The sequence below is a fragment of the Aegilops tauschii genome, chromosome 1 (genome assembly GCF_002575655.3).
Source record: "Aegilops tauschii subsp. strangulata cultivar AL8/78 chromosome 1, Aet v6.0, whole genome shotgun sequence".
In the NCBI taxonomy this organism is placed as follows: Eukaryota; Viridiplantae; Streptophyta; class Magnoliopsida; order Poales; family Poaceae; genus Aegilops; species Aegilops tauschii.
In genome coordinates, this window is record NC_053035.3 from 233,183,710 (window position 1) to 233,254,782 (window position 71,073).

At 48.3% G+C, this 71,073-nt stretch overlaps 2 protein-coding genes, 2 long non-coding RNA genes and 1 pseudogene across 8 annotated transcripts; 3 read left to right on the forward strand and 2 right to left on the reverse strand.

Moving 5' to 3' along the window:
- Positions 1-4,714: 4,714 nt before the first annotated feature.
- LOC109761469 (uncharacterized) lies at positions 4,715-7,866 on the forward strand. The gene is made up of 3 exons (XM_020320283.4): positions 4,715-5,277; positions 5,445-5,581; positions 6,742-7,866. Exons 1-3 carry the CDS (start codon positions 5,029-5,031, stop codon positions 7,418-7,420), a joined length of 1,065 nt encoding a protein of 354 aa, XP_020175872.1. The 5' UTR covers positions 4,715-5,028; the 3' UTR covers positions 7,421-7,866.
- A 1,446-nt stretch (positions 7,867-9,312) lies between these two features.
- LOC109761477 (endoribonuclease Dicer homolog 3b-like) lies at positions 9,313-21,767 on the forward strand. 3 transcript variants are annotated; one of them, XM_020320295.4, is made up of 26 exons: positions 9,314-9,570; positions 9,658-9,841; positions 9,962-10,075; positions 10,652-10,786; positions 10,946-11,015; positions 11,524-11,588; positions 11,673-11,804; positions 11,958-12,110; positions 13,794-13,929; positions 14,607-14,712; positions 14,806-14,998; positions 15,073-15,233; positions 15,594-15,815; positions 16,087-16,352; positions 16,849-17,123; positions 17,205-17,707; positions 17,805-17,902; positions 18,024-18,232; positions 18,316-18,525; positions 18,989-19,465; positions 19,611-19,892; positions 20,048-20,374; positions 20,624-20,710; positions 20,797-20,872; positions 21,035-21,146; positions 21,287-21,767. In XM_020320295.4, exons 1-26 carry the CDS (start codon positions 9,476-9,478, stop codon positions 21,483-21,485), a joined length of 4,887 nt encoding a protein of 1,628 aa, XP_020175884.1. In that variant the 5' UTR covers positions 9,314-9,475; the 3' UTR covers positions 21,486-21,767. The 3 variants fall into 3 exon arrangements, with proteins under 3 accessions (XP_073367508.1, XP_020175884.1, XP_045090090.1); XM_073511407.1 differs by having other exon boundaries at positions 9,313-9,570; positions 11,524-11,804; XM_045234155.2 differs by lacking the exon at positions 9,962-10,075.
- A 94-nt stretch (positions 21,768-21,861) lies between these two features.
- On the reverse strand, positions 21,862-27,150 carry LOC109761488 (uncharacterized; annotated as a pseudogene).
- Positions 27,151-27,328: 178 nt separating this feature from the next.
- LOC109761497 (uncharacterized) lies at positions 27,329-29,201 on the forward strand. 3 transcript variants are annotated; one of them, XR_002232532.3, is made up of 4 exons: positions 27,329-27,564; positions 27,654-27,740; positions 27,949-28,249; positions 28,738-29,201. It is a non-coding gene; the product is annotated as an uncharacterized lncRNA (long non-coding RNA). The 3 variants fall into 3 exon arrangements; XR_005771252.2 differs by having other exon boundaries at positions 27,955-28,249; XR_005771253.2 differs by having other exon boundaries at positions 28,003-28,249.
- Positions 29,202-29,277: 76 nt separating this feature from the next.
- On the reverse strand, positions 29,278-30,059 carry LOC109761502 (uncharacterized). Its single transcript, XR_002232533.3, has 2 exons — positions 29,686-30,059; positions 29,278-29,588 (listed from the first exon to the last, which is right to left on the reverse strand). It is a non-coding gene; the product is annotated as an uncharacterized lncRNA (long non-coding RNA).
- Positions 30,060-71,073: the final 41,014 nt, after the last annotated feature.

A 71,073-nucleotide genomic window follows, 5' to 3' on the forward strand; every position in this document is an offset into this window, starting at 1 on the left:
CCTACAAGTCCATAGTTAGTAGCTAGATGGCTTCTTCTCTCTCTTTGATTTTCAATACAATGTTATCCTTGATGTTCTTGGAGATCTATTCGATGTAATGACTTTTTGCGGTGTGTTTGTTGGGATCCGATGAATTGCGAGTTTATGATCAGATCTATCCATGAATATTATTTGAGTTTTCTCTGAACTCTTTTATGCATGATTACTATAGCTTCGTATTTCTCTCCGATCTATTGATTTGGTTTGGCCAACTAGATTGATTTTTCTTGCTATGGGAGAGGTGCTTTGTAATGGGTTGGATCTTGCGGTGCTCAATCCTAGTGACAGAAGGGGACATGACATGTATGCATCATTGCTATTAAGGGTAAAAAGGTGGGGTTTATTCATACGTGAGTTTATCTTGTCTACATCATGTCATCTTGCTTAAGGCGTTACTCTGTTTTCCATGAACTTAATACACTAGATGCATGCTGGATAGCGCTCGATGTGTGGAGTAATAGTAGTAGATGCAAAATCATTTGGGTCTACTTGTCTCGGACGTGATTCCTATATATGATCATTGCCTTGGATAACATCATAATTATTTGCTTTTCTATCAATTGCCCAACAGTAATTTCTTTACCCACCGTATGCTATTTTCAAGAGAGAAGCCTCTAGTGAAAACTATGGCCCCCGGCTCTATCTTTTATCATATATTAAAACCAAAAATACCTTGCTATGTTTTTCTTTTATTTATTTTAGTTTTTATTTTTGTCTGATCTATCTATCAATCAAAAACTATACAATTTAATCTTGCTCATAACCGTCAAGGGATTAACAACCCCTTGTTCGCGTTGGGTTGCAAGGATTTGTTGTTTGCGAGCAGGTGCTGCTAACGAGTTGTTGGTTGTTCCTCCTACTGGATTGATAACCTTGGTTCTTAACCGAGGGAAATACTTATCTCTAATGTACTGCGTGATCCTCTCCTCTTCGGGGAAATCCCAACGCAGTTCACAAGTAGCACTAGGGTATAAGGAATACCCAAGTTATAGTCTGATATTGCCTCCATCCATCTTTGTTGATGAAGGTTCATATCTGGCTGAGTGAATAAGTACTCCAGACTTTGATGATTCGTGTAGATCTCGCAACGATTACCAAGAAGGTAATGTCGCCATAACTTCAGAGCATAGATAACTCCTGCAAGTTCAATATTATGCGTTGGATAGTTCTCTTCATGCTGACTCAACTGGTGAGAGCCATAAGCAATCACTTTACACTCTTGCATCAGGACACAGCCTAATCCTTGACGAGAGGTGTCGCAATAGATCACGAAGTCCTTGTGAGTATCTGGGGGAGCAAGCACTGGGGCAGAAGTCAACTTTTCTTTCAGAGTTTGGAAACTTTCCTGACATTTAGGTGTCAACTCAAAATTCTTGCCTTTGTGGAGCAGGTTAGTCAATGGCTTTGCAATCTTGGAGAAGTTCTCAACAAAACGATGACAATAACTGGCTAGTCCGAGAAAACTTATAACTTGCTTGACAGTTTGAGGAGGATTCCAGTCAAGAATAGCCTGAACTTGTTCTGGATTAACAGCAATGCTTGCTGTGGAAATTACATGGTCTAGATAGGCCACTTTAGGTTACCAGAACTCGCACTTGGAGTATTTGGCATAAAGCTGATGTTCCCGAAGCTTCTTTAGTACGGATAAAAGATGCTCGACATGTTCTTCTTCATTCTTGGAATAGACCAGAATATCATCAAGATAAACCACGACGAATTTGTCAAGGTATTCCATGAAGATGTAGTTCATCAATCGAGAAAAGGTGGCTGGAGCATTGGTTAAGCCAAAGGACATGACAGTGTACTCGTATGAACCGTAGCGAGTAACGAAGGTAGTTTTTGGAATGTCCTCTTTGCGAACCCTGATCTGATGGTACCCTAACCTCAAATCTAGTTTAGAGAAGATCAATGAACCGGCAAGTTGATCATATAGGTCATTGATTCTGGGAAGGGGATACTTGTTCTGGATCATTAGGTAAAAGAGAACTTGAGGATTTAATACATTTTTTGCGTCATGAAGATTCCAGAAAATGTCGGGACCTGCCGGGGGGCCATCCAGGGCCCCACGTGGCCAAGTGGCACAGTCAGGGCTTGACCCGCGCCACTAGGCCGCGTGGCCCCCCTGTGCACCGCTTTTCGCCCATTCCTTTGCCTATAAATTCTATAAATCGAGAAACCCTCGGTGCCAATTTTCTCTGTTTTTTTGCACCAACGCAAGTTCCTGTTATGAGAAGATCCAACTTGGAGGCCTATTTCGACACCCTCTCGGAGGGGGGATGCATTACCAGAGGCTTCTTCATCAACCTTGCCAACTCCATGACCATGTGTGAGTAGTTCCTTTAGGACATTAGGGTCCACAACACTAGCTAGATGACACCCCTCTCTCTTGTGAGTCAATACAAAGTCCCCATGAGTTGCCTCACATGATCGAATTCATATGATATAATCGGTGGTGTGTTTGTTGGGATATGATAAATTGTCACTTTATGATCAAATTGTTCATTGAAATATACTGATTCTTTTAAAGTTTCTTTACTATATAATTAAGCAGCTTTGTATGCTCTCTGATTTATTTGTCTACTTTGGCCAAGTTTGACCCGTAGTTCTTCAAAGGGAGTGGTGCAAAGTAGTTGGTTCAATCTTGCGGTGATCTATATTCCAATGATAGAAACATACAAGACATGTATTGTATTGTTGCCACTAAGGAGAAACCAATGGTTTCTTTATCACACTTAGATGATAGTTTTACTGTCTACGTTATGCCATCATGCTTACTGCAATGCTCTGTTTATTATAAACTTAATACTTCGAGATGCATGTTGGATAACGGTCTTGGGGTGGAATATTAGTTGTAGATGCAGTTGGATAAGAGTCTACGTATCACAGACGTAATGCCTATATGAGATTATACCATGCATGATCATAGTCATAAATATAAATATTGCAATTTAATTGTTGCCTAACTGTAATTTGTTTACCACGCTACACTTGTCAGCTTGGAGAGACGCCACTAGTGAACCTACGGCCTGAGGTCTATTTTACTTCACTAAAAACATCACCAAATATATTATTATTTTCTGTATCAAATTATTTATTCTATCTATCTATCAGTTCCTACTCTATCGTGCAATTTATTCATATAACTAGCAGGACAAGAATCTTGACAATCTTCTTGACGTGTTGGGGACAAGTTTGTATTGTGTTTTGTATGCAGGTACCCGTGACTTTGTTTGCTGGAAAAACTCTTTCTAATTTGATAAACCTTGATTCTCTACCGAGGGAAATACTTATTGCTAGGTTACTTCACCTTTATACTTTAGGGTTACCCAACGACTCTTACAAGAGAGTAGGCAGGGTGACACCGCGCAGCATATGCCAGTCGAATGTGGCGGACGCGCCCGGTCCACCCCATATATGAATTGGATATAAAGGGTGTCGATCAACCCAAACGTATAAGGGGTGTTTGAGGAGGTTGGTTGGGTCAGAAAAAACTGATCAATCACTGACCGGTCAAAAAAAAGAAGTCTGTAGATGCTCTTAGTGATGACAATATTCCTAATGACACGCATGTGGTGACTTTAACTCAAGCCTTCAATAGATATTTTATGGTTTTTTTGCGAGATAATAGACATTGTATGATGATGTGTATATACTGGTGCGCGTGTGGATCGTTTATAGCTTTAGGTTTTAGGGCCCAAGAAGCTTAGGGTTTTGGATCGTTCGACGTCTTGGCTTCAGCGGGGGCGTCGACGATGCTGAATAAAGAAGCTCTGGATTCTTCTCCGGCGAGGCGATCGTCTCTATGGTTGGTGAAGGATCTGGGAACCAGTCTGTTTAAGCGGGGATGTCATGGCGGTGGCGGCATCCTTGTGGTGGACATGTGTCCTCGGGCTCTGCCGTTGCGACGGCGTCTGCTCCAACGTCGGCGCGGAGCTTGGGAGGTAGTCGAGGAGCGGATGCAGATTATGGTCTGCATCGACGACATCTGAAAGACGGAACATGTGCTAGGCTCGTGGTTCGTGGATGGCAGGTATGGTTTCCTCCTCCGACGTCTTAGTCATGTGGGGGTGCCAGATCTGGAGTTCGATGGCGTGTCCGGGGTGTTGCCCCGGTCTGATTCGTTCAACAACAATGGTTTCGTCTTTGACGAGCCACCTTGGAGGTCCGCAAAGCTGCATATCAGCGATGGAGCCGCGTTGAGCTCGGGTGAGAAGGTGATCCGTCATTTTTTCTTTCGGTGGCTGCTATGGTGGTGCCGGAGGCATATGACGGGGGTTGGTGTCAAGTTCAGAGACGTTCTGCTATCTTTTCAGTTTTGTCATGTCGGTCTTTATGTGACTTGTACTTTAATCTTTATGATATAAATGAGACACATATTACCATGCAAAAAAAAAGAACTTTCTCTTCTAAAAACTTCGGTTAAAAAAAACTTTCTCTTCTAAAAACTTCAATTAAAAAAAACTTTCTCTTAACAATGAATATCAGTTTCAAACCAGTTTGGCCAAAATACGCAACCAGCCAACCATCCGAAACTGCAATGTCAGGCGAGCGATATAGTAGCGGCCAGCTCAAACCATATCTGAACCACTTTAGAAAAATCACAAGCACATCAAACAGCCGAACGTTTTTTTTTTGTTTTATAAGTTTAGAGCTGAACTGTCAAATGCTTCACAAGAGGAGACGGAGGAGTGCCACGTTTCTCTTTCCTGCGTGCCCTTCTCCCCCGACCCCGAGCCGCGTCAAACAAAACAACCTCGTGGGAGCTCTCTCTCTCTCTCCTCCGCACCCGGCCTCCTCTCTCTCCTCTCTCCCTCCTCCCCGCTCGCCAATTCCTGCGCCATCATCCACCCCCGCCCTCGCGGCCACCGGAATCCGCCGCATCGGACGGCGAGCCCGCGGCGCCCCGCCCGCGAATCCGGGCCGCCCGCGCCCAGATCCGCCCCCCCCCCCCCCCCCCCCCCCCCCCCCCCCGCGGCGCCCCCGGATGTCATGAGCCGCCCCCATTTGCCCAAAGACCACGCCTTCCCGCGCGCGAATGGGTTCTTCGACCGCCGCCTCTGCGAGATCGAGGAGGCGGACGCCCTAGCCGCCGACCAGTCCTGGTCGGGGTCGCCGTCGCAGTCCACCTCCCCGTCGTCGGCGTCGTCGCTGCCGATGTCGTCGTGCGGCCAGTACATGCTGCACCGGGTCGGCAAGTTCGACACCCTCGCCGGCGTCGCTATCAAGTACGGAGTCGAGGTAATGCGACGGGAGTACTCCTCTCTCTTCAAGGCCTCCGGCTTTCTATATTACTATATGCATACACATTGGAATACCAGAGGGGCAGAGGGGATATAAAATAGCTGTGTTTAACTTCTACTATAGTAAGGTGTTTGAATGATTTGTGTTTTTTGATTGATGCGTAGGTAGCTGACGTCAAGAGGCTGAATAGCCTCTCGACTGACCTCCAGATGTTTGCGCACAAGACGCTGCGGATTCCGCTCCCTGGAAGGCATCCTCCTCCACCTTTCCAGCAGAATGGTTCACACGAGTGTGATGACAGGTATAAGGAATACTAGTATGTTGCTTCCCTTTTTATTCTGGAAAGGCATTAACATGTGACTACTTCTAAACCATGCCCTTAGTGAGTTGGCAGTGCTGTTGATCAAGTGTTCAGCTTAGTGTTGTGTGTATCGATAGTCAAGAATTGTTACTACATCGCTACGAGTTTTTTCAAATGTGTATCAGGATCAAATGAGTATTCCGCGTTGGATTTTATTGGAGCACTGGTTAAGGTAGTTCTGGATACAAAATTGTAGCGTTAAGTGAAGCTGGAGTGGGGATTATGGTCTCGTAGTCGCATGCAACAACTACTTAGGCATTCAAAATGGAGCCAGAATTATTACCTTATTTTCTCTTAACCATGTCTCTTTTATGAAACTAAGGTTTTGCTTTTGCGCCCCTAAAAAAAAGGTTTTGCTTTTGCATGAAGCTTTTCCTTCACGAATGCATGCATGCTGTAAGTCCTATCACGTATCAGGAGGAGTTAAAGCTGAAACAAAATCTCAGTAGCCAATTTATCTGTGTGACGTGCCATTAATCAGTTTGGCGGTTACATAACTTCGGAATTTTGGATTCTGACTGTACGAATGGATGACTACATGTTTATTTTGGCATTATTTGCGTGTGCTATAAATTGTCATGCCCTGGAGTTCGTAAATTTACCATATTGAACGTAAGTTAAGCTGACACACCAAGGGCCTTGAAGGCAGGGAAAATGGAGAAAACAGATTTTGACGAACATGTGAACATGTCTCAAACCCTCAATGTTCTTGTGCTTACGCATACTGGCCACAGGTTTCTCCTTTGTAACAAGGCGTGTAGATTCTTGTCACTTTCTGAAACAAAGTCAACAAAATAGCATTCACTATGAGCGTGAGGTTCTTTTGGATAAATTCGATTACAGCAGTTTGCCTCCATAATATGTTGTAATATTCTTTTCTACTTGGGATCGCAAATGACTTCTGTTTCTGCCTTTTAGATTTTACAACACTTCATGAACCAACTACTCCCTCCATTCATAATTCTTGTCATGGTTTTAGTTCACACGACAAGAATTATGGAACGGAGGGAGTACTTGCTATGTTTTCTGTTTGCACTATTATGTTTTTTGCTGGCTCTACTTTATGTATCATCAGGTATTACAGTATAATATTATTTCAGGGAATGTACTCCACGGCGTCTTCATGATGATCTACTGGATTCAGTTTTGCGAACACCAAGACACAAAGTCTCGCCAGCCATGAGCCTTTTGCAGGGATACTATGGTCTCACACCACCTCCAAAGAGGAACCCGACACAGGAAGGCACCGAGATAGCAGTATATGGAAAAGGCAAGTCAATTTCCTTGGTTGATGAGCCCTGGTCTGCAGAGACACCAAATCCCAACACGTTCATGTTTGAGCATAGGAAACCCAGAAGCCAGACAATAGGTTCTCTTGTGAATGGTGAGTCTGAGGAGAATGGAGACGGCGAAAGGCCAGTAAGGAGGCGCCCGAAAGCTGACGGCGAGTTGCTACCTAGGGAGGAAAATGGCAGTGCCTTGTTGTCACGGGCGGGAAAAGGCCTCGCATTGAGGCCAAAGTCGGGCACTCGACCAGACATGAACAAGAGCCATCAGAATCTTATCGCGATGTCGGAGCCTTCGTTTGACGGCGGGCTTCAAACCGTAAAGAAATCGTCGAGCACCCCTGAGTTCCAAGAGCCAGAGAGCAACAGCAGCTCCTCGTCCATATGGTCAGCAAGCAAGTGGAGCTTGAAACCAGACGCTTTCGCCCTTCCTCTTTTTGACAGCATTCCAAAGCCAATCGCTGCTTGGAAAAACAAGGCGGCCCGAGATTAGCAGCTTTCCCCATCTCTTGGCCGCCCACCTGATTCTTTGCCTGAACTCTGGCTATATCCCATGTAAGCCTGTGGAGGAGCTTGAGCTCAGGCCGGCACCGGTCCTCCCAGCTACGAAAGCAAGGCAGGAAGGACCTCGATGGCAGCCTCTGATTTTGCATGGTTCGTCATGCTATATATGTTGGAGATGTTGTGGCGGGTAGAGGCGTTACTTGTCTTCACATAATCTTATAGAAGATGACACAGAGCCTTGGGTATTCTTTTGTACACATTGGAGATAATGTAGGATGAATAGGCGGGCTATATGTTGATCCCATTCCCATACACTAATATAGAAAAGATTGGTCTTATTTCACGAGTTTATTCATGTGCCTTTTGGCGTGTGCTAGCTGTTCAACTATACTGTGTATCTGAAGAAAAAAGAATAAAATGCAGCTCATTTCTCTACTGCTGGGTGTTCGTAAACGTGCTGGTTCGGAGATCCTGTTGGTGATGCGGGAATCTCCTCGAAAACTGAACATCTCATGTGAAGTTCATGCAAAATTAGGTCGAAAACATTCGTAATGCCTATCATTTCATTGATAGAAAGAAACAAAATGAGTACATGAAAAGATACAACACATGGCAAGAACAGATGAAAAGATACAACACATGACAAAAACAGATACATGAGAAGGCGTGGGCATATCATTTAATTGATAGAAAGAGACATAAGAAATATTATATGAGAAGATACAACACATGGTAGGAACAAAATACATGAGAAGACACATTTCATTGATAGAAAGAAACAAAATGAGTACACGAAAAGATACAACATATGGCAAGAACAAATACATGAGAAGGCGTGGGCATATTATTTAATTGATAGAAAGAGACATAAAAAGTATTATATGAGAAGATACAACACATGACACGAACAAATATATGAGAAGACATAGACATGGTACCTAGAGCAGAGAGACAAGGGGTGCTCAGCCCGAACATAGGAAAAACACAAACTAAAACCATCAAGCCTAGGACCAGGGCGAACCGACATGACGTCAAACATCTCCAAAGCCAACATTGTCGACGTCGCGAGCAAGCAAGATAGCGTCTCCAAAAGGGGAGTGATGCCATGAGGCACCACCATCCGATTCGAAGAACCAGACCTAAGATTTCCCCCGTTGCTCAAAGAGGGGCATAGATAAAGGCCATGACAGCGCCTCCATGAAGGAAAACAACACCCGCAAGCGGCGCCATTGCTGCCATCGTGGGCGAGCTGAGCTGGGATTTCGCCCTGGCCCGAGTTAGAGCAATCCCATTACCGCCAGATCAAGGTCCAGGGGTAAGAAAGTTAGCCTGCTGGTCGAGACCACCACCTCAGGATGGGGGAGGGGGGTTGCGCTTGTCGCAGAGGGTGGCACCCGGGCATCCTCGAAAAAAGCGAGCTTTGTGACTGGCACACCATGAGATGGACATGGCCGAGAAGGCGTCAGGGTAGAGAGTGCCGACGCCACGGGCAAAGCCAAGAGCTGAAAGGGAAGGCAGATCCGAACTGTCGGAGGTGGAGCCGACGAGCCGAAGGCTGGAAAGGACACAACAATCGGAGTGTTGGGGTCGAAACCACACAGACAAAGAACGCTGGTAGGCCATGTACACAGTATGTCCATGGCCGAGAAACTGTCGTTTCTTCGAAAATGGAAAAGGGAAAAAGAACAAGAAAAACAATGGGTGCAAAGGTTTGAGACGCTCAGGCGGTTGGCATGATGACCCACAAAGAATATCGCGGACAAAAAGCATTCACGCTTTCTGACAAGATGACCCCACAAGTCAGCCGCTCGGATGAAGCCTCCATCACTCTTGAGTCATTTTCCTCCCCCCAAACCTCCTCTCCGCGCCAACGAACGCAGCGCAACCCACACCTCCACTTCACGCACTTTGCCTTCTCCCCTCCTCCGCCCAGTCTCCCACCTCCCGTCCCATCCCCGGCGCCGATTTATATACACGGCTGGCCTACAGACATGCGCTTCCCCCACCCCCGCCTCGCCCACTCGCCCGCACCGAACCCAACCCCATGGCCATGGCCATGGCCGACGACGACGGCCCCATCCCCCCGCCTCCGCCGCCGCCGCCGCCTCGCCGCCCCCACAGGCAGCTCCAGCCGAGGAGGTCGCGCATTACTCTCTCCGCAGCTCTCTGGCGCCCGCATTCCTAGAGCTGATGGGGGTTACCCATTCCGTGTCTGTGTCGGCGCAGGTACCAGGTGGAGGTGTTCGAGGCGGCGCTGCAGGGGAACACCATCGCGGTGCTCGACACCGGCTCCGGAAAGACCATGGTCGCCGTCCTGCTCGCGCGCCACCACGTGGGCCGCGTGCGCGCCGGGGAGGTGCCCCGCCGGATCGTCGTCTTCCTCGCGCCCACCGTGCACCTCGTCCACCAGGTGCGCTTCTGGACTCTGCAGCGACCGATTCGCGACGGCAACGTCTGCGCCGTTTTCTCGCTTCGCATTCGCAGCTGCCATGGCCCTGATCGCCGAATGCTGCTTGGGCTCGCGCTGTAGCAATTCGAGGTGATTCGGGAGTACACGGACCTCGACGCCGCTGAGTGCTACGGAGCTTCGGGGGTCGGCGACTGGAGTACCGACCGCTGGAACAAGGAAGTTGGGAGCAAGGAGGTAAGTGTCGGGGTTTACTCTATCCCGCGGCACGGTCATTGGTTGATCCGAATGCACACTGAATTGGTACACGTACCGTGCTCACCAAGTGCTTGATGAATGACTTGTTGACAAGGAACCAACATTGTTGGTTTCTGGGTGATAGCAGCTTCGGATCGCATGTAGATCGATGCCATTGTTATTTGAGTAGTATTCTTTAGCGTGAGGGCAGTCGACTAAAGCAATTTGCTGAAGGGCCGTGACTTTGAAATAGCTGGGGTCTCGAGTCTGGACACAAGTCCTAATAAAAGAAAATTTCCTTTCAATGCAGTCACTGCTAAATTTGGACACTGCTTTGAATCCGCAAGATCTCACAACTCCTGTAAATATGTTGCTTAAAAAAACTCTTGCAAATTTGCCACTTGGTAAAGTTATCTGGATTATGTGTCTTTCTAAATTCTAATCCAGTTTTGTGGATATTCCTATGTTTTTTACCTGCCGTATTGCGCTTATTATGCGTTCTATTGACAACTTTGATTGAAAATATGAATTTTCCTGGAACAATGATCTTATTATGCGTTCTATTATGTGTTTCAGATTGCTGTTATGACGCCCCAGATATTGTTGGATGCCCTGAGGCATGCCTTTGTAACAATGAGTGCAGTGAGCCTGCTAATATTTGATGAATGCCATCGTGCCTGTGGAAACCACCCATATACACGAATAATGAAGGTAATGGGATTTTTCTTGTTTTAACAACATCTGTAGATATGCTTTGGCTTGCCTCTCATGCAGTTTTTTGAAAGTAAAGAAGTTTCGTAGAATAGCAGTATTTTTCATAGTTTGGCATGTCGAATTTCCTAACGGTTTATTTCTCTTTTGAGTCTGTAGGAATTTTACCTTGGCTCTCAGTGGAGGCCAGCTGTATTTGGAATGACAGCATCTCCTGTTGCTACTAAAGGTAAGCATTCTACACATGACTCATGTGCTTCCTTTCTTTATACCCTCTGCGATTATTCTTCAGCAATATTTCCGGCAAACGACCACTATTTTGGTTCTTGAAATCAGCATGTTGTATGACTGTTATGTACCATGTGTCGTGCTCAGTGCTCTTATCTTCTCCCCCACAAGATCATACACTTCCTGAAGTGCGATACTCTGTTGTGCCAACAGTGCCCTACTGCTGTACACTATATATAAATTGCAGTTAGCTACCTGTACATGATTGCTTCCTTCTTCATCTGGATGACTGGGAACACAACTTGTACCTTTGACATGATTTTTATTGGTTTATTTCATTTTGACAAAAAGGAAAATTGTGCCTGCTATTCATCCTACCTGAAGGCACTTGTGACTTGGGACCAATTTATCAAATCAAAATTATTTTCCTGCACTAGGATGATTTGTTAGACGCTAACTTCAGTAGAGGAGAGGCAAGTTTCATTTCTAAAAATTACCGTCCTTTTCAGGCACTTGCACGGTACAAGATTGTGAAGCACACATTGGTCAACTTGAACTTACATTGGATGCGAAGGTTACCTCAGCATCCTCAACTTCTTTCACTTTGAATTTCATTGAGCCTTTGGAAATAGCCTCCATACCTTACATGCCATTCCAGGTATATATCATAAAAGATCGTAGTGAACTTGAGAGCTTTTCCCCTCCTGCAACAATTGTGAACAAATACTATGATGCTTACTCGATTGATTTCGAAGATCTGAAATCGAAGCTCCAGATATTGTATGAAGAGGTGATTTAATTTAACTATGTTTTGACTCATTCATAAGATACATCTGTAGTTTGGACTTTGGAGTAGCCACACCTATAATGCGTTGTATTTCTTGCTTTGCATCTATATTACTGTACAAATGTTTATTTGTTAAAAGTTGGCATTGTTGGGCAGTATGATGCTTTGTTGGCTAGTCTGCAAGAATCGTCACCAAATAAATTTGAAGACACGAATAACATATTAGAGACATCAAGAAAGACCTTGTTCAGATACCATGAGAAGATATTTTATGGCCTAAATTATCTTGGTCCAATCATCACCGCTGAGGTATTGTATAATCTAATAATTGAGTAGCTTTACCAAATTTTTCGTAAGAGTTACAATGGTTATTGTTCTATCTGATCTAGTTCGTTGACTTCACATAAGTCCCTGATTCCAACTGAAGTTATTCAAACTTTTTGGCCATGTGTAGAATATTCGCATTGGCAAATTCCTAGCCGATATACTATCACAATATCCCTTATGTTCAGCAGTTGCTGATAAGATCTCTGAATTAGCGATGATGGGCAGAAAATTTACCTAACATTAAGAAGATTAACTGCTTTGCAAGGTCATTTAATATGTTTTTAGTGTGGAGAAAATCATGCGCATGAAGTCTCTTGTACACTTTGAGGGAAGAAATGCTGCATCACGAGTAGACTAGCGATTTAGCTACCTATGAACCTATCATTTTCCTCTCAACGGAAAAGTATATTTCTTAGCATTATGCTGCTGTTGAGTTCGTCCCTAATCCTTGAAGGACAAAATAATGGAGTAAATGGACAGTTAAATTACCAGGATTGTTTTTTATTTGAGGGAAGGCCATCACGACTTAGCTTTATTAACTTCAAAAAACGTTTACATCGTCTATGAGCTTACTGACCACAAAGTCAGGTGGCTCGTCCAACCAACTAAAGGAAGACCTATTACAATAACTAAAGTTTGCTAGGACATGAGTCACTTGATTACATGAACTATAACAATGCTTATAAATGACCATCCCAATCAAGGAACTAATATCGACGCATTCCGCGAAAATTGCCACCGCCGAATCCCACCAACTAGTTTGCCCGGTGTAATAGTTAATGACCTGTAGGGAGTCTGATTCTGCTTCTACTCGATTAAATCTGAGAGAATTAGCAAGAGCAAGTCCATCTCTCATTGCCATTGCCTCCATTGTGATCACATCCGCTGCAAGAGGAATGAATTTACCATTGCCAGGATTGTTGGTTAACAAAGGATCGCTTTATGTTGAATATGGAACATATCCTTCTCATGAAGTATAAGTTGCATGTGAGGAGAAGCTTGAGTCTACTAAAAGGTCAACTGGTATTGTCATTCAAATGATTGTGAAGCGTATTAATTGGTCACAATACTACTTTTGCTGTGAACTGACCATTACACTTAGAGCTATTTATCTTGGTAAATACATTAAAATTCTAAATTAAGATGCTCAAAGGGGGGGGGGGGGGGGGGAGATATGGACGCCCTGGTAATATTGCTTTGGTAACATGACGGATCGAATGTGTTAGATGAGGCAAAATAGCGTAGTTAGAAGTCGGACAGAATAATTTAGTTGAGGTAGTTGCTGAACCATCTGAGCTGCAACTGGAGTTTACCTATATTGAGTTGAGTGGTAGAGTTTGCTCCTGGGACATTGTACGAAACATCACGAAGAAACCATACACTGAGATTTCATGAGAATAATGGTAGCATTTTTCCATTTTCTTGTGCCTCACCATATAAATTGTAAATTGGGTCTCTTTAATGTATACTATTCGGAAAAAGATACTAGATTCTTCCCTACCATTTCCACAGTTCCAGTCTTATTAAGAAGGTTCTGGTCCAACCATTTCCCTTGCCTGTCGCAGTTAGCATACCTTTTTCATTATTCTTCCATACCATTTATTATAATATGAAATACTAGATTTTTTCCCCTGGAGAACAAACTGTGTATTGTTTTCTTAACAGGTAGTGAAGATATATAATGAAAGCATTAAGACACTGGGTGATTCTGAAGATTGCCTCTTCTCGAAAGCTAGCTTCAGCCTGCATGTAGCTTATTTTAAAGAAGCTTTAGATTTAGTTGAGGAAGTATTGCCACATGGTAAGCCACAAACAAATATCCATCAGTTAGATGTGTTATATCTGTCTGTTTTCACTTGTTATTGCTCATAAATAGTAATATACTCCCTCCGTTCCATAATGTAAGACGTTTTTTGACACTACACTAAAGTGAAAAAACGTCTTACATTATGGGGACAGAGGGAGTAGTATACAACTAGAATCTGCAGTATCTTTCTGTATATAATAAAGGGGTAGGTTATAAAATCAGTTGCAAACTGCATTAAGATCCTCCGAATCCTTAGATAAGTTGTATTTATTTCAGTACTTTGCCTGCTATATCTCGAAATAAAATAATGGTTCTACACAAACCTCTTAATTTGCACACTCTATAGAGGTGAGCTATGAGGAAGTACCTGCAACGTGTACAGTTTCTATAGCAAATAGCCGAATAGGGAGTTAAGTGGGTGACATCAACCATTCAGTAGCCATATGTGCTGCACATATACTGTCCATTATTTTGGGTTGAATGTACGGCACTCCTCGTTGTGTGAATCTATAGCCTTAAAGACTGAAATCGCCTGTTTCTTACACCTATGTGTTTTGATTTCTGAAGCATTGTATTATTGATATCTCACTAGACTGTAAGCAGCTTGGAAACTACAATGTAGTGCATTGATAGTTTCTTTTTCTAATTCTGCTGATATAATTGCATCATAGGTTATGGTGAACTAATGAAATCAGAATCTGGTTCTGCGGAATTAATTAAAAGCGGGTATATTTCTTCAAAAGTGGATGCTCTAATCAACATTTTTAAATCATTTGGGTAAAGCCATATTCTGCTCAAGATGCTTAGTTTTGCCTACTTGTGCTCTCATGTCAGCAAAAAAGGGTAAATCCACATGTATTTTCTCCACAGGTCATCAAACGAAGTGCTTTGCCTAATTTTTGTAGAAAGAATTATGACAGCTAAAGCTGTTGAGAGGTTCATGAGAGGAATTGTTAATTTCTCTAGTTTTTCAATTTCTTACTTGACTGGAGGGAGTACATCAAAAGATTCTCTGAGCCCAGCAGTGCAGAGATATACTTTGGACTTGTTCCGATCTGGAAAGGTATGCCATTTAAATTGCAAAGATTGATTTAAACAGGATTCAAAATGATACATTAACTCCATGTCAATTTCTAGGTGAACTTGCTTTTCACCACAGATGTAACTGAAGAGGGTATTGATGTACCTAACTGTTCTTGTGTCATACGCTTCGACCTGCCCAGAACTGTTTGTAGCTACGTTCAATCTCGTGGTCGTGCCAGAAGGAGCAGCTCAAATTATGTTCTTATGATTGAGAGGTACAATAATCGTCGCACTTCATAAGTTGCGTGCTGGTATAGCATATTAAATTATAGAGAAATGTTTTGGCCACCATTTATTCTTATTCTAAGCACATTTATCATGCATATTATATTCATAGATTGGGTACAATTTATGCCTCATAATCATTAATTTTTCTGGAAAAGGATATGCTCTTCTACATAATTTGGTTTGGCATGAACGGTATGTTTTGTCAGTCAGCAGTCTGAGTTTCTAGCCCAGGAATTCCTGAATCCCGATCCTCTCATCTAAAAAACGTTACAACCATGTTTAAACATTGTTTTAATAATTTTTATGACTACCTATTCACCTTTTGATACTTCACATGAAATTTTCAGGGGAAACATGGATCAGCAGGAACACATATTCCGCATAATACAGACTGAGTACTATATTAAACACTTCGCTCTGTATAGGCACAGAAACCCCAATGTTTCATCCTCTGAGTGGCCTATGCAAGATAAGTATGCATACCATGTTGATTCAACAGGAGCAACTATAACTGCAGACTGCTGTGTTGATCTGATCCGTAAATATTGTGAGAAACTTCCTAAAGATAGGTACACATATGCTTACCATTCATGTAGCTTTTGTTGTTCTGTCAGCCAGCTTGGTAATGCATCTCATGCATAATCACTAAGAATGCTGGTGTGCTTAAGATTCCTGAACTGTGATGCAACCAATTACATGGATAGCATGTTGGTGAAAAAGTCGGTTAATTTGATTGTCACACACAGCACAACGAAAAACTATTTCTCGTACTTCCCATGGCACGATCTTACTGTCTTTCATTAGATAGAAGTGATTGATCATTGTAACATTCTTCTGCAGGTATTACATTCCAAAGCCTTCCTTTGCGGTGGCTATCGAAGATGGATCATACCAATGCACCTTGACTTTGCCTCCAAATGCGGCGTTTCAAAGGATAGTTGGCCCTTTATGCAGTACAAGTAATTTAGCCAAGCAGCTTGTATCCCTAGATGCGTGCAAGAAATTGCATCAGCTAGGAGAACTCAATGATCATCTTCTACCCTTCACCGAAGAACCTATTGATATTGATGTTGCTTTAAGAGATGGGAAATTCCTTTCTGGACCAGGTATGTGTATACCCTTTTTCAGTCTTGCTCTCATTAAAATTCTTTAGATAAGAACATTTATTTGCCTGTTTTTCTATTTTCTTTCACTCATCTATTTTATACACTTCATCAATATAACAGTGATCAGAGTAAGACTGAGCTTGCCCATTTGTCGTTCATGGTTAAACTTGTGCAACTAATGCTGGTGGGCTTTGTTTTTATTGTTTTGCACAGTAATGCAACTCTGTGTGTATGAGGTTGTCTTTTGGTCATGTTTGTGCAAGGTTTGGGGCAAATATGAAGTATCTCCCGACTGTTGAGATCTGCTGACCTTACATAGTTATTCTCCATTCTTTTACTTTACCATTTCATCTGAGTGGTGCTGTTACATTGCATACTGCTGTCTGTAGTGAACTGTGCAAGTTTCAACAGCAATCCCTTCTTCCAAAATGGTATGCGTGCTTCTCTCGTCGTAGATGATAACGATGTTCCCATTGTTCTTTTCTCATTTTGGCAGGAACGACTAAAAGAAAGGAGCTCCATGGAACAAGAAATGTTCTTGCCCTGTCAGGATCGTGGATTCATGAAAGTGAAAGTGTCACATTGAATGCTTATAGATTCGATTTTCTTTGTGACCAAGAGGGTGAAAACTATGCTGGGTTTGTTCTCTTAATGGAATCAGCACTTGATGATGATGTAGCTTGTTCAAAAATGGATCTATTCCTGATCCCTAATAAAATGGTCTACACCACCGTAACTCCGTGTGGAAAAGTTCAACTGGACAAAAAACAGGTTGTTCAAGGAATAATCGCATACTGTAATTCTCTTCTATAAAGTTTGTTTGGCCATCTCTTATTTTTGTCATTTCTTCAGCTACGTGACGGGAAGTTGTTCCAAGAATTCTTTTTCAATGGAATATTTGGTAGATTATTTCATGGATCTCGAACAAGTGGAGTGCAAAGGGAATTTCTTTTCAGAAAAGGTCATGAAATACAATGGAGCTCACAGAGCATGTACTTACTTTTACCTTTGAGGCATTCACCACACATCCAGCAAGATTTAAACATATACTGGGAGGCAGTTGAATCCTGCACCCAGGCGGTGGAGCAGTTGAGAAATTTGTATCTGGAAGATGAAAATATCCGTGCAAATTTTATTCAACATAGAAGTATCAAGGAGAAAGACATTATTCATCTGGCCAACAAATCTCTTCATTTTTCTAGCATCAAAGATTCAGTTGTGCTATCGCTTCATACTGGAAGGATATACTCTGTTCTTGACTTGATCTATGGCACAACTGCTGAAGACTCGTTTGAAGAGATGTATAATGGAAAAGCTTCACCGTTTTCTTCATTCGTGGACTACTACCGTGAAAAGTAATACCTCTATTACATGTCTTAAACTCTTAATTACTAGTAAAATTTATTCTGACATGCTTCCTGACAAACTTATCTTTTTACCACTCTTTTGTAGGTATGGTATTGTTATTCAACATCCAAAACAACCGTTGTTGCTGTTAAAGCAAAGCCACAATGCACACAATCTTCTTTTTTCAAAATCGAAGTACATAGGTACTAGCTATAAATCCTAGTCTGGTCCAGTTCCCCTTTTCCCATTATGATGAATTGCAAGATAGCTGTTGCTTTACTATTTGGTCTGCTTTTACATGAAACTCTACATAACCTATGGCAGATGGTTCTACGGGCGATCCTTTGCTCATGGAAAAAGAGCAAATACACGCCCGGGTCCCACCTGAATTGTTAATCCACATTGATGTGACAATTGAAGTTCTCAAATCTTTTTATTTATTGCCTTCTGTAATGCATCGACTTCAGTCTCTCATGCTAGCCAGCCAGCTCCGCAGAGATATTGGTTACACTCAACATATACCAAGTTACCTGGTCTGTTCTCTTTCGTGAGAATATAATTTTACTGCTATGGCTGGTTATGCATACCTGAATAATTTGATCCGTTTCAATGTCAGATTTTGGAAGCTATCACAACTTTAAGGTGCTGCGAAACATTTTCCCTGGAGCGTTTAGAACTATTGGGAGACTCAGTACTAAAATATGTGATAGGATGTGACCTGTTTTTAAGGTATCCTATGAAACATGAAGGTCATCTTTCTGATATGAGATCAAATGCTGTCTGCAATGCTACACTTCATAAGCACGGAATCTGGCGATCCTTGCAGGTAGATGGCCTAAATCCAAGCCTATTATAATGGTTTCCACTTCCTGAAGTTTATGATGAGTTCTAGTATTAGACAAATAATTTTGATTTAGTTAGTTCATGTGCACTTGGCCAGTCAAGCAGTTATATTTGAGTCTTCCCCGCAGTAAATAAATAAAAAATTTAGCCTGAGGGCCAACAATCACATATGAACTTCGTATAGCAAGTGGTTTTCTTCTGTTCTGTTCTTGAGTTTTAATTTTGTTTGAGCCCATGCCAGTCAGATGTTTTCTAGAGGTGCTTCGTCAATGTTCATTCAAAAAGCATGTTTGATGATATTGTAAAAAGGCAGAAGTTATATACGAGCAGAGTCAAGTTGCGTATAGGAGATAGAATATAACCTAGATACCGTTGAGATTTGCAAGGTTGAGAATACAATTCCAAGGTGTGTATATTTACTGGCTATTTGTTATTTTGCTTTCCAGGGTTACGTGCGGGATAGTGCATTTGACCCACGGCGTTGGGTTGCTCCTGGGCAGATATCTTTGCGCCCTTTTCCTTGTAACTGCAGAATTGAGACTGCATTTGTTCCAAGTAATGGAAGGTATATCAGCGACGACCCATCTTTTGTCGTTGGAAAACCATGTGATAGAGCTCACAGATGGATGTGCTCGAAAGCAATATCTGATTGTGTTGAAGCCCTAGTTGGAGCATATTATGTCGGTGGTGGCATAGTTGGTGCACTTTGGGTTATGAAGTGGTTCGGTATTGAAATAAAATGTGATAGGAAGTTGGTACAGGAAGTAAAGCTCAATGCGTCTTATATATGCTACTTACCTAAAATAAGTGTTATTGAGGAGTTGGAAGCAAAACTGAAGTACAACTTCTCAGTCAAGGGCCTTCTACTGGAAGCCATAACTCATCCATCTCTGCAGGAATTAGGGGCTGACTACTGTTACCAGGTCAGTGTATAGCAGCATATTTCTATATTGGTTTGTGGGGTTATCATTAGCTTATTGTGCTTCAATCAGAAATTGCTTCAAAACAAGATATATCCATGTCTTCTGTCCTTAACATTTTTGCGTCTAACTTGTGCCTTTATTTCAGCGTTTGGAATTTCTGGGTGATTCTGTGCTGGATCTACTAATTACACGCTATCTGTATGTTACCCATACTGATGTTGATCCTGGAGAATTGACAGACCTACGTTCCGCTTTGGTTAGTAATGAGAATTTTGCAGAAGTAGTTTTAAGAAATAACATTCACAGTCATCTACAGCATGGGTCTGGAATACTTTTGGAGCAAATCACAGAATATGTTAGATCCAATTTGGAGTGCCAAGGGAAGGTTAATAAATTCCTTCAACATGCTACATGTAAAGTACCTAAGGTTAGAAATACAGTTTCACTTATGTTCATTATCTTAACAGCCTACCTTTTCAATTTTGTGCTTTTATTGTTTCTGCGATGGCCTTTTCTCTGTGAAGCCTTTCCCAGCCAACATTACACGTAGAAGTTAATAAGATTATTTTGTTTGTTTTACAGGTGCTTGGAGACATTATGGAAAGCATTGCCGGTGCAATATTTGTAGACACAGATTTTAATGTTGATGTGGTTTGGAAGATTGTTGAACCGTTGCTTTCCCCAATGATAACCCCTGATAATCTTGTATTGCCACCTTATCGGGAGTTGTTAGAGCTGTGTAGTCACCTTGGTTATTTCATAAATTCAAAATGCAGTAGTAAAGGAGAAGAAGTAATTATAGAGATGTCAGTGCAATTACGAGATGAACTGCTGATAGCGCAAGGACAAGACAGAAATAAGAAGAGTGCAAAGTCAAAAGCAGCAGCTCGTATATTGGCAGATCTGAAGGTAGGTTCTTTAAACATAAGAGGAATGCTGTATTAGTGTGTAGTTCATGACAGTGCCTCGTGGTTTAAATTGTTGTTCAGTTGAATCGGTAGCAGAACTATATCCTGAGCATACTAGCTGATGTTTTCTGCTTAGAAATTACTCCCTCCGTTCCAAAATAGATGACTCAACTATTTTGGAACAGAGGGAGTAGATGATTTGTCTATGCCATTTATCTATGACAGAAACTGATGTTTAAGTTTGAAGCAGAAAAGAGGCCTTTCAATGAAACAATGTTCTTCTAAAGCTAAGCAGTTGGATATTATATCTTCGGACCAGCAGTATCCTTTGGCAAGTGTAAGCTTCTACATAGTTTTCCAGCAAATGCTTTAACAAAGTGGTGTATTTTATTATAGATAATGACTATTATTACTTTTCTGTAGTTGGAATCACCACTTGATTATTGTCACGTGGATGCCAATCCTAGCCTAGGAGGCCTTCCCTCACTGAAAGAAGCAGGTATCTGACGATTCCCATTTTGATCGTCCTTTGGTTTAATTGTGTTGCTTGATAGTTACAGCCTGTCAAACATGACATACTCAAATGTATATATACCTTTTTCTCTTTGCACGGATAAGATGCATGTCTACTCAGTAACCATGCAATTTTGTTTGTTTTCAGTTGTTCTTCGGCTTAAACTGGACAAAGGTGGACCACGGAGTGCTCTTTTTAAGCTATGCAAGAGGTTGCAGTGGCCAATGCCAGAATTCGAATTTGTGGAACAAAGGTTCAGGTATGTCCAGTAATTCAAGATATATATGACCTCTAGCAACCAAAGGCGAAAACTTCATTCCACTTGAATGTTGGCGATGCCGATCCTTCTGGTCTTTTCACGAAGATGTGCTAAATTCTTGTACTGGTTTGATGCAACAGGACTCCTATTGTTCTGGACGGGGTAACCACAACGAACTTCAATAGCTTCGTGTCAACCATCACCTTGCACATACCTGATGTAACAGCCATTACACTTCAAGGCGAGCGGCGAACTGACAAAAAGAGTTCCCAGGATTCAGCATCGCTGATAATGCTCCACAAGCTTCAAGAGCTCAAGGTCTGTATATGCAAGACTTAGCAAAGCATCATGGATCCACGTGCCAGCTAACTGCTAAGGCTCGTTAACCTGGGGATATGATCCTCCATCCCAAAGTGAATTATGTTGAAAATGTTTATGAGAGGCTCGGCGGTGGTGCTAGATTATCTTGCAGGATATCTTAGAAACAATTAGTGCTTGTCTTCCGAAAAAAACAATAGACAATTTCACTTGCTGGACAAAGAAAACATTTTGCAAGAATTGATATTGGTTTGGTTTGAATCCACATTTGGGTCAACTATCGACCTTAGGTTCTTAGTGGAATTGAGTGCAATTTTGCTAGCTCCTTAGCAGAGTTCGCATGTACTCCCTCCGTTCCAAATTACTCGTCGCAGAAATGGATGTATCTAGAACTAAAATACATCTAGATACATCCATACCTGCGACAAGTTATTCGGAACGGAGGGAGTAGTTACATTTCTCTACTTCACTCCACAAATGTCCCATCAAACCTGATTTCTATAGATTTTTTTTTGAGCTAAACCTGATTTCTATAGTTGGTAGCTCTCTTACGTACCGTACAAAGTTAACCAAACAATGTAAGAAACAAGCCCAACATGGCATGCCATGTCCCAAAACCACTCCAAACCCAGCAATTTACAACACCAGCTGCTGCTGCCACTGCCGGACATGATCACTATATACAAAAGCGCGACGACGGCCTCTTGCCGCCGGCTCTGCCCAGCAACCCACACATGACCACCTTCTTGTGCTCCTCGGCGCACAAGTAGTCCAGCGCCACCCGGTCGCCGAGCCTCCGGCTGCTGCCGCCCCTGGTGTCGGCCCGTGCCGCCCCGAGCCACCGCGCGCCGTACATGCACGAGCACAAGAAGAGCACCGCGGTGACGCGGCCGAAGAACACGATCACGCCCAGCGTCGTGGCCGCCGTCCACAGGCCGCCTGCGGAAGGCTCGGCGCCGCCACGGTCGAGCTGAAGCGAGTGGAACCTAGACGACGCGGCTCGCCACACGCCATCGGCCGGCCTCGGGAAAGGCGGGCTGATCGTCTCCGGCCGCACAGGCGCCGTCTCTCTAGCGCAGCTCGTGGTTGGTGCGGCGTCGTCATCGACCGTTTGCCATGGCTTGCTCCTTTTTTGCTTCTTGGCGCCGCCGGAGCCGCCAACCTGCAGCTGCAGAATATTGGCAATGGACAATTAGCCATTGAGTAGGACCATAGTTGGAACTAGCTTTTCTATATTAGTAAAACAAAGGCATATCATGTTACCCGGCAAAAAAAGAAAGAAACCATGTTAACCTTAGAAGGTGAACCTTAGAGGTCCATGTACCTAAACTACTTTGTAAAATGAAGGTACCTTGATTTTTTTTTCCTTCATAGAGGCTTCGTCCTAGATAAGGACAATTTGGCAAGGCGTAACTAGCTTGGAAATAAGACATGCCGTTTTTACCGTAAGATGAGACAATTAGATCTCTCCTCTTCCAATAAAAGTTTTCCCGTGGCTTCTAACTTAAACCCACCCCGTAGTGTTGCTTTTATGTTTGGCAATGAGTTATGTGGACATGATCACAAGCTTAGAATCCTTAGGGCATTTCTAACCGATCCCCTAAAAGGCCATAAGGGACTAAAAATTCGGTTATACTCCCTTACGGCGCACCTAGCCGATTCCCTAACCGGCATAGTGGAGTAATTTTTTTACTCCAACTCCCAATATCACCCCAAATCTCTCTAAATACACTCACTCTCGCCGCGGCCTTGTAAAACTGGCACCTCTACCCCCGCGCCGCCCTGTCTCCCGCCGCCGCAGCCGCCACGCCCCGCCGCCGCCACCGATGACCATCCGTCCGACCGGAATGGGTAGCCCGGACTAGTCCTGGCCATGGGCAGCCTGGCCCAAACGGCCCGGCCCGAAAAAGCCCTACCCGGCCCGGCCAAACGTTGCTCCCAGGCCTAGATTTTGAGCCCGAAGGCCGGGCCAGGCCCAGGCCCAGCCCGTCGTTTTTTCGATTTCCTGAAGGGGCCCGGCCGAGGCCCAGCGGGATTTTACGTGTTCGGGCCGGGCTTGGGCCCAAAAACCAGGCCTAACGGCCAGGCTGGGCCGGGCCCGGGCCAGGGTTTTTTGCGTCAGGCTTGGCTAGGCCCGGCCCGGCCCGAGGTATGGCCAGGTATAGCCCGGACCCTTCCCTCACCCCGCTGGCCACCGCCGCCGGCTTTTCGCCGCCAAAAGTCACCCACGTGCCAAGAACGCAGAGGAGCGTAGGCTTACACTTGAGGAGGAGAGGATCTGTGATGCCAAGAAGGCCAAAGAACGTGCTATCATGTTCATGAATCCAAACACAATAGATGAAACCGCAAGAAAGTATTGGGAGCTCACTCATGGAGAGATCTTGGAAGCCTCTCTTCGAAATGTTGGTGGTGGCTGAGGGGGTGATGGTGGTAGCCGAGGGGGTGGTGGCGGTGATGGTGTTGATGGTGGTGGCCAAGGGGATGGTGGCGGTGATGGTGTTTATGGTGGTGGCCGAGGGGGTGGTGGTGTTGATGGTGGTGGCCGAGGGGATGGTGGTGGTGATGGTAGCCGAGTGGATGGTGGAGTTGATTTCTTCGCCGAGGACCTCGTTTGAGTGGTGCTGGCCGAGGGGGTGGTGGTGCTATGCTTGTGGTGATTTTAGATCAAACATTGTGTATGAAGTGATGTCTTTTGGGTGAACTTTGCATGTTTTAATTTGAAAAACGCGATGATGAAACTTTATGTTATGATGGTTATGATATGCATGTTTTAATTTGAATGTTTTAAAGATATGTATTATGTAGTGTTTGAAGTTCATGCGGCTAGGACACAAGATCTACATAACTTTATTTTTACTCCACTAACTATAGGGGATCGGCTAGGTGCGGCCCCCGTTAGTGGAGAAAAATTTACTCCACTAACTTTACTCCTCTGGATACTCCACTAACTTTTAGGGGATCGGTTAGAAATGCCCTTATCTGGATGAGAGCTACAATTGGTTTGGTCGTTTTTAGCTATGTAGAAATGATATAGTTTTTAATAATTAAAACTTCCCCAACAGAGGCTCCGGTCTTGGTCTATTCTTCCGCCTCTAGATTACCAACAATTGTTTATGGCGGTGTGTGTGTATGTAGGCATGTAGCATGCGGCCAAGAAGGTTCTTACCTAATATGGATGGCGGTGTAGAAAACAGATCGACCCTCTTCCTTAGTACGCATTATTTAGTCATGCATGTGTAGCAATATATTTTGCTACTTGTCTGTATGCATGTGGTGGTTGTGTCCACCATATTTATGCAAAGGCCGATGTGAACTTGTTATGTTTGTATCTCTTTGACGTGACACAGTGAGTCAATAGAAGCTCCCCTATAAAGAAAATAAGTGCTCAAAAAGTTAAACGCAAAACTGAAGTGGGCCACAATATTTCTATAAGAAGCTCATGCGACGGGAAGGGACATGGGGCTCAGGGCTTTGGTCCTGTAGTTCTAGGAGTAGGACTAGTTTAGGGTATGTCTTCGGATTGGCGAGCGCGACGAAGGCGGCGCTGTCAACATGGAATAAGGTCTTCCCGACTTGCCCTTATTCCATTAGTGCTTCATACCTTCGAGAAGCATGTGGAGGATGGTGTGGTCTCGCAGATGCGACACCTGGCAGATGGTGGCGCTTCATCGTCGATGGTCTTCTGGGTTTCGATCCACCTCGAATTCGTCCAGTGAGACGGAATCGACGGAGCTCCACATAGATTCCTTTCGTCGCCTCGAGACAACAAGGTTAGAGTTTCTCGTCATGCATGTGTGCCAACGAGTTCCGGTATGTCATCGGCTCTTGCTGGCGGCAACCAGTAGTGATCCTTCGGTGGTCTAGGTGCCTCGATGGAATTTTTATTATGTTTGAGGTGTTTATACTTCTTGTGGACCTTTATAACAGATCCAAGTCCTTAAAAAAACAAATAACATTGATCTCACCACTAGAACACAGTTCCAATGGTTAAAAAAGGTGTCAAAAAGGATAAAAATGGGGATTGATATTTCTAAGTTGCTTAGAAATAGTTATTTTTGAATTGATTAAGTCGGATGCAACCTACTGTCTAGCTAGCCAGATATTTAATTTCTGTTAGTTGGATATGAAATAAGCACTCATGATTGTTGACTTTTTTCGTGAGTCGGCACCTATTAATCGAAACACACACAAAAAACATTGCGTATGAACCACATATATTTTGCCCAAGTATTGTTTATAGAGTAAAAATATAGCTAAGAAAAATGATAAAGTTACTTCGGCGTACACAGTTTTCATAAAGTTCGGATTGCTTACCCGTGCGCCACGTGGTACTTAGGCATACGATTGAGAAAACTGAATTGTCACCATGCACCACTAAACCACACACATCCCCTTTAGTATCCTTGCAGTATTCAGCAAGGCATGACATCCGATTGTGTGTTATGATAGTTTTTGTGCTTTTCTAGAACAAAATAATATGCCATTTTAGAGGTCCTTCCGCCATAAGGCAAGCTGCCAAGCACGTTGGCGCATGTTTTCATTAGTAAACGCCCACGTGATGCGCGGGCTAAAAGTCGCTAGTCCAAAACCTCATAACAGTGACACGCCGGAGACCCAAAACCTCGTCGCCCCTCTGTCTATGTCTCTCTTCTTCCACGGAATGGCCGGCGTTGGTTGGTCAATCACGCTGCCCCGGCCCCGGCCCGGCCCGTCTCCATCTCCATCCCGTTAAACTACCAAGTACCGTACCTGCTAATTAATCAACCAACCACGCAACGCAAGCAATTGCGAAGCCTAGCGCTTGCTGATAACGCCGTACCAGTCGGAAGATTAGCGGACAAATCAATCTAATCAAGTGCCGACACTGCATTACTGCTAGCTCAAGATCATTAATGGCCATGGCGGTCGATCGATGTCCATGCTTGCATGTGGCGTATGCTGTGTGGTGTGTACCTTTGGCAGGAAGCTGCTTCCCGACGATACGGACGCGAGCGCCTTCTTGACCTGCAGCGACCTGAGCAGGAGCAGCAGCAGCTTCCTCCTCCGCTTCCCCTTGTTCTTGCCGCCCGCCTCCGAGCTCTTGCCTCCGCGGCTCTTCCGGAGCCACGGCCACGAGAGCCACGACAGGCTGAGCCTGAGCCTGAGCCTGAACCTGCGCCGGCGACGCCTCCGCCGCTCCGGCGCGGCCGGTACCCGGGAGCCCCAGAAGCAGAACGGCAGGCAAGGGCAGCCTCCACCCCGGCCGCGGTGCCTGCCGGCGACGTCGTCATCGTCCATGTCGACGGCGGCAGCACAGGCACAGCTCTGGGTCGATCGGCACGTATGCACTGGTGATCCGGCCGCGCGCGCTAGAGGAGCGCGTGGTCGTGACGCGGCAGGGACGACGGCGGCGGCATGCTGCGCGGCCCAGTCCGGGAACAAGAAATTCGAGCTCGGAAGTGCTTTGGATTCTTGATGGACGCCCGCTGGTCTGATCATGAGAAGCTTTTAGGCGATGCGATTGCGAGGGTTTTCCAAAGGGAGGGGGGGACAGACGCGGTCTCGCTCTACGCTCTAGGCATCACGACGGCAGCTCATGGAAACAGCCCTGGCACGTTGAGCTTGCTAGCTAGCCTCCAGTTTGCAAAAGCTAAGAGGAGCGCAAATAAACAAAATTCTAGGTCGTGGTCGCCTAACCCGCTCAAATTCTGTGCACACCAGCTGCAAATCAAATCCTGTGCATACCCGACCCCGATGGGTGACACGTGTACAGGCACAACATCTGACGGCCGCCTGGTAGAGCGCGCCTCTCCACCGCGACGGCTCGCTCGCTCGGCTCGGCTCGAACGGATACCACGCATCACACAAGACACTGTGGCTCGCTGGACTCGCGGCTGGACTCATGTGACGATGCCACCGCCGTCGCCTTTCTCTCTCCACGGCGCACCCCTGCTCCACGCCGTGCCGTGACGCTGCCTGGGTCGCAGTCACCTCCGCTTGCACGGCGCCGCCCCAATCTGCGCGTGGTCGCCGTCGATTCCTGCTTCAGTCGTCTGTCCCGGCGTCACCTCCCTCCCTCCCCCCAGATCTCTTTCTCCTCGTCCCCCACTAGACCATGGAGGTAGCAGATGCAAATTTCCTTTGCATATAATGCTGTAAGTGAATTGTTATGCTGGAAATTGTGTATAATCAGAGAATTATTTTACCTAGGAAATTGGTTGGGATCGATATCCCAGATTGAATTCTGGAGCATCTGAAGGTGGTGCAGCCGTACTGAACTGTCCATACTCCATACAGGTATCATAGTTTAGTACTCCATAATGGGTGTGTGCTTGATATTCCATAGTGTTCTGTTGTGAAATGGGTGTGTGCTTTCCTCAAGCAATCTTTCAGTACAAGATGACACTTCAGAAATTGGATGTAGTTACCAAGTGTAGTAGTTCTTATATTCCATAATGTTTTTTATGAAGTTGGGGTGTGATATATTCCACAATGTTCTTGCAAGGTTCAGTGAAACTTCATATGAACTGAAGGCCCTTTGGTTTGTCTCCTTTCCTAGAATTAAGCTTTGGGGCTAATATCGAACAATGGAAACAGATGGGCTAGCAAGGGAAGTACCGTCTATAGATTTTAGGTCTTGTATTTACCCTTTGTCCCAATTACTATACTTGATATCAGTATTTTTGTCGCTGAACTAAAGAACCTGAGATGTATGATTTTTTTATTTACTTTTTTGCCATATTTGCATACAGAGGTAGAGGCTTCATCTCCTTGGACAATTTATTGTTCTTCGCGGGAACTATCCGGTGAGTTTGAGTTGTCAAATCTGAGGATGTGCGTGTGTCTTATGATTCATTTAGTCACTGTTTATGCCTTTATGGATTGAAATTCTCACAAAGTCCTCACTCTTTAGTGCTACTGTTTGAGCATAACAGACATAATATAGATGGCTTGTTGCACAGTGTTGCAATCTAAAAACGAAATTTGGCACCAGTTGCTTCTGGATGTAGGATATCTAGTATTCCTCGTATAATTTCCTTGGTGTAGAGAAGTGAAGAAGAAAAGGTAGAGTATGCCCAGTAGACTAAATAAAGCTAGTCCAAAGTAGTGCATGCTATGCTTGTACAGATGGCTGCAAGTACAATAACTGATTTACCACTTACCAACAGATTCTCGTGATTAGTCCTATCTGAATTCTCTTTAATCATATGTTAAAATTTTCCGCTCAAATGAACAATGTATGCTTTGGTTGGACCCACGTAAGAATCCGTCTAACCATTATCAATGTTGACAGTATACTTAAGTTAGAACGATGGCTAATGGATCATGTGCTTCCTTGGCAAGTTGACATCATTGATCCTGCCCTGGACAGTGTGAGAAGCTCCAAAACCTAGATCAGCGAGCAGGGTCGGCAAGGCAAAACAATGTGAAGATCATGACAAACTAGGTTGTCCAACTCCAATCATCAGAGTCAGAGGTTCACATACATCTGTCATTTACAGCACAAGGGTGATGATAACAATGATGCCACCGATACTCCATGACTGATTTTGCTTTGGTCGATTTCATAAAATTGTACATTGATCAGACTCTGGATGGTTTGACATGATAATAGAAAATGTAAATTGTAGATTGTAATAGTTGAACTTCCTATCACATGATCAATGTACAATGCCATTTTATGTGATATACACATGGATGCCTTGAAAGGAGGTATTTGTACTTGTTGTTTGATTAGTATAAAGACTTCTAAACTAAGATTCTTTCTCTTATTCCTTTGAAAAGTAAAATATGATATGACAAACAGCTCAGAAATCTGATGTCTGGAATGACGAGACTTCAAAACTGAGATTGTTTCTCTTGTTCCTATCATGAGATGCTTGTTAAACGACAAAAAAGGGTTCCGAATAGATTACAAAGGGATCTATGTTTCTATTACAATCTTCGCAAACTTTCAGATTACAAAGAAAGGCTAGAATCATCAAACTATAAGTCTTTCAATTTATATACACATGTTTGAGCATTTGTCATGGAACCACCCTGATTTTATCTTCGAGTTGGTGGCCGTATACCCAGCTTCTGCTCCTGTCTTGGCATTCTGATTTTAGATACAGTAAAGAGCATGTGTTGCTTGATTATATCTCCCTGGACGAGTAAATCAGAAGTGTAGTGTTCATATAAACCTTGTTACAAGGAAAGATGTTGAAATAAACAAGTTTTTATAAATCTGGTAAAGACGGACCTGGGCTGAACCTGGCATTGAAGTCAGGGCGAAGAGCTCCGTCTCCTTGCCGGCTACCGCAGGCTGCTGCTGGCGCTGGCGCTGCGCCGCCTTCTTCTGCTGCTTCTTGCTGAGCGTGACTGGGGCGGGGAGGGTGGAGTCTCAGGCAAAAACGTTGTGGCATCGGTCGCCGATCCGGGGCGTGGCAGCGGCGGACGAGGGGGCCGCTAGCGCACGCGGCGACCACGACGGCGTGGACGAGGGTTTTCTTGTGTGGTGCGTGGAATCCTTTCAAGCCGAGCCGTGAACGAGCCGTCGCAGTGGAGAGGCGCACTCGACCAGGCGGCCGTCAGATGTTGCGCGTGTACACGTTTCACCCATCGGGGTCGGGTATGCACAGGATTTGATTTGCAACCGGTCTGCACACAATTTTTTTCCTGGAGCTATCGGCAAGCTTGCAACTAAAACGTTTAAAACAGAGGAATGGAAACGAGATGTTTAAAAATGCGGAGTTGATATAATTCTGACGTCAGATTTATAGGACTTGGGGAGAACCTGTCGCGGGCCGTCCGATCAGATGCACAAATCTTGATGCGTGGGGTCCCACCATGTCTCGTTTTCCTTGAGTTCGATCTGGGATGGTCTCAGCCTGAACGAACCTTAGAGCATCTCCAGCCGCGCCCCCAACAGGCCATCCCCAGACGTTTTTGTCACACCCCCAGAAGTCCGTTTTTCGCCGGCTCAGGCCGAAACTGGTGCCGGCGGACCCAGGCCGAACCCGGCGCCCTGGGGGCGCCTGGGGCGCCGGCACAAGCGAAAAGGGCGCGTGGGTCCGCCCTGTCGGCGAGTCGAGCGCCTCTTCCCGCCGTTTCTTCCCGCTTTTCCCCCACTTCCCTCCCATTCTCTTCCTTCCTCCCGCCAATCTCCCTCCCGCTCGCCTCCCAGCCGGCCGCCATGCCACCGAAGAAGTACGTCGTCCCCCGCACCGCGGCAACCGCGACCGCCTCCGTCGCCCAGCCGAAGCAGAGGAAGCCGAGGGCGCCGCCGTCCAAGCCACCGGGCATGTCAAACGCCGACTGGAGGGTGGAAGTTCAGCGACGGGAGACTGTCACCGCCGACCAGCGGAACAGGGCGATCGCCAAGAAGGCCCGTGACAACGCGGCGCGTGCGGCTGCGGCTTCGGCAGAGCAAGCCGAGGCCGAGGCGACTCGCGCGGGGATGATGAATCCACCCGGCAGCCATGCCCAGTACGCGCCCTGGGGCCGGCAAGGCGTCGGCTCTCCGTCGCCGCAGCCATGGGGATCGCCCTCGTTGGGCTACGCCGACGGGGACGCGCACGGTGGGTTCAACCCCAACGTCACCTTCCCCCATGGGCACCCGACCCAGCGCACGCCGTCGCCTGCCTTCGCCGGCGTGCAGTACCCTCCATACAACTACTCCCCGCCCGCCTACGCGTCCTCCCCGACGCCACCTTTCCGCCGTGGCGCGCTTCCCTTCTCGCACCTCGGCGACACCGACGAGACCGAGGCCGACATGGAGAACATCATCGCGACCGGCTCGACCGCGGCCGCCGCGTCTTCCGGGTTCGTCACCCCGGACGACACGGTGGATCTCAGCGGCGGCATGGACGACAAGCTCGGCTACGTCTACGGCGAGGAGGAGCAAGAGGAGCAGGAGGAGGAGGACGAAGAGGAGCAGGCGACTGTTCCGGCGAGGAGGCGCAAGAAGAAGAAGCGGGCGGCCAGGTCCGGCGAGCCATGCATCAAGTGGGCATCCAAGGAGGAGGAATGCCTCCCCGAAGCATGGAAAATCGTCTGCCTCGACCCGACCACCGGCACGAACCAGAGCATCGACACGTACTGGGAGCGCATCAAGGCCGAGTTCGACGAACGCAAGCTCGTTGACCCCTACTTTAAAGGCGTCTACATGCAGCGCGGGGTGAAGGCGATGGCGAACCATTGGGGGCGTATCCAGGGGGCGTGCAACAAATGGCATGGGATCGTCGAGGAGGTCGTGGCTCGCCCGGAGAGCGGCGCCAGCGTTGAGGATCAGGTATGGCATGCCGGTCTCCCGCCTCTCTTCACCGTGTGCGCCCGCCAACTGTTTGTTCCTCCGCGCAGTTGCTGCACATGTTCGGCTTGTATCGGCAGGGCAACAACGACGCCGAGTTCAAGTACCTCCACATATGCGAGAAGTGGGCGGAAGTCCGGCGCACCCTCGACAAGGCCAAGGAGACATACAAGCCGGACGCGCCAACGCCGGACGCGTCAGAGGGGCGGCCAGACGGCAACAAAGGGGCCAAGAAGGGGAAACACGCCGACGCGGATACCGCGTGAGTGCAGGAGTTCATCGAGCATTGCCTCGCCGACGCACAGGCCCGGGCCGTCCTGCTTGAAGAGAAAACCGCGGCGCAGTGGTCGTCGTTGATGACGAACAGCGCCATCAAGCTCGACCTGCTCCGGACCAACGTCGCCGCGAAGAAGAGGAACACCGACCTGGCTTTTCTGATGGGCGGGACGGACATGCTCCAGAGCACCGACGAGAAGCTCAAGGCGTGGTACATGGCGGAGCGCGGCCTCATTCTGAACCAGCTGCCGACGACGCTGCCAAGCCCAAGTGATGACGCCTCCACGACGCCCAGCAGCACCGAAGCCGCGCCGACACCGCCCAGCACCGAAGCAGCTCCGACACCGCCGAGCCCGCGCACGCCGACGACACCGACGCCTGAGGCCGACCCCGCCGAGTGATGCGTTGCGCATGCGAACTTGTGGCGCTCTATTTTTTGTACGCCAGACTACATCCGATCGTCGAACTGTGACTTGTGATCGCCGGACTTGTGGCGTCTTTTGTGAGCGAGAACGACCAAGTTCGAATTTTCCGCATCCTGGGGGCGGCGCCTGGGGGTGTGACTGGGAGCTAGGTCGCCCCCAGGGGCCGAGCTAGCGCCGGTTCGCCCCCAGGAAGCTCTTTTTAGGTGCCTTGGGGGGCCGAACGGCTGGAGATGCTCTTAGAGCATCTCCACTCCTGCCCCCAACAGGCCCCCCTCAGGGCAAGTTTTTTTGCGCCGGCGTCGAAAAAACCCCATTTACCCCCCACCCAGGACGTCGAGTTCTACCGGTTCGGCCCGGTGATCCCAGGCCGAACCCAGCGCATTGGGGGCTCCGGCGGAAGGAAAAACCGCGCCCGGGCCACCACTGTCAGGCGAAAAAGTATCTTGCACGTCTATATTCGCCCCCTCCCCCCCCCCCGCGCACGCTCTTCCACTTCCGTGCCGATCCCGGCGCCGCCTACCTACCCACTGATACGTCTTCATTGTATCTACTTTTCCAAACTCCTTTGCGCTTGTTTTGGACTCTAATTTGCATGATTTGAATGGAGCTAATCCGGACTGACGCTGTTTTCAGCAGAATTGCCATGGTGTTATTTTTGTGCAGAAATCAAAGTTCTTGGATTGACCTGAAAATCTACGGAGATTTTTTGTGGAATAAATAAAAAATACCGGCGGAAAAATATACCAGAGGGGGGCCACCCAGAGGCCAAAAGCCCCGGGGGCGCGCCTACCCCCCGGGCACGCCTTGCTGGCTCGTGGCCCCCCTGGACCGTCTCGGACCCTAATTCCAACTCTATATATACCTATTCGCGGAGAAAAAAATCAGAGAGAAAGATTCATCGCGTTTTACGATACGGAGCAGCCGCCGCCTCCTGTTCTTCATCGGGAGGGCTGATTTGGAGTCCGTTCGAGGCTCCGGAGGGTGGAATCCGTCGCCATCATCTTCATCAACCTTCCTTCATCGCCAATTTCATGATGCTCACCGCCAGGAGTGAGTAATTTCTTCGTAGGCTTGCTGGACGGTGATGGGTTGGATGATATTTATCATGTAATCGAGTTAGTTTTGTTAGGGTTTAATCCCTAGTATCCACTATGTTCTGAGATTGATGTTGCTATGACTTTGCTATGCTTAATGCTTGTCACTAGGGCCCGAGTGCCATGATTTCAGATCTGAACCTATTATGTTTTCATGAATATATTTGTGTTCTTGATCCTGTCTTCTAAGTCGTAGACACCTATTACGTGTTATGATCCGCATACCTCAAGGTGAGAATAATTGGGATTCTTTTCGGTGATTACCGGTAGTTTGAGGAGTTCATGTATTCACTAAGTGCTCATGCTTTGTTCCGGTTCTCTATTAAAAGGAGGCCTTAATATCCCTTAGTTTCCTTATGGACCCCGCTGCCACGGGAGGGTAGGACAAAAATGTCATGCAAGTTCTTTTCCATAAGCATGTATGACTATATACGGAATCCATGCCTACGTTACATTGATGGATTGGAGCTAGTTGTGTGTCACCCTAGGTTATGACTGCTACATGATGAATATTATCCGGCACAATTATCATTGCCGATCCAATGCCTACGATCTTTTCACATATTGATCTTTACTAAATTACTTTGCCGTTGCCACTGTTACAATCACTACAAAACTGCTACTGTTACTTTTGCCACTGTTACCGTTACTTCCATACTACTTTGCTACTAAATACTTTGCTGCAGATATTAAGTCTTTCAGGTGTGGTTGAATTGACAACTCAACTGCTAATACTCGTGAATATTCTTTGGCTCCCCTTGTGTCGAATCAATAAATTTGGGTTGAATACTCTACCCTCAAAAACTGTTGCGATCCCCTATACTTGTGGGTTATCACCCACTGTCTAACCCACCGCTGCTAGAAAGGCCACCCCTGCCGGAAAAGAGAGGGTTCGCCGCGGCAACCTCCACCCCGCTCCTGGGCGAGCTTTCCGGCGCTCCGGCCACCCAGGCGGGGCTACCGGCGGCTGCGCACCTCCCACGTTCGCCAGGTGTTCGGTGTATTGTCTGCTCGGTGATGGACTCGGACGACGAGGAGGTGTTTGCGGCGCTGTTGGAGGAGGAAGCCAATGCCGATGCCCAGGACGAAGAGCACCTCATGGTCCTCGCCGCTCTAGCCAGCCTATTCGCGAGTAATGCAAAGCCACGGCGAGGTGGCTCGGTGCTGGGCCGGCAGAAGGCAAAGCAAAGGCAACGACTAAAGGGCTACTGCTTGCTCTACGCCGACTACTTCACCGACGCTCCACTGCATGACGAGAAAGTATTTCGGCACCGTTAACGGATGAGCCGAAAGTTCTTCCTCGGGATTGTGAATTCCATCCGGGAGTTCGGCAACGACTTCAAGTGCAATAAGGATTGGGCCGGCACACTTGGATTCACCTCACTCCAGAAGTGCACGACAACTATGAGGATGCTTGCATACGGAGCTCCCGGTGATATACTGCAAGACTATGGACGCATGGCCGAGTCCACCACCATTGAGTGTTTGTACAAGTTCTGCAGGGCAGTGGTGGCAGTGTTTGGACCACAATACTTGCGATCACCCAATGCTGAAGACACTGCTCGGATCCTAGCATATAATGCAGCAAGAGGATTCCCTGGGATGCTTGGAAGCATCGACTGCATGCATTTGGCATGGAAAAACTGTCCATTTGCTTGGCAGGGGATGTACAAAGGCGCCAAAGGAGCTTGCAGTGAGGTACTTGAGGCAGTGGCCACACAGGACCTCCGGATTTGGCACTCCATCTTTGGTATGCCAGGAACTCACAATCACATCAACGTACTGCAGTGCTCGAATGTCTTTGCAAATCTTGTTGAAGGTCATGCTCCTCCGTTGAACTTCGAGGTCAATGGGTGCTGATACGTCCATTTTGCATCATGATTTTCTACCGTTATTTATAATGTTTTTATGCATAATAATGCTTTATGGAGTAATTCTAATGCCTTTTGTCTCATAATATGCAAGGTTTACACAAAGAGGGAGAATACCGGCAGCTACAATTCTGGACCTGAAAAAGTTACGTCAGAGATACCTATTCTGCACATCTCCAAATGAGCTAAAAAATTACTGAGAATTATTTTGGAATATATAAAAATACTAGAGCAAATAACTACCTGAGGGGGGCCACCGGGTGACCACAAGACACCAGGGCGCGCTAGGCCCCCCAGGCGCGCCATGGTGGGTTGTGGCCAGCCCGGCCCACCTCCAGTGCCCATCTTCTGGTATTTAAGTCATTTTGACATAGAAAAAAAAATAAGGAGAAGACTTTCGGGATTGAGCGTTGCCGTCTCGAGGCGAAACTTGAGCAGGAGCACTATTTACCTCCGGTGGAGCGATTCCGCCGGGGGAACTTCCCTTCCGGAGGGGGAAATCGAAGCCATCGTCATCACCAACAACCCTCTCATCTTTGGGAGGGAAATCTCCATCAACATCTTCAATAGCACCATCTCCTCTCAAACCCTAGATCATCTCTTGTGTTCAATCTTTGTACCAAAACCTTAGATTGGTACTTGTGGGTGACTAGTAGTGTTGATTACATCTTGTAGTTGATTACTATATGATTTATTTGGTGGAAGATTATATGTTAAGATCCATTATGCTATTTAATACCCCTCTGATCTTGAGCATGAATATCATTTGTGAGTAGTTACTTTCGTTCTTGAGGTCTTGGGAGAAGTCATGTTGCAAGTAATCATGCGAACTTGATATGTGTTCGATATTTTGATGATATGTATGTTGTGATTCCCTTAGTGGTGTCATGTGAACATCGAATACATGGCACTTCACCATATTTTTGGCCTAAGGCAATGCATTGTGGAGTAGTTATTAGAAGATGGGTTGCTAGAGTGACAGAAGCTTAAACCGTAGTTTATGCGCTACTTCATAAGGGACCGATTTGGATCCAAATGTCTAATGCTATGGTTAGATTTTATCTTAATAATTTTCTCGTAGTTGCAGATGCTTGTGAGGGGGTTAATCATAAGTGGTAGGTTTGTTCAAGTAAGAACAACACCCAAGCACCGGTCCACCCACATATCAAATTATCAAAGTAGCGAACGCAAATCAAACCAACATGATGAAAGTGACTAGATGAAATTCCCGTGTGCCCTCAAGAACACTTTGCTTATTATAAGAGACCGTTTTGGCCTGTCCTTTGCCACAAAAGGATTGGGATACCTTGCTGCACTTTATTTACCATTACCATTACTTGTCCATTACAAATTATCTTGCTATCAAACTACCTGTTACCGACTATCTCAGTGCTTGCAGAAAATTGTTGAAAACCACTTGTCGTTTCCTTCTGCTCCTCGTTGGGTTCGACACTCTTACTTATCGAAAGGACCACGATTGATCCCCTATACTTGTGAGTCATCAAGACTCTTTTCTGGCACCGTTGCCGGGGAGTGAAGCGCTCTTGGTAATTGGAAATTGGTAAGGAAAAATTTATATTACGTGTTGAAATTTATTGTCACTTGTTACTATGGAAAACCATCCTTTGAGGGGTTTGTTCGGGGTATCTTCACCTCGATCGGAAGCACAATTAGTTGCCCCTCAACCTACTACACCTACTGAAAATATTGGTTATGAAATTCCTTCGGCTATGATAGAACAACTGCTAGCTAATCCTTATGAAGGAGACGGAACTGAACATCCTGATATGCATTTGATATATGTGGATGAAATTTGTGGATTATTTAAGCTTGCAGGTCTATCCGGAGATGAAGCTAAGAAGAAGGTTTTCCCTTTATCTTTGAAGGGAAATGCATTGACATGGTATAGGCTATGCGACGATATTGGATCTTGGAACTGGAATCGATTGAAATTGGAATTTCACCAAAAAAATTATCCTATGCATCTAGTTCATCGTGATCGAAATTATATATATAATTTTTGGCCTCATGAAGGAGAAAGTATTGCTCTAGCTTGGAGGAGGCTTAAGTCAATGTTATATTCATGCCCCAATCATGAGCTCTCTAGAGAAATTATCATTCAGAATTTTTATGCTCGACTTTCTCGTGATGATCAATCCATGCTCGATACTTCTTGTACTGTTTCTTTTATGAAGAAGACTATTGAATTCAGGTGGGATATTTTAGAAAGAATTGAACGCAACTCTGAAGATTGGGAACTCAAGAAGGTAAAGAGTCAGGTATTAAGCTTGAGTTTGATGGTGTTAAATCTTTTATGAATACCGATGCTTTTCACAAGTTTAGCACTAAATATGGACTTGACTCTGAGATAGTAGCCTCTTTCTGTGAATGATTTGCTACTCATGTTGATCTCCCTAAAGAGAAGTGGTTTAAATATCACCCCCCCTATAAAATAGAGTGTTTTCTACGGTCGCTCCATGAATAGCGCATAGCAGAGCCGCACCTAATACTCCGGCAACTCCCATCATATGAAATGGGAAATTAAAGAACCGATTAAAGCTAGAGATGAAACTATCATTTACAATGTTGATCCAGTTGTGCCTACTGCTTATATTGAAAAACCACCTTTCCCTGTTAGGATAAAGGAACATACTAAGGTATCAACTTTGGTTCGCAAAAGTAATATTAAAGCACCTAATCCCTCTGAGCAAATTAAAGTAGAACCTAGTTTTGCTATGGTTAAAGATCTCTTAGTAGAAAATATTGATGGGAATGTTATTTACTTCTGTGATGAAGCTGCTAGAATTGCTAAGCCCAATGAAAAAGATAAACATAGACGTGTTGTTGGCATGCCTGTTGTCTCAGTTAAAATAGGAGATAACTGTTATCATGGTTTATGGGACTTGGGTGCTAGCAAGGTGGGATCTTTCTACCATAGCTGATAGTAGTGGTAAGAACTGAAATATTAAAACTTGGGTGCTAGCGTGTTGTTGGCATGCCTATTAATACGGGACCGCCGTGTCTGTAGCGCCTTGTATTTCGTACACGATCACTCAAACCGGTAGAATGCGATTCTATGCATAACTTTATTTTGCAGGGTTTGATGTGAATAGTATGGCTCATGTGTATGTGATGCATGTGTGTAAATTATACATGGCCTACGTGTCATGTTTGTCAGCCGGCAGGAGCCAAAGTGTTGTCATTATAATGTATAATGACCTGCGTGTCGACTAGTGACTCTATGTAAAATTCATTACTAGTTGTAGTAGTTGGATAATAGAGATCAGGTTGGTGGCTTGGCGTCCCGGCGTGACAAACAAGATGGAGTTCCTAGATGGTCATCGGAGTCGGAGCCGACCAGGAAGAACATCCATGAAGGAGCCATACCATTTCACAATATATGTTTATTTGTGATTGTCATGCTTCTTGTTTTCTATGCATGTTAGAATGATAGAAAGATCCCTCGTTAATATCAAGCAATTTGCCATTCCCGATGTTGCACCTTCACACGTCAAGTACGTCTAGTAGTGGGCTCATAAAATTGGGGTGCTGCTAGGTGTCCTTGAATTGAAGGGTTCTTGTCGGACACGGACATGCACTGCATCAGGTTATCTTGACAAGGCTATCAAAATGGTTTTAGGCTTTGTGGCAAAGAAGGTTGGGAGCCGGGGTATGAGATACCTTCCCGACCGACAGGAGTCGTGTAGAGATACGATTAGCAAGGAGTTGCTTACTGGATAGGTATGTTGGCTTGCAGTGATGCTAAAGCTCACTAGTCGCATGCGCTAGTCGGATCCTGAATCACTGGGAATTTGCGGAGGGATGCCGACTTCAGTGGGAGTATTTCTATTTAAGGCTTGAATTACTCTACATAAACACATTGCTTAGTGATTGCATATTTTTCTATTGTAGATCAATGGCACCACCTGCTCAACCCAACTTTGCATTGAAATCAATTCCGGAAAAGGATAAACTGAATGGAAAAAATTTTCCACCCGGTATAGAAATCTGAGAATTGTTCTCAAGCACGATAAAAAGGAACATGTTCTAGAGGATCCACTTCCAGAGGAACCTACCGATAATGCTAATGCCACAACCAAGAATGCCTACCATAAACTCATTGATGAGTCAACGGAGATCAGCTGTCTGATGCTGGCTTGTATGGAGCCCGATTTGAAACATAATTTCGAAAATGTTGAGGCTTACGATATGATTGAGAGTCTCAAGAGCATGTTTCAGACACAGGCTAGGACCTAAAGGTTCAACGTCTGGCGATCTTTGATGGATTGCAAGCTGAAGTAAGGTGATCCACTGAGCCCACATGTGATCAAGATGATCGGATATGTGCAAGCTTTGGATCGTTTGGGCTTCCCGCTCTTGGATGAGCTGGCGACTGATGCAGTTATGGGTTCTCTTCCGCCCAGCTATGTGACGTTCATCTCGAACTATCATATGCATGGCATGGATAAGAAGCTCACTGAATTGCATGGGATGCTCGAAGTAGCAGAGCAGGATATTAAGAAAGGCACACATCAAGTGTTGATGGTGCAGAAATCGGCTAAGTTCAAGAAGAGCTGGTCCAAGAAAAAGGCTAAGGCAAAGGGCACGGAGATGGTAACCTCTGTCGCTGCGCCGAAGTCAGGACTGGACTCAAAGACCATTTGCTATCATTGTAAGGAGATCGGTCACTGGAAGAGGAACTGTAGCAAGTGGCTTGCAGAGCATGGAAAGAAGGTCGGAAATGCTTCTTCAGGCAAAGGTACACTTGTTGCATATGTTATAGGCATTTACCTTGCTGACATACCTAGTAGCTCTTGGGTATTTGATACCGGATCGGTTGTTCATATTTGCAACTCGATGCAGGTGCTGGTAAGAACTAGGCATGTGGCACAAGGGGAGATTGACATTAGGGTTGGCAACAAAGCAAGAGTTGCTGCGTTGGAGGTCGGCACGATGCGGCTCCAGCTTCCTTCTGGATTTATTTTGGAATTGAATTGTTATTACATTCCTACACTTAGTCAAAACATTATTTCTGCCTCATGTTTGATGAGTCAGGGTTATGAATCCAATTTAAAGGACAATGGTTGTTCATTTTATTTGAATGGTATGTTCCACGGCTATGCACCCATTGTTGATGGGCTATTTATATTGAATCTGGAACAGGAACCGGTCTATAACGTGAATGTCAAGAGGCATAAGCCTAATGAGATAAATCTGACATACTTCTAGCATTGCCAGCTTGGACACATTAGTCTGAAACGCATGAAGAAGCTCCATGATGATGGGCTCCTAACTTCGTCCGACTTCGGGTTGTTCGAGACATGCGAATCATGCTTGCTCGGCAAGATGACTAAGTCTCCTTTTGCAAAGAGTTGCGAGAGAGCGTCCGAGCTATTGGAGCTTATACACAGCGATGTGTGTGGTCCAATGAGCACAAATGCTAGAGGTGGCTATCAGTACTTCGTGACTTTTACCGACGACTTGAGTAGATATGGATATATCTATTTGATGAGGCCCAAGTCAGAAACTTTTGAAAAGTTCAAAGTGTTTCAAAACGAGGTTGAGAATCAGCTCGGCAAGACTATAAAGCTTCTACGATCCGATCGTGGAGGTGAGTACATGAGCCAGGAGTTTGATGATCATCTGAAAAGCCGAGGTATAGTACGTCAGCTCACACCTCCGGGTACGCCACATAGAAATGGAGTGTCGGAACGGAGGAATATGACCTTGTTGGACATGGTTCGGTCAATGATGGGCAAACCGGATTTACCCTTGTCATTCTGGGGATACGCTCTAGAAACTGTAGCTTTCACACTTAACAGGGTACCATCAAAATCCGTAGACAAGACACCACATGAGATGTGGACCGGGAAGAGTCCCAATTTGTCTTTTCTAACGATTTGGGGTTGTGAAGCATTTGTCAAGCGACTTATGTCAGGCAAGCTTACACCCAAGTCGGAAAAATGCATATTCGTGGGATATCCGAGGGAAACTTTGAGATATAGCTTCTACAACCGGGAAGAGAACAAAGTGTTTGTTGCTCGGAACAGGGTTTTCCTTGAGAAAGAGTTTCTCAGTCGGGAGGCCAGTGGGAGGACGGTCTAACTCGAAGAAATCCGAGGACCACTCGGGGATGGCTCGGCTGGTGATGAGATCATACCGGAGTCAGTCAGGGAACCCATAGTGGAAGCGGCACCAGAACCACGGAGGTCGGAAAGATTGCGCAGAGTGCGTGATGTATTGTAGCTAGAAAGCGACGAGCCAGACACGTATGCGGAAGCGATGGTGAGCCTAGATTCCGAGGCATGGCTGGAGGCCATGAGATCCTAGTGAAAGTCCATGGATGAAAATCAAGTCCGGGACTTGGTTGATCCGCCGCCTGGCGCAATGGCCATTGGTTGCAAATGGGTCTTTAAGAAGAAAACCGATGTGGATGGAAATGTTCAGATCCACAAAGCTCGGCTTGTCGCTAAAGGTTATGGACAAGTTCAAGGAATTGACTACGACGAGACTGATGGTAGCTGAAACTACGTCGGTATTTCCCCGGAGAGGGAGGGATGATGTAGCACAGCGACGGTAGGTATTTCCCTCAGTTATGAAACCAAGGTATCGAACTAGTAGGAGAACCAAGCAACACAATGTAAACAACACCTGCACACAAACAACAACACCTCGCAACCCGACATGTTAAAGGGGTTGTCAATCCCTTCTGGGGTACGGCGCCTCAAGATAGGCAAGCGGACGTGAGGTAAATTGTAGTAGATTGATATATCGAACGCCAAATAAAATAAATAAAGATAAAACGCAGCAAGGTATTTTTGTATTTTTTGGTTTAATAGATCTGAATAAAAATGCAAAGGAAAAGTAGATCGCAAGGCAAATATATGAGAAAGAAGACCCGGGGGCCGTAGGTTTCACTAGTGGCTTCTCTCGAGAAAAATAGCAAACGGTGGGTAGACAAACTACTGTTGGGCAATTGATAGAACTTCAAATAATTATGACGATATCCAGGCAATGATCATTACATAGGCATTACGTCCAAGATTAGTAGACCGACTCCTGCCTGCATCTACTACTATTACTCCACACATCGATCGCTATCCAACATGCATCTAGTGTATTAAGTTCATGGAAAAACGGAGTAATGCAATAAGAACGATGACATGATATAGACAAGATCCGTTTATCTATATGGCGGTAGATATAAATCTCGTCTTTTTATCCTTAGTACCAATGGTACATACGTGTCGGTTCCCTTTCTGTCACTGGGATCAAGCACCGTAAGATCGAACCCACTACCGGGCACCTCTTCCCATTGCAAGATAAATAGATCAAGTTGGCCAAAGAAAACCAAATATCGGAGAAGAAATACGAGGCTATAAGAGATCATGCATATAAGAGATCAAAGAAACTCAAATAAATTTCATGGATATAAAAAGATATAACTGATCACAAACTCGAAGTTCATCAGATCCCAACAAACACATCGCAAAAGAGTTACATCATATGGATCTCCAAGAGACCATTGTATTGAGAATTCAGCGAGAGAGAGAAATCCATCTAGCTACTAACTACGGACCCGTCTACAAAGAACTACTGACGCATCATTGGAGAGGCACCAATGGAAGTGGTGAACCCCTCTGTGATGGTGTCTAGATTGGATCTGGTGGTTCTGGACTTTGCGGCGGCTGGATGAATATTTCGTCGACGCTTCTAGGGTTCTGGTATATAGAGCAAAGAGGCGGTCCGGGGGGTACCCGAGGTAGGCACAACCCACCAGGGCGCGCCTGGGCCTCCTGGCGTGCCCTGGTGGGGTTTGCCCCCCTCGGGGCACCCCCCAGGTGCAACCAGGGCCCATTGCCTTCCTTCTGGCCCATAAAAAATCACCATGGAGTTTCATGGCATTTGGACTTTGTTTGATATTGATTTCCTGCGATGTAAAAAATATGGAAAAAACAACAACTGGCACTTGGCACTATGTCAATAGGTTAGTACCAAAAAATGATATAAAATGACTGTAAAATGATTATAAAACATCCAAGATTGATAATAAAACAACATGGAACAATCAAAAATTATAGATACGTTGGAGACGTATCAGCATCCCCAAGCTTAACTCCTACTCGTCCTCGAGTAGGTAAGTGATAAAAACAGAATTTTTGATGTGGAGTGTTGTTCATCAAGTCATATCATATTCTTTTCTTTATAGCATGGACATTTGGACTTTATGTGATTCAAAGCAATAGTCTAGTTTTGACATAATAATTTAGATACTCAAGCATATCAACAAGCAACCATGTCTTTCAAAATATCAATGCTAAAATAAGTTATCCCTAGCCCATCATGCTCAAACATTGATCCATTCATGAAACACACTCGAATATTAACTACACCCAATACTTGAGCACAATCATATTGGCTCCTAGTTGGTGCTTTTATAAGAGAAGATGGAGACTCAAATTCAAAATAAAAATTGCATAAAGTAAAAGAAAGCCCCTTCGCAGAGGGAAGTAGGGATTTGTAGAGGTGCCAGAGCTCAAAGCGAAAAATTTGAGATAAAAACATTTTGGGAGGTGTATCCATCCCACCAACGAAAATGACTCAGAGCTACGAACACTTTCCATGCTAGATATGCCATAGGCGGTTCCCAAACAGAAAATAAAGTTTATTCCTTTTCCACCATTCTTTCACTTTCCATGGCTAGCCGTATCCATGGGTGCCCTCCATACCAACACTTTGCAAGGAATTTATTATTTGACAACATAAAGTAAATATTTTTTTTGCATTTCGGGACTGGGCATCCCTAAAACCTTCGCCTTACTCTCGTGCAATGACAAGTGAATAAACACTCATCTTGAGAATAACACATCTAGCATGGAAAATATTAGCCACCCGTTACCGTTCCGCGAGCGAAACAAAAACACAAAAGAGAAGTTTATTTTGAAAATTAGAGATGGCACATGCAAATTTGCTTACAACGGCAAAAGAATACCACATATAGGTAGATATAGTGGACTCATGTGGCAAAACTGGTCTAAATGATTTTGGATGCACAAGTAGAGGCCATACTTAGTGCAAAATGAAGGCTAGCAAAAAGATTGAGAAGCGAACAACCAAGAAACAAATAATATCATAAGCAAGCATTAAGCATAATTAACACCGAATAATGCACCACAAGTAGGATATTTTCATTGCATGATTATTGACTTTCGTGCATGCATAGGGAATCACAAACCTTAACGCCAATATTCTTACTAGAGCACAATTACTCATCAACATAACTCACATATCACATCATCATATCTCAAAACTATTACTAAGAATCAAGTTTATTTTGTCCAATGATCTTCATGACATTTTTTTCTTTATCCTTCTTGGATATCTATCACTTTGGGACTAACATTTATGTGTTGCTTTTCATAAGCTCAAACAAATATAAGTGAAGATCATGAGCATAACAAAATTTTCTTTCTCTCAAAATAATTTAATTGAAGCAAGAGAGAATTTCTTCAAAATTTTACTAACTCTCAAATAAATCTAAGTGAAGCAAGAGAGAATTTCTTCAAAAATAACAAAGCACACCGTGCTCAAAAAGATATAAGTGAAGCACTAGAGCAAGTCCTAGCTCATAAAAGATTTAAGTGAAGCATAGAGAGCAATTCTAACAAGTCATGAAATAATTTTAGCTCTCTCAAATAGGTGTGTCCAGAAAGGATTGATGACTTAAAACACAAAATAAAACAAGCAAAGACACATATCATACAAGACGCTCCAAGCAAAACACATATCATGTGACGAATAAAAATATAGCCTCGAGTCAAATACCGATAGTTGTTGGAAGAAAGCGGGGATGCCACTCGGGGGCATCCCCAAGCTTAGTTGGTTGCTCATTCTTGGATAATAGCTTGGGATTCCGGGGCATCCCCAAGCTTAGACTCTTACATCCTTCCTTCATCCATCGTAAGATAACTCAAAACTTGAAAACTTCAATCACACAAAACTCAACAAAACCTTCGTGAGATCCGTTAGTGTAACAAAACAAATCACTACTATAAGTGTTGTATAAAACCAAATCATATTTTGTTTTTGTATTATATCTACTGTATTCCAACTTTTCTATGGCAAAAACTCATCAAAGAAAACCATAGAGCCATCAAAATAAGCACACAACACAAGAAAACAGAATCTGTCAAAACAGAACAGTCTGTAGTAATCTGATTTGTTCGAATACTTATGGAACTCCATAAATTCTACCAAAATAGGAATACCAGGGTAATTTGTATATTAATCTTCTGCAAAAAGAATCAAAGAAAAATCCCTTTTCTGTGGTTTATGAAAATTATTTTTGTGAGCACAAAGTTTCTGTCTTTTTCAGCAAGATCAAACAACTATCACCCAAGAAGATCCTATAGGCTTTACTTGGCACAAACAATAATTAAAACATAAAAAACACACTCATACCAGAGGAATAATTGTGTAAACACTCAAGAACAGCAAGCAAAAAGCAAAAATAAAATTTTATTCATTGGGTTGCCTCCCAACAAGCGCTATAGTTTTACGCCCTTAGCTAGGCGTAAGGCAAGGATCTAAGTTTTTTCATCCTTCTTCTTCTTAATTTTCTTGGGGGTATTTTTATCAGGAGGTTTTGTAAACACAACATAAAACATATTATCCATAGAAACTTTAGCATTCCTTAGTTGGTTTTCATCATAACCCCTTTGATTTCCCGCAACAATCCAAGAGTAGTGTTGATTAACATTATAAAAAACTTGTTGGATTATTTCTAGAACGGGAACCTCCTTTTTATGATTATCATCAAAGATCTTATTATCCCCAAGCAAATGTCTTAGTGCATAGTCACTATTGTAAAGAATTTCATCTATCACGGGTTTTTCACAATTCATACCATAAAAGTCAAAGATTTCCCTAGCTTCCCGAATTATGTAGTCAAACTCGTTCATAAGAACGAGAGTGGCCAACTTTTTGGCTCTAGGGTTCTTTATTTCGGGAAGCTCAAAAAACAATATTTGCAAAGTAGGATGAGTGCTGATAAATTTACTTTCAAGTTTCAGAACTTGAAATAGCATCCGCATAAGATCTAGTAGTTTTAAGTATAGGAGCATCATCAAGACTTAGATTTCCAACACAATTGAAAAATTCTTGGATACGTTCTTTTCCCATAACGCTCCCTTGCCCCAAGATAAAAGTTTTAGCATCCAGATTGCTTGTACGTCCAATCTTAGGAGTCAGGCCATTATCTGTTGGTGCCATACCGAAATCACTCATGATTGCAAGCAAAGAATAGATCTGATGAGAAAATGGCGAACGGAAAAAGAGAGGCGAATAAAACGGCAAATTTTTGTGAAGTGGGGGAGAGGAAAACGAGAGGCAAATGGCAAACACTGGTGCGCGTCGGTCCTAAACAAACGGTTTAAAACCCCTTTCCGTGACGGCATTTGGAACCGTCGCCAAGTGAGTGTGGGCGACAGGGGGGTCCTTCCCACACGACCCAGAAACCGTCGGGGATAGGGCCCCTATAGTACTCCTACTCGTTTCTGCTCGCATTGCCATCACAGTCCGTATTCTGTGGTGCTACGTTTACGATGCACGGTCCATTACAAACAGTTCACTATTATAGAACGTGTATGATGCGCGGCCCATCACAAACGGTTCACCGTTAAGAAGATTAGCTAATCGTCGTACGAGTGTTGGACAGGATTACGAAACGTTGGGCCGTCGTAACATCGTCGTACAAGACAACTATCGCACACACTATTCTGTGGTGCAACGTTTATGATGCATACTTCATCAGAAACAGTTCATGGTTGCGAATCATGTACGATAAGGCAACTAACACAAACGTTTAGTTTGCCCGCACCGTTTGTGATATTGTCTGACATCGCGCATGCTTTGCAAATGGCAACTGTGTGCATGCTTGCACACGTTTCCTCTCTGTGAACCGTCCCGAATTATGGTGGATATCGCAAACGTTTGTGTTTTACCAACCGTGTGTGCCGTAACAACTTGGAGAGCGTAATTTCACCATAATTTAATTGCCGCTTTTCCAAATTGTACCGGATTTGGATTTGAATTTGAATGTATGCTACAGCTTTATTCATATCCATCAGGTTCAAACAACCAATGCATTATTCGATTCATAGGTACATATGTTCAAGAATTACATAAGAACCAAATAAAGAATGATGAACCACAGTTGTATACTTGTACTATTAAAGACGGTAAAGAAAGAGGCGAAATATATTCTGGTTGCTGAAGAAGGTGAAGCGGAATGCCCATATTGTGCCCTCCTCCATGCAGAAGGCATGCATGACTCTAGTCCAACCCCTTGTAATGGCCGACCGCCCATCCTTCACGGTCTTCATGAAAACATCTAGATAAACATCATGTTCTGGTAGAAATACTTTAACCTTTGCATGCCCACCAATCATGTAGTTTGAGAGGTAATCTTGAGTAAACTGCTTTGGCAACCACTGCAAAGGAATAAGATTTCAGACATTGTCATCTAACACAACTAATTATGGGCAGGAAAAAGAAGGCTGCAGAGTTCTTATTACCATCCTGCAGTTCGCTGTTGTCTTGGATAAAGTGTAAACAAATAGTTTAATTGCCATCTTTGGACCCATTTTACTAACAATCTTTATCAGCTTCCTCACTTGATGCTGGTTCATCAATATCTCATTGCCCCATATGCAGAAAGGGTCGAAACACGGATCTTTACCAATGACATATGTACCTAAAAGCACCAAGTTAATATTAGAACCTAAACAGCAATGGCACAATGATGTAGTACAACACTCTTTTATAATATGTCTATATACAATCCGTATGTGGTAGTCCATTTGAAATCTCTAAAAAAGACAAATATTTAGGAATGGAGGGAGTATCTTATAACATCCAATATACTCACATATTAGATGAATTAACATCTTATATTATGGGCCGGAAGGAGTTTAGTTCATTCTTAAAAATTATCTGCTGCTGTATCCACGGGTTACAGTTAGTTTGAGCTAGTTCGGGCTCAAATAGCCCTAAAGTATATCTAAACATGAGGGCTAGTTTGAGCTAGTTTCATCTATAACCCACCCAAAAAAACTAGTATCCAACCCAAGAGGTGCTAATTGGAGCTAGTTCTCCTAGTGCATTTATTGTCAATCTAACCCTGCCATCCAAACAACTCTTTGGATGGAGTTAGTTCAGGGTTAGTAATGAGCTAGAAACTAACTCTAACCTCTAGCTAAGTTGAGTATCCAAACAGGGCTGTGTTGTTGCTGTTGCTGCTGCTACTGCTCTTCTACGTATATCTAGACATCATTAGAACATTAATGTAACACTCTTCCTTGTTGCTATGTAGCCTAGGATTGCATATTTAGACATTAAGTACAGTGCATGTTGCTATGTAGCCTTAGATATATTACATATGGCCCTAGTTAACCTAAGGAAAAATGGGTTGCAGATATATTCAGTTAAAAGTCTGATTCACCGATTAGTCCCTTATCAGCCGCCGGCCTATATGGTACGAGCTATGGATATCCTGAACGGTAAGTAGATATAAGCCATGGGATGAAACTAACCTTGATGGAAAACAACAATCGTTCCCAAAATTGTCCTGTGTAGGTACATCAAGAAGCATGTTAAGCACAACAGGCTAAACATCAACCAAAATTGTCGGGGGTTGGGTGCGACATATGCCAAAGGATGGCTTATCATGGTGGGAGCGAGTAGAACGTCGCCGGTGCCTGGAAGCGGGATGAGGCGTAGACACGTACGCCGGCGAACTTTACCCAAGTTCGGGGCTCTCCGTGGAGATAACAGCCCTAGTCCTGCTCTGCGGGGTCTCTGCATGTTCACTAAGGCACTAGTGGTACAATGGTGCTCCTTGAGCTGTTTACTAGAGGTGGAAGAAGGCAGGCACACTCTCTCCTCCTCTAGGTATGAGTCTAGTTCTAATAGGTTGGAACCCTTTGCATGGGTGCCCTGGGGGGTTTATATAGGCCTACCCCCCAGGGGTACATTGGTAATCTGCCGGGTGTAGGACCCGGCTGTCAGTGTCTCTGGCCGCCGGCTTCTCCACCGGCTGCTGGGGCCCGCCGCCTGGTGGGCCCCGCCGACTGGTCTGGTATGAAGCCGAAAGGCCGCTCCCGCCGCTCGCGGGTCTTGCCGGCTGCTGATCACTATAGCCGTGATGCTAATGACGCAGGCTTGGTCGGGGAGCGTGGCTACAGTCCCGCCGCCTGGCGGGCGATTACTGTAGCCACACCACGTCTCATCTGGTTGATGGCGCACGGGGCCCGAGGGAGGGATAAGCCGCCTGCTGGAAGCCAGCTTCCCTCAGTTCCGGCTGCCCTGGCTTCCTCCGTCTTCAGGGCTCTCACTTCCTGGTAGGGCCCGCCGCCTGCAAGCCATACCGACAGGCCGTCGTGGGAACAGGGCTCCGCCTGTCAGGAGTGACGTTTAGGGGGGAGAGGCAACAATGCTGCGTCGTGCGGAGATCTCCGCCTGTACGGGGCACTGTGGCCACGCCCGGCCCTGGATTCGGGGGGATGGGCTATGTTGTAGCCATACCCTGTCTTGTCTCCTTAATGAGGGCGCAGACTTTGAGGGCGCCACGGGCCGACTGCTAGGGGCCGGCCTCTCTGGAGGCCGCCCACTAGGAGTCGGTCTGTTGTGATGCCGTCTTCTAGAACTCGGCCGCCTTCTGACAGTCGGTCGTTCAGCCAACCGGCCGTCAGAAGGCAGGGATCCATCTTGACGTCTTGAGGGCGCAGCCGGTCCCGATGTCTTGAAAGGTTCGGGGGCTCGGGTTAGGCTACCCGTGGCCCATTACTCCGACAGTAGTCCCCGAAGCTGGTGAGGGGCCACGGTTGAGGAGCCGGGGAGCCTCAGCAGTTTCCTCCTCCGGGTGCTCCGAAGGAAGCTCCATCCGACTTCTAGGGAGCCGGTCGGCAGGAGTCGGGTACGTCTGGCCGGATCCTTCTCGAATTTCGAATGCATCGGGGGGAACCAGGTGGCGTGCTTGCTAAGCTTCTCGGCCCGCTGCCCGTCGTGGGCGTGCCACATGGCACCAGCCAGCCGGGTCGGCCTGCCAGCCCACGCGCGTGACGGGATGCGACCGCAGGCCGGGCCCGCCACCACCGGGCCTCGGCCTGCAAGCGGATCCGCTGTGGCCGAGGCGGGCGGTTGGGTTTCCCCGCGGAGTTACTGCGCGCAGTAACCCGCGTGGTAAAGGCGGGAGCATGGGGTCATGGGCATAGTTAATCCCACGATCCCACGCCCACCCCCTCGGCTTCGTAGCCCGTAGGCTATAAGTAGGGCGAGGAGAGGGAGCGGCGAAGCACGCGCGCCCCTCCACCCCACTCTCCCTTCTTCTTCTTCCTCTCGCCGCAGTGCCCCGAGCCCCGCTGAAGCGCTGCCGCAGTTCGTCTCCGTCGAGTCCGTCCATCAACCTCTCGCTCCCATGGCGCGCTCCGTAGCCTGGGACGGCTCCACAGTCCACGAAGACCACATCGACTTCCTACGCCAGACGCGGCAGCTGCCTAGCAAGGACTATGTGAGGGTTCGCCTCGCGCCGAAGGGGGAGATCTCGCCGGCGCCAGAGGAGGCCGAGCGGGTCGTCTTCCGCTTGCACTGCCTGCGCGGCCTCGGCCTGCCGGCAAGTGGCTTCTTCCGGGCCTTCCTTGAATTCTACAATCTCTAGCCGCACCACCTCACCCCGAACACGGTGGTGCTGCTGTCCGCCTTTGTCACTCTGTGTGAAGGCTTCCTCGGTGTCCTCCCCACTATCGAGCTTTGGGGGGAGTTTTCTACACCAAACTCGGCACCGTCGTTGCGGACGTGCCGGCTCAGTGCGACGCCTTCATCGCGGTGCGGAGGCCGGGAGGCGACAATCCATTTCCTCCCATCACGCTGGTCCAGTCGGTGAAGATGTGGCAGCAGTCGTACTTCTACGTGAAGAGCATCTTCGCGGAGGGTGACTGGGTCAACCTGCCAGCTTACGCTGCTGGCCCGCCAGCCGGGAGGCGGCCCAACTGGTCGTACCGGGTCAAGACACTGTCGCCTTCTGGAGCCGCCGCCATCGCGCGGCTCCGGGTGTTGGTACAGTCGGAGGGTCTGACCGGGCCCGACTTGCTGTCCGCCTTTGTGGCGTGCTGGGTGCTCCCGCTCCAGGGCCGCCCTCACATGATCTGTCAGATGAGAGGGCATCGGGACCCAAGCCGGCTGTGCACCAAGAAGATGCCTCACGCAGAGGTAGCTCATATGGTGAACTACCTTGCGAACTGCAAGCTCACGGAAGAGTGGCGGTTCGGCAAGGAGCCGTATTCTCGCGCCAACCCCTCGCCTATGGTAAATTACCTTTCCTTCTCTCTCTCTTCTTTTTGCCGAGTTCCATTTGTCCAACCTGACCAACCGGCTCTTCGAGCAGAGCTCCCTCCTCCAGCCGGCAGCCGGCGCCGCAGGGCCGGAGCGTCAATTTCTCCCCGACCGGGCGGAGAGTGATGTGGATGACCCCGACTCGGGGGCGGCGGCCTTGGAGGACGACGCCGAGGGAGGGGGCGGCGCAGAAGGCGGCTCAGGGCTCGGAGCCGGCCTCGAGGACTGGCTAGACCACGACGCGGGGGAAGTCGTCCCGCGCCGCCAGCCGGGGTCCAACCAGCTGGATGCGAGATCGTCTGATGCGCCGGCGGCCCGAGGTGGCGTGAAAAAGCGCAGGGCCACGCCGAGCCTGTTCGGCAGCCGGCCGAAGAAGCCCAAGGGCTCGGCCGCGGCAACCAAGCGGGATGAAGCGGCCGCGAAAGCCATCCGCTTCCGCAAGGCGGCGAAGGAGCCGCAGCTAGTTTCCGCGTAAGTACTGTCTTCCTCTCGTACTTTCTCCTTCCTTGTTGATCTTGTCTGAGTTTCTTCGCTTCGCTTCCCTTGATCTAGGGCCCCGCTCTCTCTTGAGAAGTCGGCCGCCACCTCCATCGTGGGGTCGGTGGAGACTTCCACTACCACCCGGCGGATCGATCCGACCGTCGACCTCCGGGAGGCGACGGAGCAGAACGCGCGGGAGGCGCGCGAGGAGCAGGAAGCCGCCCGCCTGGAGAAGGCGCAGGCAGACAGGGCGGAGGCCGCCGCTTTGAAGAGGCTGGCGGAGGCCGAGGCACCACCGCGGCGAAGAAGCAGGCCGAGGAAGCCGCACGCCGTCAGTCGGCGATGTTTGTCACCCCCCTGAACTCTGCGCTGCCACCACCGGAGTTCGTGGCGCAGACTGGGGAAGCCAGCGGCGAGCACCCTATCATGGAGAGGGACAGCGGTGACGTCGCCATGCCGGACGTAATCATGCCCCCGCCACCACCTTCTGAGGAGGCGCGACAAGCAGCCGGCCGACCCGCCGGCGCCACCAGCTGGAAACGAGATGGTGACGGGCCCAACTCCCGGGGTCTGCACACCCTTACGCCGCCGGCTCGTGAAGGCGGTCTCGGCGCCACGCCTGCTGGAGACCGGCGCCGCAAGCTCCTCGATCCCGGACACCGAGGCGACCAGCACCGCGCCCACTGGGTGTCGGAGTAAATGGCCACGGGTAGCCAAACCGACTACTCCTAGTTCTTCAGAAAAATTATCAGGCTTTTGGGCCTCCCAACACTCCAAGCATTGGACCCCCTTCCCTAGCCGGCTACCTCTGAAGCCGACTCACGGAAGGCGGCCCGGCCTCAAGCGACCTCCCTCCCCAAAACAACCACGGGGTGGCTGACTCCAAGGAGCCGGCCTCCAAGAGCACCGAATCCAAGAAGCCGGCCGAGACCGCAACCACCAAAGCTATTCCCACATAACGGTGACAAGACGGGGTGTGGCCACAGTGCGGCCCACTACCCCCGAAGCCTGAGGCGGGCATGGCTACAGGAGGCCGTACGGGACGACCGTCTCCCGTGCGGCTCGGCACTGTAGCCATGCTAGCCTCAACGTCATCCACGACAGACTCCCGTACGGCCCACGGGCGGCGGGCCCCTTCAGCCAGAGAGAGGCGTGAAGGCGGCCCGGCCTTTCCCAGTCGGCCAAGGGCGTAGCCGGCCCCCAGAAGCCGGCTACTCCCTTCCTCGAAGCAGGAGCCCCATTAAGGAGACAAGACGAGGTAAGGCTACAGTGAGAGCCCCCGAGGCGGCCCACTGTAGCCACGCTTACCTCGACAAAGCCCTCGTCATCAGAGGCGAGGCTACAGTAAGCAGCCGCCGACAAGACCCTAGGCGGTGGGGCCGGCCTGTCGACCAAGAAGCCGGCAGCCGGCGGGACCCACCAGTCGGCGGGACCCAACAGCCGGCGGAGAAGCCGGCGAGCGTAGACACTGACGGCTGGGACCAGCGCCCAGTTGGATTACCATTGTACCCCCGGGGGGTAGGCCTATATAAACCCCCCGGAGCACCCATGCAAAGGGTGGGCTTCTAAGCATAGCACACACACCACAGATAGAGAGGAGAGAGAGCTAGCCTTGTTCTTCTTCTCCCTTGAACCCAACAGCTCTAGGAGCGATTGTAGCTACTTTCACCGATCTAGTGATCATGCGGAGACCCCGCAGAGCAGGACTAGGGGTGTTATCTCCTCGGAGAGCCCCGAACCTGGGTAAGATCCGCCGGCGTGCATGTCTTCGCCTCATCCCGTTTCCAGGCACCGGCGACGTCTTATTGGCACCCACACAGATAAGCCATCCGTTGGCATATGTCGCATCAACCACCCGACATTTGGCACCCACCGTGGGGCCAGGTGCACCGTCGTCCGGAGACCTGTTCTGGACGGGAACCCTCTTCCTGCCTCGCGAGCGCAGCCAGCCTGCTGCGCCCGATGGCGTTTGCCTCGATGCGCTGCAAGGCATCGACGACGCCTGCGCAGCAAGCCGCCTCGCCGACCTGCTCGGCGAGGCTCGCATCTCCGACGAGCCTGCGTCCGACGCAGGCACGGACTACCCCGAGAGCCGCCTCGTCAGCCTCCTCGACCAGCTTCACGTCTCCAGCGAGCTTGCTGCAGATGTGGAGTCGGTCGGCTCCACCGACCCGATGCTTGTCGACTCCGACACCGCATCGCTTGACGCCTACCCCTCCGACGTGGTGGTCTTCGACGACCCCCTCCCACGAGCCGACAGCGGCAGCAGCGCTGTCACCGAAGTGCTGGTCATCAGCCACGTCGCCAACTCGGGCGAGAACGCCCACGACGCCCTGCAAGCGGCAATGCACGACCTCTCCGTCCCCATCCCGGCCGACGCCGACGCCGACGCCGAGACCTTGGAGGCACGCCGCCTCGCTCTCATCACGGAGGGCCAGAAGATAGCCTCCATGAGACGCCTCACCGAGGCTCACCAGCGCGAAGTCGATCACGCCGCGTTCGGTACGCCGCCGCCTAGCGGCCCGAGCCGAGCCGGCTTCGTCCAGAAGCGCGGCGCGGCCGTCGCCAGCATGCTGGGGGCAGATCGCCCCGTCTGCGCCACCCCTCTCGAGAACTTGCGAGCCGCCCAGGCGGCCGCAGAAGAGCTCAATGGGCTGGGAGCCGACGAGCTCCCCTACATGACAAGACGGATCCAGCAGCTGATCGACGCGGCTACGGAACGGCACGAAGCCGGCGCCCGTGCTGATAGCCATCCCCCGCGCCGGGAGCACGCCGCGACGTCCCGCTCGCCGACTGCGAGCGGCGCACACCGGAAGAAAGACAAGGAGCCGGCTGCCAGCCGCAGCCGGACTCGCATCACTATCGAGCGCGATGCGGAGGGCCGCCCTCGAGCAGTAGAGCACCAAGGAAATCTGCCCCCTCCTCCGCCTCGAAGAGAAAGACGCCTCACTCCGCCGCCTATCACACACCCAACCCTTGGCGACCGACTCGGCCGCCGAGAAGGAGTCGGCGAGAATGACGCCCGCCACAGGATCGACCGCCTTGCTCGATCCTTGGCGTTAGAAGAAGAAGACGATGTCAGCCCGCCATGTTTTGGCCCCCGCATCCACGACGAGCCCTTCCCCAAAGGGTTCTCGCTCCCCAGAGACACGCCCAAGTACAATGGCTCAGTGAAGCCGGAAGATTGGCTCATCGACTACTCCACAGCCGTCAGCATAGCCAACGGCAATCGACGAGTCGCCGTGAAGTATGTCCCCCTCATGCTGCAGGGCACGGCGCGCACGTGGCTCAACAGCCTCAAGCCTTACAACATCAACAGTTGGCTGGACTTCACAGAAGTCTTCGTCCGCAACTTCACCAGCACCTACAAGCGGCCTCCCAAGCCTCGCCAGCTCTCCCTCTGCGTCCAAGGGCCCAACGAGTCGACCCGCGACTACCTCACGCGGTGGGCCGAGCTCCGCAACTCCTGCAAGGGGGTGCATGAGGTCCAGGCCATCGAGTACTTCACCACCGGGTGCCGAGAGGGCACTCTCCTCAAGCACCAACTCCTCTGCGATGAGCCGGCTACCCTCAACGAGTTACTGGTCATCGCTGACAAGTACGCCACAGCTGACTCCTCAATGAAGACCGAGCTGCGAGTAGACGCCTCGGGGAAGGTGATTGCTCCGACTCCCAAGACGCCGGCTGGCGACCCTAATCGGCGCCCCTACCAGAACGACCACAAGCGCAAGGGCCCCATGCCGACTTCCTCCAGTCGACAGGTGGCCACCGTTGAAGATGAGCAGCCCAAAGAACGGCCCGCTCCCAAGAAGAAGGGTGGCCGGCCGCCCTGGCAGCTGGCTTTCTCCTACGAGCAGGCTCTTGATGCCTCCTGCAAATTCCACAGCGGCGCGAAGCCGTCCAACCACACAACCCGGAAATGCCATTGGCTCACCCGCATCACCAAGGGCGAGGGGATGCTGCCGCCTCCGCCTCCCGGCCCGCCGCCTCCAGGCCCCCAGCAGCCGGCGGCTCGGCCGGCAGTCGGCGCCATCCAAGACGAATTCCCCGAAGAGCATGCCGCCTACGTTGTCTTCACCAGTCAAGCCGACGACAAGCGCAGCCGACGCCGACAGCATCAAGAAGTGAATGCAGTCGCCTCCAGCACCCCCGAGTTCATGCACTGGTCAGAGAAGCCGATCAGCTGGAGCCAGGCTGACCACCCAGAGGTGATGCCTTCGCCTGGCTCCTATGCAATGGTCTTGGACGTCACCCTCGCGACGGAGAGGCGAGCAGCCAGATTTTCCCGCGTCCTGATAGACGGCGGAAGCAGTATCAACATACTATACCGCGATACCATGGAGAAGCTGAACATCAAAGCAAAGCAGCTCATGCCGAGCCGCACCGTCTTCCATGGTATCGTCCCCGGCCTGTCTTGCTCTCCAATCGGCAATATCAAAATGGATGTTCTCTTCGGAGACAAAGATCATTTCCGCCGGGAAGCAATATGGTTCGAGGTAGTGGATTTGGAGAGCCCCTATCATGCACTGCTTGGCCGACCTGCTTTGGCCAAGTTCATGGCTGTGCACCACTACGCCTACCTGAAGATGAAGATGCCGAGCTCGAAGGGGATCATCACGGTAGCCGGCAACTACAAGAAGTCCATCGAGTGCGCCATGGCCAGTAGCCGGCTGGCCGAGTCCCTCGTGGTGGCAGAAGAGAAGAAGATGTTGGAACGGGTTGTGGCCATGGCCGGCAAGCAGCCGGCCCTGTCCCCCAACCCCAAAGATGGTGATGCGCAGGGCTCCTTCCAGCCTGCTAAAGAGACAAAGAAGATACCTCTGGACCCGGAGAACCCGGAGAGGTTCGCTGTCATTGGAGCGAACTTGGACAGCAAATAGGAAGGCGAGCTCGCCGACTTCCTCCGTGAGAATCGGGACATCTTTGCATGGTCACTAAAGGACATGCCGGGTGTCCCGAAGGATTTCACCGAGCACAAATTACATGTCCGAGCTGATGTAAAGCCGGCCAAGCAGTGTTGGGAATCGTAGCATAATTTTAAAATTTTCCTACGTTCACCAAGATGCATCTATGGAGTCTACTAGCAACGAGGGGAAGGGAGTGCATCTACATACCCTTGTAGATCGCGAGCGGAAGCGTTCCAATGAACGTGGATGACGGAGTCGTACTCGCCGTGATCCAAATCACCGATGACCGAGTGCCGAACGGACGGCACCTCCGCGTTCAACACACGTACGGTGCAGCGACGTCTCCTCCTTCTTGATCCAGCAAGGGGGAAGGAGAGGTTGATGGAGATCCAGCAGCACGACGGCGTGGTGGTGGATGTAGCGGGTCTCGTGCAGGGCTTCGCCGAGCTTCTACGAGAGAGAGAGAGGTGTTGCAGGGGAGGAGGGAGGCGCCCAAGGCTGTTGTGTGCTGCCCTCCCTCCCCCCTTTATATAGGCCCCCTGGGGGGGCGCCGGCCCTGGAGATCAGATCCAAGGGGGGGGGGGCGGCCAAGTGGGGGGGAAGGGGTGCCTTGCCCCCCAAGGCAAGGGGGAACTCCCCCTAGGGTTCCCAACCCTAGGCGCATGGGGAAAGGCCCAAGGGGGGCGCCCCAGCCCACTAGGGGCTGGTTCCCTTCCACTTTCAGCCCACGGGGCCCTCCGGGACAGGTGGCCCCACCCGGTGGACCCCCGGGACCCTTCCGGTGGTCCCGGTACAATACCGATAACCCCCGAAACTTTCCCGATGGCCGAAACTGGACTTCCTATATATAATTCTTCACCTCCGGACCATTCCGGAACCTCTCGTGACGTCCGGGATCTCATCCGGGACTCCGAACAACTTTCGGGTTTCCGCATACATATATCTCTACAACCCTAGCGTCACCGGACCTTAAGTGTGTAGACCCTACGGGTTCGGGAGGCATGCAGACATGACCGAGACGCCTCTCCGGTCAATAACCAACAGCGGGATCTGGATACCCATGTTGGCTCCCACATGTTCCACGATGATCTCATCGGATGAACCACGGTGTCGAGGATTCAATCAATCCCGTATACAATTCCCTTTGTCAATCGGTATGTTACTTGCCCGAGATTCGATCGTCGGTATCCCAATACCTTGGTCAATCTCGTTGCCGACAAGTCTCTTTACTCGTACCGCAATGCATGATCCCGTGACTAACGCCTTAGTCACATTGAGCTCATTATGATGATGCATTACCGAGTGGGCCCAGAGATACCTCTCCGTCATACGGAGTGACAAATCCCAGTCTCGATCCGTGCCAACCCAACAGACACTTTCGGAGATACCCGTAGTGTACCTTTATAGTCACCCAGTTACGTTATGACGTTTGGCACACCCAAAGCACTCCTACGGTATCCGGGAGTTGCACGATCTCATGGTCTAAGGAAAAGATACTTGACATTGGAAAAGCTCTAGCAAACGAAACTACACGATCTTTTATGCTATGCTTAGGATTGGGTCTTGTCCATCACATCATTCTCCTAATGATGTGATCCCGTTATCAATGACATCCAATGTCCATAGTCAGGAAACCATGACTATCTGTTGATCAACGAGCTAGTCAACTAGAGGCTTACTAGGGACAGGTTGTGGTCTATGTATTCACACATGTATCACGATTTCCGGACAATACAATTATAGCATGAATAATAGACAATTACCATGAACAAAGAAATATAATAATAACCATTTATTATTGCCTCTAGGGCATATTTCCAACAGTCTCCCACTTGCACTAGAGTCAATAATCTAGTTACATTGTGATGAATCGAACACCCATTGCGTCCTGGTGTTGATCATGTTTTGCCCTAGGGAGAGGTTTAGTCAACGGATCTGCTACATTCAGGTCCGTGTGTACTTTACAAATATCTATGTCTCCATTTTGAACACTTTCACGAATGGAGTTGAAGCGACGCTTGATATGCCTGGTCTTCCTGTGAAACCTGGGCTCCTTCGCAAGGGCAATAGCTCCAGTGTTGTCACAGAAGAGAGTCATTGGGCCCGACGCATTGGGAATCACCCCTAGGTCGGTAATGAACTCCTTCATCCAGACTGCTTCCTGTGCTGCCTCTGAGGCTGCCATGTACTCCGCTTCACATGTAGATCCCGCCACGACGCTTTGCTTGCAACTGCACCAGCTTACTGCTCCTCTATTCAAAATATACACGTATCCGGTCTGTGACTTCGAGTCATCCAGATCTGTGTCGAAGCTAGCGTCGACGTAACCCTTTACGACGAGCTCTTCGTCACCTCCATAAACGAGAAACATATCCTTAGTCCTCTTCAGGTACTTCAGGATATTCTTGACCGCTGTCCAGTGTTCCTTGCCGGGATTACTTTGGTACCTTCCTACCAAACTTACGGCAAGGTTTATATCAGGTCTGGTACACAGCATGGCATACATAATAGACCCTATGGCCGAGGCATAGGGGATGACACTCATCTGTTCTATATCTTCTGCCGTGGTTGGGCATTGAGCCGTGCTCAATTGCACACCTTGCAATACAGGCAAGAACCCATTCTTGGACTGATCCATACTGGACTTCTTCAATATCTTGTCAAGGTATGTACTCTGTGAAAGACCAATGAGGCGTCTTGATCTATCTCTATAGATCTTGATGCCTAATATATAAGCAGCTTCTCCAAGGTCCTTCATTGAAAAACACTTATTCAAATAGGCCTTTATACTTTCCAAGAATTCTATATCATTTCCCATCAATAATATGTCATCCACATATAATATGAGAAATGCTACAGAGCTCCCACTCACTTTCTTGTAAACACAGGCTTCTCCATAAGTCTGTGTAAACCCAAACGCTTTGATCATCTCATCAAAGCGAATGTTCCAACTCCGAGATGCTTGCACCAGCCCATAGATTGAGCGCTGGAGCTTGCACACTTTGTTAGCATTCTTAGGATCGACAAAACCTTCCGGCTGCATCATATACAACTCTTCCTTAAGGAAGCCATTAAGGAATGCCGTTTTGACGTCCATCTGCCATATCTCATAATCATAGTATGCGGCAATTGCTAACATGATTCGGACGGACTTCAGCTTCGCTACGGGTGAGAAAGTCTCATCGTAGTCAACCCCTTGAACTTGTCGATAATCCTTAGCGACAAGTCGAGCTTTGTAGATGGTCACATTACCATCTGCGTCCGTCTTCTTTTTAAAGATCCATTTGTTTTCTATGGCTCGCCGCTCATCGGGCAAGTCAGTCAAAGTCCATACTTTGTTCTCATACATGGATTCTATCTCGGATTTCATGGCTTCTAGCCATTTGTCGGAATCCGGGCCCGCCATCGCTTCTTCATAGTTCGAAGGTTCACCATTGTCTAACAACATGATTTCCAGGACAGGGTTGCCGTACCACTCTGGTGCGGAACGTGTCCTTGTGGACCTACGAAGTTCAGTAACTTGATCTGAAGTATCATGATCATCATCATTAACTCCCTCCCCAGTCGGTAGGCACCACAGGAACATTTTCCCGCGCTGTGCTACTTTCCGGTTCGGAAGGGGTGACTATCACCTCATCAAGTTCCACTTTCCTCCCACTCAATTCTTTCGAGAGAAACTCCTTCTCCAGAAAGGACCCGTTCTTGGCAACGAAGATCTTGCCTTCGGATCTGAGGTAGAAGGTATACCCAATAGTTTCCTTAGGGTATCCTATGAAGACGCATTTTTCCGATTTGGGTTCGAGCTTTTCAGGTTGAAGTTTCTTGACATAAGCATCGCATCCCCAAACTTTTAGAAACGACAGCTTAGGTTTCTTCCCAAACCATAATTCATACGGTGTCGTCTCAACGGATTTAGACGGTGCCCTATTTAAAGTGAATGCGGCAGTCTCTAAAGCATAACCCCAAAATGAGAGCGGTAAATCGGTAAGAGACATCATAGATCGCACCATATCCAATAGAGTGCGATTACGACGTTCGGACACACCATTTCTCTGAGGTGTTCCAGGCGGCGTGAGTTGTGAAACTATTCCACATTTCCTTAAGTGTGTACCAAATTCGTGACTTAAATATTCTCCACCACGATCTGATCGTAAGAATTTTATTTTTCTGTCACGTTGATTCTCGACTTCACTCTGAAATTCCTTGAACTTTTCAAAGGTTTCAGACTTGTGTTTCATTAGGTAGACATACCCATATCTACTTAAATCATCAGTGAGAGTGAGAACATAACGATATCCTCCGCGAGCCTCAACACTTATTGGACCACACACATCGGTATGTATGATTTCCAATAAGTTGGTTGCTCGCTCCATTGTTCCGGAGAACGGAGTCTTGGTCATCTTACCCATGAGGCATGGTTCGCACGTGTCAAATGATTCGTAATCAAGAGACTCCAAAAGTCCATCTGCATGGAGCTTCTTCATGCGCTTGACACCAATGTGACCAAGGCGGCAGTGCCACAAGTATGTGGGACTATCGTTATCAACTTTACATCTTTTGGTATTCACACTATGAACATGTGTAACATCACGTTCGAGATTCATCAAAAATAAACCATTGACCAGCGGGGCATGACCATAAAACATATCTCTCAAATAAATAGAACAACCATTATTCTCAGATTTAAATGAGTAGCCATCTCGAATTAAACGAGATCCAGATACAATGTTCATGCTCGAAGCTGGCACTAAATAACAATTATTGAGGTTTAAAACTAATCCCGTGGGTAGATGCAGAGGTAGCGTGCCAACGGCGATCACATCGACCTTGGAACCATTCCCGACGCGCATCGTCACCTCGTCCTTTGCCAGTCTCCGTTTATTCCGTAGTTCCTGCTTTGAGTTACAAATATGAGCAACCGCACCGGTATCAAATACCCAGGAGCTACTACGAGTACTGGTAAGGTACACATCAATTACTTGTATATCACGTATACCTTGGGTGTTGCCGTCCTTCTTCTTGTCCGCTAAATATTTGGGGCAGTTCCGCTTCCAGTGACCACTTCCCTTGCAATAAAAGCACTCAGTCTCGGGCTTGGGGTCCATTCTTTGACTTCTTCCCGGTAACTGGCTTACCGGGCGCGGCAACTCCCTTGCCGTCCTTCTTGAAGTTCTTCTTACCCTTGCCCTTCTTGAACTTAGTGGTTTTATTCACCATCAACACTTGATGTTCTTTTCTGATCTCTACCTCAGCTGATTTCAGCATTGAATATACCTCGGGAATGGTCTTTTCCATCCCCTGCATATTGTAGTTCATCACAAAGCTCTTGTAGCTTGGTGGAAGCGACTGGAGGATTCTGTCAATGACCGCGTCATCCGGGAGATTAACTCCCAGCTGAGACAAGCGGTTGTGCAACCCAGACATTCTGAGTATGTGCTCACTAACAGAACTGTTCTCCTCCATTTTACAGCTGAAGAACTTGTCGGAGACATCATATCTCTCGACCCGGGCATGAGCTTGAAAAACCAGTTTCAGCTCCTCGAACATCTCATATGCTCCATGTTTCTCAAAACGCTTTTGGAGACCCGGTTCTAAGCTGTAAAGCATGCCGCACTGAACGAGGGAGTAATCATCAGCACGCTGCTGCCAAGCGTTCATAACGTCTTGGTTCTCAGGGATTGGTGCTTCACCTAGCGGTGCTTCTAAGACATAATCTTTCTTGGCTGCTATGAGGATGATCCTCAGGTTCCGGACCCAGTCCGTATAGTTGCTGCCATCATCTTTCAGCTTGGTTTTCTCTAGGAACGCGTTGAAATTGAGGACAACGTGGGCCATTTGATCTACAATACATAGTGTAAAGATTTAGACTAAGTTCATGATAATTAAGTTCATATAATCAAATTATTTAATGAACTCCCACTCAGATAGACATCCCTCTAGTCATCTAAGTGAAACATGATCCGAATTCGACTAGGCCGTGTCCGATCATCACGTGAGACGGACTAGTCAAGATCGGTGAACATCTCCATGTTGATCGTATCTTCTATACGACTCATGCTCGACCTTTCGGTCCTCCGTGTTCCGAGGCCATGTCTGTACATGCTAGGCTCGTCAAGTGAACCTAAGTGTATTGCGTGTGTTCTGAGGCCATGTCTGTACATGCTAGGCTCGTCAACACCCGTTGTATTCGAACGTTAGAGTCTATCACACCCGATCATCACGTGGTGCTTCGAAACAACGAACCTTCGCAACGGTGCACAGTTAGGGTGAACACTTTCTTGAAATTATTATAAGGGATCATCCTACTTGCTACCGCCATTCTAAGCAAATAAGATGCAAAAACATGATAAACATCACATGCAATCAAATAGTGACATGATATGGCCAATATCATCATGCTCCTTTGATCTCCATCTTCGGGGCACCATGATCATCTCTGTCACCGGCATGACACCATGATCTCCATCATTGTGTCTTCATGAAGTCGTCACGCCAACGATTACTTCTACTTCTATGGCTAACGCGTTTAGCAATAAAGTAAAGTAATTTACATGGCGTTTATTTAATGACACGCAGGTCATACAAAATAATAAAGACAACTCCTATGGCTCCTGCCGGTTGTCATACTCATCGACATGCAAGTCGTGATTCCTATTACAAGAATATGATCAATCTCATACATCACATATCATTCATCACATCTTCTGGCCATATCACATCACATAGCACTTGCTGCAAAAACAAGTTAGACGTCCTCTAATTGTTGTTGCAAGTTTTTACGTGGTTTGTAGGTTTCTAGCAAGAACGATTTCTTACCTACGTATGACCACAACGTGATTTGCCAATTTCTATTTACCCTTCATAAGGACCCTTTTCATCGAATCTGTTCCGACTAAAGTAGGAGAGACAGACACCCGCTAGCCACCTTATGCAACTAGTGCATGTCAGTCGGTGGAACCTGTCTCACGTAAGCGTACGTGTAAGGTCGGTCCGGGCCGCTTCATCCTACAATGACGCCGAAACAAGAAACAACTAGTAGCGGCAAGAAGAATTGGCAAACTCAACACCCACAACTGCTTTGTGTTCTACTCGTGCATAGTAACTACGCATAGGCCTGGCTCATGATGCCACTGTTGGGAATCGTAGCATAATTTTAAAATTTTCCTACGTTCACCAAGATGCATCTATGGAGTCTACTAGCAACGAGGGGAAGGGAGTGCATCTACATACCCTTGTAGATCGCGAGCGGAAGCGTTCCAATGAACGTGGATGACGGAGTCGTACTCGACGTGATCCAAATCACCGATGACCGAGTGCCGAACGGACGGCACCTCCGCGTTCAACACACGTACGGTGCAGCGACGTCTCCTCCTTATTGATCCAGCAAGGGGGAAGGAGAGGTTGATGGAGATCCAGCAGCACGACGGCGTGGTGGTGGATGTAGCGGGTCTCGTGCAGGGCTTCGCCGAGCTTCTACGAGAGAGAGAGAGGTGTTGCAGGGGAGGAGGGAGGCGCCCAAGGCTGTTGTGTGCTGCCCTCCCTCCCCCCCTTTATATAGGCCCCCTGGGGGGGCGCCGGCCCTGGAGATCAGATCCAAGGGGGGGGGGGGGCGGCGGCCAAGTGGGGGGGAAGGGGTGCCTTGCCCCCCAAGGCAAGGGGGAACTCCCCCCCTAGGGTTCCCAACCCTAGGCGCATGGGGAAAGGCCCAAGGGGGGCGCCCCAGCCCACTAGGGGCTGGTTCCCTTCCACTTTCAGCCCACGGGGCCCTCCGGGACAGGTGGCCCCACCCGGTGGATCCCCGGGACCCTTCCGGTGGTCCCGGTACAATACCGATAACCCCCGAAACTTTCTCGGTGGCCGAAACTGGACTTCCTATATATAATTCTTCACCTCCGGACCATTCCGGAACCTCTCGTGATGTACCGGATCTCATCCGGGACTCCGAACAACTTTCGGGTTTTCGCATACATATATCTCTACAACCCTAGCATCACCGGACCTTAAGTGTGTAGACCCTACGGGTTCGGGAGGCATGCAGACATGACCGAGACGCCTCTCCGGTCAATAACCAACAGCGGGATCTGGATACCCATGTTGGCTCCCACATGTTCCACGATGATCTCATCGGATGAACCACGGTGTCGAGGATTCAATCAATCCCGTATACAATTCCCTTTGTCAATCGGTATGTTACTTGCCCGAGATTCGATCGTCGGTATCCCAATACCTTGTTCAATCTCGTTACCGGCAAGTCTCTTTACTCGTACCGCAATGCATGATCCCGTGACTAACGCCTTAGTCACATTGAGCTCATTATGATGATGCATTACCGAGTGGGCCCAGAGATACCTCTCCGTCATACGGAGTGACAAATCCCAGTCTCGATCCGTGCCAACCCAACAGACACTTTCGGAGATACCCGTAGTGCACCTTTATAGTCACCCAGTTACGTTGTGACGTTTGGCACACCCAAAGCACTCCTACGGTATCCGGGAGTTGCACGATCTCATGGTCTAAGGAAAAGATACTTGACATTGGAAAAGCTCTAGCAAACGAAACTACACGATCTTTTATGCTATGCTTAGGATTGGGTCTTGTCCATCACATCATTCTCCTAATGATGTGATCCCGTTATCAATGACATCCAATGTCCATAGTCAGGAAACCATGACTATCTGTTGATCAACGAGCTAGTCAACTAGAGGCTTACTAGGGACAGGTTGTGGTCTATGTATTCACACATGTATCACGATTTCCGGACAATACAATTATAGCATGAATAATAGACAATTACCATGAACAAAGAAATATAATAATAACCATTTATTATTGCCTCTAGGGCATATTTCCAACAAGCAGCCCCTCCGCCGACTGTCAGAAGAGAAGCGAAGAATCGTGGGAGAAGAGATAGCCCGGCTCCTTGCCGCTGGCTTTATCATGGAAGTGTTCTTTCCAGAATGGCTTGCCAACCCAGTTCTGGTTCTGAAGAAGAATAACAAGTGGCGTATGTGTATAGACTACACCAGTTTGAACAAGGCTTGCCCAAAGGATCCGTTTGCTCTGCCGCGGATTGACCAAGTAATAGACTCCACAGCCGGATGCGAGCTGTTATGTTTTTTGGATGCATACTCAGGGTATCATCAGATCAAGTTGGACCCGGCTGGCCGCCTGAAGACTGCCTTCATCACACCCTTTGGAGCTTTCTGCTACCTGACAATGACATTCGGCTTGAGAAATGCCGGTGCCACTTTTCAGCGTTGCATGCAGAAATGCCTCTTGAAACAACTCGGCAGAAATGTCCACGTGTATGTAGACGACATTGTGGTGAAGACAGAGAAGTGCGGCACCTTGCTGGAAGACCTGAAAGAAACATTCGCCAACTTGCGCCGATTCCAAATCAAGCTCAATCCTGAGAAGTGCGTGTTCGGAGTGCCAGCCGGCCAGCTGTTGGGCTTCCTGGTCTCCGAGCGCGGCATCGAATGCAACCCCGTCAAGATCAAGGCCATCGAGAGGATGGAGATTCCCACCAAGCTGCGAGATGTGCAGAAGTTCACTGGCTGTTTAGCCTCCCTGAATCGTTTTATCAGCCGACTAGGCGAGAAGGCTCTCCCCCTGTACCGACTCATGAAGAAGTCCACTCACTTCGAGTGGAATGATCAAGCCGACCAAGCCTTCCATGAGTTGAAGAAAATGCTGACCACTCCGCCTGTCCTGGCTGCGCCGACTGAAAAGGAGCCCATGCTCCTCTACATCGCCGCGACTAGCCGAGTCGTCAGCACTGTTGTTGTGGTCCAGCGCCCGGAGGAAGGCCGAGCCCAGCTAGTCCAGAGGCCGGTGTACTATCTCAGCGAAGTGCTATCCAGCTCTAAGCAAAACTACCCGCCACCACGCAGCCTCAAGATCACTTGTGGCCAAGGCTTTCCGCCATGGTTTCTTCTGGCCGACTGCCTTGGAGGATGCTAAAGAAATAGTCAAGAGCTGCAGAGGATGCCAAGTTTTTAGCTCCAAGCAACACCTGCCCGCTTCTGCACTCAAGACCATTCCCCTCACCTGGCCTTTTGCCGTCTGGGGACTGGACATGGTGGGCCCTTTCAAGACAGCCCGCGGTGGCTTGACGCATCTACTGGTCGCTGTGGACAAGTTCACAAAGTGGATCGATGCAAAGCCGATTAAGAAGCTGAACGGGCCGACTGCCGTGACATTCATCACCGACATCACTACTCGGTACGGCGTGCCGCACATCATCATCACCGACAACGGCACGAACTTCGCCAAAGGAGCACTGGCACGTTTCTGCGCGACGCAGGGCATCCGACTGGACTTAGCGTCCGTTGCCCACCCGCAGTCAAATGGCCAGGTCGAGCGAGCAAATGGACTCATCCTCTCCGGCATCAAGCCCCGACTGGTTGTACCACTGGAACGATCGGCCGGCTGCTGGCTCGATGAGCTGCCGGCTGTCCTTTGGAGTCTGCGCACTACACCCAACAAGTCAACCGGCTTCACTCCATTATTCCTTGTGTACGGTGCCGAGGCCGTCATCCCAACAGACATCGAGTTCGACTCGCCTCGGATCACCATGTACACGGAGGCGGAGGCCAAGGAAGCACGAGAAGACGGCGTCGACCTACTGGAAGAAGGCCGGCTGTTAGCACTCAGCCGGTCCGCCATCTACCAGCAAGGACTGCGTCGCTACTACAACCGCAAGGTCAAGCCAAGATCCTTCCAAGAGGGCGACCTTGTGCTCCGGCTGATCCAGCGAACAGCCGACCAGCACAAGCTCTCGGCCTCTTGGGCAGGCCCCTTCGTAGTCAGCAAGGCACTCGGCAACGACTCCTACTACTTGATCGACGCGCAAAAACCAAGAGCACGCAAGAGAGACGACTCCGGCAAGGAGTCGGAGCGACCATGGAACGCAAACCTCCTAAGACGATTTTACAGTTGAAAAGCAGTATGTATCACGCTCCCCTTTTGTATTAAGTACAAACCAACAGGCCCCCCCGAACAGTACTCGGGGACTGCCTTTGTTTAGCTATGAATGACAAACGTCATATCCATGAATGTATTATTACATTTGAATTCTTGTCTGGCACCGGGCTCGACTAGTCGGCCCGGGGACTGGCCGCCTTGAGCTATATTGAAAGTTCTACCTAAAGTCAGAAAAGTAGTGTGCCGGCTCCCGAGTCCCCTCTTGTTGAAAGTCACAGCTCGAAGAACCGACTGTCCGACTAGCAAGAGGCAAGGCAGAAAGGATGCCCACACGAAAAATGGCTAAGGAGCAACGAACCTATATAGCAAAGAGACGGCCTCCAAACATGCCTGCCGGCTGTCAAAAACAGCCGGCTGGCCGGCTTCCTAAAAACTTAGCTTTAGTCCAGTAAAGCTAAAGTACTTCCCCCCCCATCGGCCAAGCACTCCTCCAGCTTCAGATTGCTGAGCAACTGTTGGACTGGGGAGGCGGCATCCAAGGGAGGGCGGCAAAGGAAACAGCGGAAGGATAAAAAGCAAAGCACGAGGAAAGGCCAAATGCATGCATAAGTTATATATACACATAAAGCCCCCAACGGGTTGGCAACATACATAAGTTCGAATACACCCAGTGGGTGGAATTGTGCAAACTTAACCAAACTTTGTTCCAAAAGTAACTAGACAGGAAAACAAAAGAAAGCAAGCTAAGGCGCGATACGGAGGCCGAGCTGGTCGGTGAAGGTGGCCTCGCTGGCTGAAGGAATGGCCGCCTAGCGGGTCTCGGTTTGATCACCACCCACGGCAGGCGACGCACTCGCGCGCGACGTGGTGCTGGAGGTGCGGTCAGGCTGAGGCTGGCCGGCGGCTCCACCAGCCGGCTCGGCGTCTTCACCATCCTCCTCCTCCTCTTCTTCACCCTCGTCGCTGGAGTCGATCTCCTCCGCCGAGTCTTCGTCGTCCGCCGGGTTCAGACCGAACCATTCCTCCGGCTGGGCGACACCGTTGACGTCCACCTCGGGGGAGAAGACGCTGGTGTCGGTGTAGTCGGCGATTGCCGAAGCCCGCCGGATGATGGCCGGCCGTGCCGGCTCCACCTCCGTGTCGGCTTGCTGCCGCCAGGTAGCCAGCTGGTCCAGGCTCAGGCCGGGATACCAGGCCTTGACGAACTCCAGCGCCCGCCTGGCACCGGAGCGAGCCGCCGAGGCCTTCCAAGCTTCGAAGCGGCCGACTGCCACCTCCAGCCAGTCGGCAGTCCGACTGGGGGTGCGAGGAACCACTTGGCCGGGCGAGAGGGCGGCCAAAACCTGCGCCCCGGCTTGCTGAAGCCGGCGGAGCAGTCGGTGAGCCGGCTGGATACGGGCCTGGATCGCCAGAAGCTGTTCCTCCAGCGAGCGGCCGGCGGTTGGCGAGATTTCAAAGCCAGCCTGCCTTCGCGCTTGGCGACGGGCCTCGATGGTATGGTTGGCGGCAGTAGAATAGCCAGGGAAATACTCTGCACAAGAAAGAAGAAGAAAGGAAGAAAAGAACACCAAAATCAGAAAACAAGCCAAAGTGGCAGACGACAAGAAAGGACGGAGAGGTAGGCAGCTTACCGTCAACCAGATCTTCGATCTGGCCGTAGCCAGAGATCAGAGTCTGCCTGGCCTCAGCCCAGCCAGCCGCCTCCGTCTCGAACTCAGCCTGGAGAGTGGCTTCGCGATCCTGCGCAGCCTTCAGGGCCGCCCTGTGGCCTTCCTCCTGGTCGGCCAACTTCTTGGCCAAGCGGTCGCGCTCCTGCACCAAGGCGGCGATCTCGGCGTCCTTGGCACGAAGGGCAGTCTGGGACTCCCCCAGCTGTGCCCTCAGACTGGCGTTGGCCGCTGCAGAGATGGCAGAAGAAGAAAGAACAGTAAGAAGAAGTCGTCAAGGAAGATCCGACCCGACTGCTCAGCAGTCGGCCCGAATCTCGGGGACTACACCCAGTGGGTGCGCTGACGCCCCCCACATGACACAAAGAACCAAGCACGTACCTTGGCTCTCAGTAAGGTCGGCGGTCTTCTGGGTCAGCTCCCGAGCCTGGGAGTTGAAGGCGGCCGCACGAAGATTGTGGTAGTCCTGCAAAATAGACAGAAGATCGGAGTAAGAACAAGAATAGCAAAGGCAAATCCTCCAAGGAGTTCCAAGCCGCCTGCTCAGCAGCCGACTCGGAACTCGGGGACTACACCCAGTGGGTGCGCTGACGCGCCCCCACGGAAGAAATCAAGATCAAGAGAAGCTAGATGGGAGGACTAACCCGGATGGCCGCCCGTGTCGCGAGAAACTCATCGGTGAACTGCCGCAGCGCCACGGCTTGGCCCTGGAGACGGGTCCGGACATCCTGCACAGCCACGTTCATCACGGCCGTCCCTCCGCCTGGCATCCACCCTGAGGTTGCGCTAGCCGCCTCCGCATCCTGGGCCGACGAGCTGGAACCCACGGCCGGCTGCGGCTCCGACGCGGCCTTCTGTGGCTCCGACGCGGCCTTCCCCGCGCGCCGGCTCAGCGGCGTCCGGACCGCCATCTCAGTCCTCACAGCCAGCTCGCCCCCTGCCGACTGTGTAGGCGGCTGATCTGGCCGGCCGCCTTGAGCCGCCCTAGTCGGCGGGGTCGGCACCGGCGCCCTCTCCAGGATGATGACGTCGTCGTCTCTTCCCGGCCCTGGCTGGTCGCGGCTGGCTCCTTCTGGCGAGGGCTCCATGAAACCCGGCGCCGCAACGCGCAGAGGGGTGACCATCAAGACCTCCCCCGCTGCTTCTGCGGCTGCAGCCTCCGCTTGGGCCCTGGCAGCAGCGTCGGCGAGCACCTTCGCCGCCTCCTCCTCCCGCGCCGCCTGAGCGGCGGCCGCCTTCCGTGCCTCCGCCTCTCGCGCCTCCCGCGCGTTCCGTTCTGTCGCCTCCTGAAGATCGGCACGGGG

What these genes read in the sequence shown, in the direction of transcription:
- LOC109761469 (XM_020320283.4), top strand. Translation starts at nt 5,029, where the DNA reads ATGAGCCGCCCCCATTTGCCCAAAGACCACGCCTTCCCGCGCGCGAAT. An exon ending in CTATCAAGTACGGAGTCGAG is followed by an intron (nt 5,278 to 5,444) that starts GTAATGCGACGG and finishes ATTGATGCGTAG; the next exon opens with GTAGCTGACGTCAAGAGGCT. An exon ending in TCACACGAGTGTGATGACAG is followed by an intron (nt 5,582 to 6,741) that starts GTATAAGGAATA and finishes ATATTATTTCAG; the next exon opens with GGAATGTACTCCACGGCGTC.
- LOC109761477 (XM_073511407.1), top strand. Translation starts at nt 9,476, where the DNA reads ATGGCCATGGCCATGGCCGACGACGACGGCCCCATCCCCCCGCCTCCG. An exon ending in TGAGGAAGTATTGCCACATG is followed by an intron (nt 13,930 to 14,606) that starts GTAAGCCACAAA and finishes ATTGCATCATAG; the next exon opens with GTTATGGTGAACTAATGAAA. An exon ending in GGGCTGACTACTGTTACCAG is followed by an intron (nt 19,466 to 19,610) that starts GTCAGTGTATAG and finishes CCTTTATTTCAG; the next exon opens with CGTTTGGAATTTCTGGGTGA.